Here is a 69,305-nt window from a genome sequence, read left to right as displayed (position 1 = left end):
CTGAGCTGCGGCACCAAGGTGACGCAGCACTGCTACCGCAGCCACATGGAGTACATGGTCAGCGACCACAAGCCTGTGGCCTCCATCTTCACTCTGCAGGTACAGGAGAGTGTCTTTAGACTGCCATCGCTCCCCGTCTCACTGGGGCTGCTTGGGATGAGTGTAGTCTGTTAATGAGTGAATCTAGCGTCTAACGCTCTTTGTATGCATTCTGACAAAATTAATCGATCACTTTTGTACCGTGGGATAATTCATTTTGAAAGAAAAACTTGATCATGATCGTGATTGTGCTCTACGAGGTAGTCCCCCTACAAGGGGGACCTGTTCCTGGTCCTGAAAGTCTGTGTTCTGGGGTCTAGCCCCAAAAGGGTGGATTTGGTCCCTGGTCCTGATGTCTGTGTTTTTTGCTCTGGGTCTAGTTCCCCTACAAGGTGGACTCGCCCCTGGTCCTGGTCCTGGTCCTGATGTCTGTGTTTGTGCTCTGGGTCTAGTTCCCCTACAAGGTGGACTCGCCCCTGGTCACCCTGCTGGTGGAGGACGAGTGGACCAGTCTGGCCGATGCCGTCGTTACGTTCAGATTGGCTCCCAGCTATGCCCGCAGCTCCTGGGACTGGATTGGTCTGTACAAGGTGGGTGTCCTGGTCGGGCCTCAGTGGTTCTGAGGTTGTTTCTGGCCGTTATTATTGTGTGTGTGTGTGTGTGTGTGTGTGTGTGTGTGTGTGTGTGTGTGAGTGTGTGTGTTACTGTGATCTTATGAACAGTTGGAGCTTCTTGTTCGTGCGGACACAGTGAGTCACAATCATTCTGTTTTTCTTAATCATCATTTCTTGGAAGGACTTGACGAGATGTTGTGTGTGTTGCCAGGTGGGGTTTAGGCACCACAAGGACTACGTAGGATACGTGTGGGCCAAGCAAGAGGAGGCAGACTACCAGCGGCAAGAACATCAGGTGATGGACCTTTTTCTTTTGTATTCATCTTTTAAAATAAAATATGGCTCGGGTGGGAGGAGTTTAAAGGTAACAATGGTATGATCCCCACAATTTAGGTTGAATGTGAATGTGGTTTTGCCAAATGAAGATGCAGTGGCCGTTCAAACGGACCTCAGGTCCGCTGCGTTCTGAGAGCTGCTCCGAAACCCGAGTTGTTGAGCGAATCGAACGACAGACAGACATACAGAGTCTCCTTTAATTATATTAAGCTAACAACTGTAGTAGGTTCAGTTTTATGTTGTTTTCATAAAAAAGTTTGCACAGTTTTTAATGATTTGTTTAAACTAATCTTTGCTAAACTGTTTATGTATGTAGACAGTAGGCAGATGTCAATGCCCTACAGGCTACTTTTGGGGACTTTATTCAATAATAATATAAATAAATAGTTGTCGGGGTGGTAGGTCATGGCGTTATCTGATCCTGTCACCACATGCTGGCTTCTGGTGACTCGAATCCCACCCCCGACCCCGTGAATGGATTTGAATGCAGAGTAAAAGATGATTGAGTTCCCATGGTTTGTCTCTTCCAGGTAACCTTCACTGAGGAGGAGCTCCCCAAGACCTGTGGGGACTTCCTCCTCGGTTTCTATAGCAACAACATGAACACCATCGTGGGGGTGACCGAGCCCTTCCAGGTGATGATCGCGGAGAGAGAAAAACATGTTCATCTTTTGGATTCTGGATCTCCTGGTTGTATGTAGCAGGGCACAGGTAGCAGACTAACAGTGAGTGACGTTTGCTCCTGTGTCCTGGTGCAATAAAGCAGTAGACCCAGAATCAGTGTCATGAGCTGTGTGTGTCCTAGGATGATGCCCCTTTGAAAGGGTCTGTCCCTGTTAGTGTAATATGCCGTGGCTATGAGGCCGTTATCATGCCAGACATGTGACTCTCCTTCACACCGTGTTCCCCATAACAACCTTGACGACATTCCCCCCGCCGGCTGTAGATCCTGCTGCCCTCGGAGCAGCGAGACGCCAGCGCCTCAGATGACAGCTCTGAGGTCAGCTCGGAGGACGACTCCCCCGACGGCCCCCACGGCCCGACCAGGTCCCGTTCCCGTAGCCCCAGCCCCGGGCCCAGCGGGGCTCCGCGCCGCAACCACAGCCCCGGTCCTGACGCCCCAGAAGTAAGGGGGCTGAAGCTTGCCGACGCTGAGACCCACGCCCCCGACGGTCCACCAGAGGGGGAGAGTCTCCCGGCCTCTGGCCAAGCAGAGGGCACTTCAGCTGGGGAGGCGGAGTTGTGATGCAGACACCCCCCTCCATCTTTCTCTCTCTCTCTCTCTCTCTCTCCAGTTGGGCTGTGTTGTAACTTGTTATATGCACTGTATGTAGACACTGTGTGGTTCGTAGAGTGGAGTTCATTATATGGAAACCATTATTTCAGGACTAAGGTTAGCCGTCAGGTCTATTGAGGAAGGAGGCTTACTTTCGGAGTTGATTTTTATTACAAGGTTCACGTTACACTTGCTTTACTTTTTTTATACTTGTATTCCTCTGCCTCTCTTCTACGTTGTGTGTCTTCTGTTTCTCAGGCTGAGCCATCAGAGGGCTCGCTAATGAGTTATCACACTTTACCCAGCCCTCATACATACAAAAACCAAGACAGACCAAACGCTTCAAAATAAGCCCACCGGCGTATTTGACCACACGCGTTTCATGAACATGAGGAAACTGCCCGTTATCTCTAGCAGGCAAATAAGCATGAGCAGGAACATCCTCACACACCCTCCTCGGGAGCCATCAAATCCGGATTTCATTTTAAAAAGGGGAATGCATCGTAAAGGTGACGTTTATTAGAGACAGAGTTTACAGCGAGTACACTCGACCAATAAGGCCATAGTGACACATGAACCCCCCCGCCGCCCTCCTGGGTCTAATCAGGTCTGCCATTAGAGACCTTAAGAACCTCAAGGTCAGTCTGTGGTTACGCCTTTGCTGTGATGATAACAACTCACAATTCACACCCTTCGTTTCTACTCTTAACATCACCATCACCTCAATGGGAGCGTAGTGCCCTCCCAGTCCATGCTGGTTTCCATGGGTTCCATTTAAAACAAGAGCTCCGCCTTCGGGTAACCTACGTTATCTTTCTCCTTCCTGCACTTTGACAGTTTCGTCCCTCTTTTATTTGTCGATCCTCCCCCACTGTTGGTTAAGAAGCAGGCGGTGCTCTCTGCACTACTTTGTGTCAGTTATTAGCTTGTGAGATTTTAGACAGAGTGTAAAACAATGGTCAATGATTAGGCAATGTGCAGCCTAGTACCGTAGCCTCGTCGTAAATGTGTACACTCCTCTATCAGTGTGTGTGTGTGTGTGTCAGTGTGTGTGAGAGAGAGAGATGGTATGAACGTTGTGATGTTACTAGCTAGCTGTAAAAGAACTGTGGATGGCATGGTTTGCTGCTCCGTGCTGTACACGCGGTACCGTGACTTTGTGCCGTAAAGTGCTGTTTTGACTCCTCTTTGTGACGTCAGTGGCTGTGAGAAGTGTTAGAAGAATTATCGTGAGAACATCAAAAAATATATAAAATGCCGTAGACTCTAGGTGAGAACATTTCAGTTTCAGAGTTTGCTTGCATACTTTTTATTTTAATTCAGTCTCATTCTGCATCCAAAAGACAATATAATTAATATGATCTTTGTATACAATATGAAGTTTTGAATAGATAAGATCTGAAGTTATCTTAGGTAATCCACAATGATCCGAGCTGTATTCATAACGTTGGTTTTTACCAAACAATTCTTACAATGCAGGTAAGTGAAACTCTTGATATGTGAAACTAGATTTTTGAAATGTCTAAAGAATGTTGTTCTATAATTAATGTGTGTTTTAGATATATACGTTTGTATTTAAGGGAAATATAACAGATTGGGGTATGAATAAGATGACAATCTATGCCAAAAACATATGAATTATGATGTATTTATTTTCTTATTTAATTCTGTGAAATCAGCCTGAATTCTGCTGGCCAGTGAAGGAGAATTATTTCAAAGCAAATATGAGTGATATATTAATATTGGTTTTATTTTTGTGGAAACAAAAAAGGGTACCTCCACGGTTTTAATTGGAATTAAAACCATGCGTTACTGAAGTTGTCTCAGAGGTAGTTGGTTTGTTTGAGATGGAGTGGCTGAACACGTCTGGCATCCACAAAAGAAAAAGTATCTGTAAATGCCCAATGGAAGAGAAATAAAACAAAATATATATATACGACTTCCCTTCAACCTTGACTGTGTGGATGTTTTCTGAGAACTGTCTTCAGCAAGCAAACCATGACGCCCGCGGTCATAACTGACCTGCGGAGCGGTGGTACCTCTGCCCTTCACAACCAGGGGTCGTACCGGCGGCGTCAATTCAACAAACACAAACAGGGTCATGTAACCTTGGACATTACGGGACAAACCCAGACGTTACATGTGCCTACATATAGTGCACTGACAATGCAAATGAAATTGTATATTACTTTTTACTAAACAAATGTTTAGCTTATGCCCGTGGCATTTCAATCACACTCATACAACACAGCCTTTCTGCACAACATCAAGGAACAGTTCTGCTGTTGGGACTGGGCTTAATGCTAACGTGTTTTCATACACTTTGGCAAACCTTTGTGTCTTGGAATGGGGGAGAAAATTTTGAAATACTTGAACTGGATCCATCCAGTGGCATCACTAGGCTGTTTCATTCGGGGCTAAAGCCCCAGATATTATTTAATAAGCCCCGAATCTTATGTAAAAAAAAAAAAATAATAATCAACTTGCTTTTTTTTTTTGCTTGCTTTACACTAGAAACAAACATGGGGATTCCAGGGGCATCGAAAAATAAAGTAGCTTAGTCCTTCTACATAGTCCTTCTGGCAAGAGAATAAACGGTTTTAAAACATAACCTGTTTACCACCTCAAGTGAATTAACCTATCCTATCCCCAGTAATATATATATATATATATATATATATATATATATATATATATATATATATATATATATATATATATATATATATATATATAATAACTGACATATATATATAAAGGTAAGGTCTGTCTCACTTGTATTCATTTTACTCTGAAATAACTTGAATGGAACTTGAGATGTCTGGGGATAAGCAGCACAGCAGTCAGGTAGCTATTTAAAGCTATAATAAACTGTGCATTTTGTGTATTTAGGTAAAGCATTATGAAAAATTTGCCCATTTTCCCTTTCCCTCTGGGCTAAGCCCCGGATATTTCAGAAACCTAGAGACGCCCTTGGATCCATCAGTTCCTAATCTTCTGATACGCGGTTTAACTGAACAATGGAGCCGTTTCAAAGTAACCTGCACCCTTTATTTACCTAGTTGTTCTGATGGCCTTCTATTTGTCCCTGGCCATCCGCTCCACTTGGTCTCCTGACTGTATTTCAGTTCAAGCCAGGGGAAAAGAGCAGCTACAGGGTGGCTGATAATCCATCCAATAATAACAAAGCTAAATATAATATTTTCCAATACAGGCAACAGTCATCTTAAACCATTATTTAATATAAAGGAACTAAGTGTATGATTTGTACGTGCATCGCAGTGAAACTGGGAGTATATGAACAGCTCGTAATTTAACTTAAAGAATGAGATCGTCCTCAACTCTCTATTGAGTAGACCACCTGTCGGCTGGTTTCTATTAGACTCTATAGACCTCTGAAGAATAAGTCCCGCCTCCAAGGCTCCTGGTTCTATCGGACAAATGTCTATGGGAAATAACATGGGGTTTTTGAATGATCGTACATAACAAACTCTGTAGGTGGGACTTATTCTCCAGAGGTCTACTGAGTAGACCACCTGGGGCTGGTTTCTATTATATACTCTATTGAGTAGACCACCTGGGGTCTGGTTTCTATTATAGGCTATTGAGTAGACCACCTGAGGTATGGTTTCTGTTATAGACTATTGAGGAGCCCACCTGGGGCTGATTTATATTATATACTCTATTGAGTAGACCACCTGGGGTCTGGTTTCTATTATAGGCTATTGAGTAGACCACCTGGGGTCTGGTTTCATTATACACTCTATTGAGTAGACCACCTGGGGTCTGGTATCATTATACACTCTATTGAGTAGACCACCTGGGGTCTGGTTTCATTATACACTCTATTGAGTAGAGCACCTGGGGTCTGGTTTCTATTATAGGCTATTGAGTAGACCACCTGGGGTCTGGTTTCATTATACACTCTATTGAGTAGACCACCTGAGGTCTGGTTTCTATTATACACTCTATTGAGTAGACCACCTGGGGTCTGGTTTCTATTATACTTTCTATTGAGTAGACCACCTGGGGTCTGGTTTCATTATACACTCTATTGAGGAGACCACCTGGGGTCTGGTTTCATTATACACTCTATTGAGCAGACCACCTGGGTACCTTTAACCTATGTGTCTTATCTTATGTAATATTGTAATATATCTATGGGGCATCAGCGATAGTTTGGAATGTACCAAGTTGGATCATGCAGGCAGGGGCAGGGGCAACCGCTTGGGGACCTTGCATCATACTGCTCCTCACTCATTGTGCTCACATTGCAGATTAATGGGCCCCTATGATGCAATCCTCCATAGTTTTTTGTCACACAAAATGCTTCCTCCTGATATATTTAACAGGATGCTGGAGGGAAAAGTTAGAATTCAATAACATAACATTTAATACGCCCAGCCCAGTGTGGTTTGGTAATATTTTTTGTTGACAATGAAGTGTGTTTGATGATGCAATCCAGTGCCTGATTGAGACAGGAGCACTTCCCCTCTACCAATATGCTCATCACACTCCTCATCCAATAGGGATCCCCGCTTAGGCAAACATGATGCATGCAAACTATTGACTCAATTCAAAAAATACGATAAGATGTAATTAGATCATATTCTAACTTTGCTCCTGTTGAGTAAACAAACCCAGCCAGAAGCTCTTCATTCTGTTTTTAAAAGCATATCATTTTAGCCTGAGGGGTGAAAACGAGATAGCAGTTCTCTGAGTGCAGTGAAATCAGGTTTTGTGGGACATCGTGACACTGTGTTTCTACTCAGGTTAGTCCTCTCTCCAGGTGTACCCATGGGTTTCTGGGAAAGTACTGTACACACACAAAAACACACACACACACATACACACACACACAGTCAGTCAGGGGCTTGGTGGACAGTCAACCAGGGGCTGGGGGGACAGTCAAGGCCTGATGGACAGTCAGTCAGGGGCTGGGTGGACAGACAGTCAGTCAGAGGCCGGGTGGACAGTCAGTCAGAGGCTGGGGGGACAGTCAGTCAGGGGCTGGGAGGACAGTCAAGGCCTGATGGACAGTCAGTCAGGGGCTTGGGGGAGAGTCAAGGCCTGATGGACAGTCAGTCAGGGGCTTGGGGGACAGACAGTCAGTCAGAGGCCGGGTGGACGGTCAGTCAGAGGCCGGGTGGACAGTCAGTCAGAGGCTGGGGGGACAGTCAGTCAGAGGCTGGGTGGACAGACAGTCAGTCAGAGGCCGGGTGGACAGTCAGTCAGAGGCTGGGGGGACAGTCAGTCAGGGGCTGGGTGGACAGTCAGTCAGTGGGTGAGTCCGGCTGGTTGGTCTAGCATCAGATCTAAAAGGCGCATCATGAGGGAGCTCGATAATAGTGTGGAATCCTCTTTTTTTGTTTGAGGACAAACTAGCATTTCATTGTGTTGTTTCTGACACTTGTTTTGAATAATCGACTATTCGGAACAAAGTAGACATCTTTGCAGAATTATTCAAACTGTGTCATCCCCCACACGAACAGAGATAGAGTAAAATATATATCTCCGTATTCCTTTGAATGCTACTCAGTATATCGCAGAACAAAGACACAACTACCACTCAACTCATATCACACTGAACGGGCAGAAAACCCCGATCATAGCACGAATAGGACGACATTCGGCTCTTTAATGCTGAGCTGATCCCAGTGGTGGTGATTCACTGGGCAACATTGTCAAATGCCCAGAACACAGAAGGTCCCTGAGTTAGAGTATTGGGTGTTACACACAGATAGGACGATGAACAGGTTCACGAAGCACACGCAGCACCAGTCACTGTTTTTGAGGGCACATGGGCAGATCAGCCTGGCTGTACGCATATGCCACCCCCCTTCGTGTGTCTAATGGTATCGCCTCGGGTGACGTCAGACTGGGTGGATAAATAGCCATCGCGCTGCGCCATGAGGCTGCTGTGTATGCGTCTCTCCACGGTCTGAGGTCGGTTCCAGAAGGACAGGACATCCCCATAGCGCACTTTTTTCAATATTCACACGTTATATACCATTAGTACGGTTCGGGACATCAGTAAGCGATGATGAACGGTCAGATGAACGGTTTCCACAACTCCCTGATTGAGGAGGACTGCTTCTTGTTCACCTCGGAGTCGGTCGGAGAAGGACATCCCGGTAAGTCCTGTCAGACCGACCTCTCTGTTGGTCCAACTCCTCCAGATAGCGGATGATTCATTCAAGGAGATCTTAATCAAAGTTTATTAAGGTGATTCCTGAACACCGACGCTTTTTTTTCGAGTTTAAATTAATAAATCATTCAATCAATCTTAACGTGTTGGATCAGGCGCTCTGAGCTACCGTTAGCGCGTGGAGCTAAAGCACACGCCGCGCGCTCCCATCCCGGGGGATGGGGGTCCTAACGGCGAGGCTACCGGAAATGTTCTTCTAACGCATGTCTTTTGTGTCGTTATGAACTGAAGTGTTTAATACTTGATGCGGGGGCACTGTAAGCCATGTGTGCGCTGGTCCAGAAAAGCCCCGCGGACCACATGGCTTCTATAAGACCGGGTGACTCGAATAATCAAACCGCGTTATCATAATCCTTAACATGCACGCGGTGTCCCTGCGGAAACGCATGCTTGGTTTGACTCGGACCGCTATTTGTGCGTCAATTGAATAACCATGGGGTCCGTTGTTACATAGCTTCGGCACACGTGAGTCTGATGAAATGGCGACTGCAGGATCTCGGGGCCCTTCCACCCGGCGTGCTCAGGGGCCCCTCCCACCACTGCTAATCGGGGCTAAACCTCTTACGCAATGATTGACGTTCGTTCCTGCGCTCTGAAATTAATTATCCTGGATAACTTGGTACTAGAAAATTGGCTGTTTAGAGATGTCCATGTTCAAGGTAGGGTTATGCAGTGAGTCTGAGGAGTTATCTGGTAATAAATGTAGTTCTACATCAAATGGCCGTAGTTGCACTTTTTGTATCGGGACGCAGAGGCAGCCACTCCTTACCCAAGACTCCAGAATTGCTGTCAGAGTAGCTAAAGTCCATAAGATCTGACTCCTTGGTCCTCTGATATGTCCTCCGGTTCTTTCTGCTGACAGTGAAAACAACAGAGCGGACAAAATGGGGATGAGCTTGGATGTTGAGATTTGTCAGGAAGAATATGACCATGGCAACCAGTTACCTCCACATTGTTTATTTCGTTACCAGTAACACTAACCCTGTCTCTATATTTTCCAGACAAAATCTGTGATCAGATCAGCGATGCAGTCCTAGATGCTCATCTCAAGCAAGACCCAGATGCCAAAGTCGCTTGTGGTAAGTAGGGATTCACTGATGCTGATATGTTTTCCAAAGGATGTGCAACATAACATTATCAAACCGTTAAGGAAGTTTGCGCAGATTTTATGCTGTTATGAAGAAATGCTCCTATAAGCACCCAATATGTCAACGGAGGTGTCAATGTTCCCCACACTCTGCAGAGAACAGTTTGGCAATAGGCCTTAAATGTTCAGCACAAATGCAAGGGGAGGGGGAGGGAGATGGGAGTCACTGTCAGTCATTCTAGACCCTTCTCTTCAAACACCCACACCTGTCACCCCGTATGAGCGGATCACCAGGCCTTGGAGTGGCATACCAGTATTTCTAGTTCATTATGACCTTTCAACATGCAGAAATCTCAGTGCTACAGTCCTAATAAACGCATGAATGTGATGATCAGAGTTTTAGTTGAGCAAAGTGAATCTTTTCGAAAAATCATAATAAAAACAATGCACTATGCTCTACTTTACATGCATGCCTGAATATAACGCAAGTAGAAGGAAGTCAGGGTTTCAGAGCCACCCTTGGTCCGAATCCAGCTGTGTTACGGCAGAGCTTCAGTCTTGAAAGCGCCTCTCACCAGATGAGCTACGAGCGATGCTGGGTTCTGTTACGTGTTCAGTGTAACGGATGGTGTGTGACGTCATGCACGCACCGTTGGAACGATGAAATGCATTCGTCTGCATTTCTCCCCCCCTCCCCGCCTGATATCTAAAAGGTACACGCTGTCCGACCAATGAGAACAAGTGAATATCGCCTGACCTAAACTAGACAGCCCTACTGATGATTTAGCGCTTGTGTTGCAAAAAAGTTTTTAACTAGTTCTAACAGTATTATCAGTAATCTTTTAAATTTGACCTCGGATGTGTGGTGACTGTGACGCTGCGACTGTGTTTGTGTGCTCGGACCGTGACCTCGACCGGTGTACATGTTGTATCAACTATTTGCAAGTTGCTTTCCTTGAGGCGTCTGTCAATCAAACATTGGTCATTCTGGATGTAAACTTTGATCCTCATCACCCTTAGAAACGGTTGCCAAGACGGGGATGATCCTGCTGGCAGGGGAGGTGACCTCGCGGGCCACCGTAGACTACCAAAAGGTGGTGCGGGACACCATCCGCCACATCGGATACGACGACTCCTCCAAGGGTGCAGCAATTAACTTGCATAACTTTTATGTTTATTTTTTTCTCAGTCATTTTCTGTATAGGTTTCCCTTTATTTTAAATGTCTCTGTGCCCACTCAAAGGCTTCGACTACAAGACCTGCAATGTCCTGGTGGCGTTGGAGCAGCAGTCTCCGGACATTGCCCAGGGGGTTCACATCGACCGCAACGAGGAGGACATCGGCGCAGGGGACCAGGTGGGTCCCGGGCTCAGCGGCAGCGGGGTTATGGGCGGCTGGTGGCTATGGGGCTCCGCAGCAGCGAGGTCATGGGCGGCCGCTGGTTATGGGGCTCAACAGCATAGGGGTTATCGGCTGGTTATCCGGAACCAACGCTCTCGTTCTCTGTGCAGGGGCTGATGTTTGGCTACGCCACGGACGAGACGGAGGAGTGCATGCCCCTCACCATCGTCCTGGCCCACAAGCTCAACGCCAAGCTGGCCGAGCTGAGGCGCAACGGGACCCTGCCCTGGCTCCGGCCCGACTCCAAGACCCAGGTGAGGACGGAGGAGCTCTCTGTCGGCCTATTTAGGACCGCCCCTGCAAGGGATGGCGTGGATAGGGCTAAATAAAGCGGGTAACAACTACAGCCTGGAAACACAATGTGACCCGGGTTCAGCGATGAGCAGAATGCAGCGTGTCTTAACGCGTCTCATCTGCAGGTGACGGTCCAGTACCGGCAGGACCGGGGCGCCATGCTTCCCGTGCGCGTGCACACAGTGGTGGTCTCCGTGCAGCACGACGAGGACATCTACCTGGACGAGATGAGGGACGCCCTTAAGGAGAAGGTGGTCAAGGCAGTGGTTCCCTGCAAATACCTGGACGACGACACCATTTACCACCTGCAGCCCAGCGGCCGCTTCGTCATCGGGGGCCCGCAGGTATGCTCGCTGACTGGTGTAAGTGGGAATGAATCCATGGTGAAGGGTGAGGTTGAATGGCTTGGTCACCGGTTCCTTTTATCTAGGGTGACGCCGGCCTGACGGGCCGTAAGATCATCGTGGACACCTACGGCGGCTGGGGGGCCCACGGCGGGGGGGCCTTCTCGGGGAAGGACTACACCAAGGTGGACCGCTCGGCGGCCTACGCGGCCCGCTGGGTGGCCAAGTCCCTGGTGAAGGCGGAGCTCTGTCGCAGAGTGCTAGTGCAGGTAGTCATCCGCCTCCTGACTTTGTCTTGATCCTCATGTTGTGATTCCGAGAGCGTCCCCCCCCTAAAGCTTGTGACACGGTCTGTCCCGCTGGCTTGATCAGGTTGCCTATGCCATCGGGGTGGCCCATCCCCTCTCCATCTCCATCTTCCACTACGGGACGTCCAAAAAGAGCGAGCGAGAGCTGCTCGACGTGGTGAAGAAGAACTTTGACCTGCGGCCTGGGGTCATCGTCAGGTAATTCACTCCTCCTGGAGACACGGGGTACCTTGCTTCTAGTCTACCTCCTGAGATCTCCCTCGCACATGCATTGATGAATATGATCTGGTTAAAGAATTGATCAAAGGTTAGGTTTTATGAGTGAAAGTTAAATGCCTGGGGTGTCTGAGGGTTTCATTATTAGTTGGCATTTTATTTTTTTTAAGTAAAAGATTGAATGCAAGGTTTTGGCTTCCATCTGCAAGTGGAAATCAGCACGTTGGTAAGTTTCCCATTGTGTGAGTGGATTGAGTGTGTGCACGCACGCTGGTGCTGACTGCTGCTAAATGTGTTGGTTATGTATTCCAGGGAGCTGGATCTGAAGAAGCCCATGTATCAGAGGACCGCAGCCTATGGCCACTTTGGCCGAGACTCCTTCCCATGGGAGGTTCCCAAAAAACTAAAATACTAAACCGTGTCAAGCTTTTCCCCCCAGGCTTGTTGGTGTATACTACAGAGAAGCCTCCAAGACCCAGGGGGACAGGCCCTCACTTCACTCCCTCCCTCACGCTTTCCGCTCTTGTTTAGTTCTTCTCGGTCTTCTTCTCTTTAGCTGTGAGTACTGTCACTCTTGACCCTGGGAGATGTGCGTCAGTAATGTCAGAACAGTTGCAGATGAAACATGCAGTGCATCGCTGTCCCCCTCCCACGGCACACTCCCCAGTCCCCACTCCAAGCCTCCCAGTTAAACACTCCTTCAAAGAAGAGGGGCCACAGTGTTGGCATCCTTTAGTTGAGGTGGTCTTCCCCTGCATAGCGTCTCTGTCCCTTGATTCTATGTGCGTACCTCCTTTCGGTATTTATATTGGTTTTAAACTGGTGCTACTCGTGTAAGGGGTATGGGCATCTCAACTTGGCTTACCTTAAAGTTGAGATGCCGTGGATAGTCTTTGAGCATTCCTCCTGGCAGTTATTAGCTTGGCTGTTCAGCCCCCCCCCCCCCCCCCCAACCTCTCACATCGTGGGGGACGCCTGAAGAGCACCATGGAAGTAAGGGTGGCTCCGGTTTTTGTTAATTTAATGACAACGGGAACTATGCTATGCATTGTTGAGCACAGGAGGCCTCGGTTGCTGAGCTCCTAGCGAGCGTCGCCGCAGACGTCCCATCCAGACCACTGCGGTTTTCTGATGTAATACAGAAAAGTCAGAAGCTGCTATGCCACTGCTGTGGTCTGATGGAGGCATCTGCTCTACTTGATTTGGTGAAGAAACTAGTGAATCGGATGCATTATCCTTGACATTACTTTTTATAAAAAAGTTGTTACAACTCCCAAGTTTGCAAGGGCATTGATTTATATATTTTCTTCCTTGCACATATCGGTGGTTGGCGTTCCTCTGCAGAAGCCCGTCTCCATCCACAACCTATTGTTCAGTATTTATTTAGGGTCTGGAGCTCGGCGTGGATACAGAGAAGCCAAGCTCTCAGACGGTAGCTTTTAAACAATCCAGGATCAATTATCTATCTTGTCACGACAACTTTTAAACTCAAACGTAGTGGTTCCAAAGTGTCCTACAGAAAGCTTTGGTATGCCACCGTCTACATGTACGGGGGGGGGGGGAGAAGAACCGGATCATTTTGATATTTGTGCAGGTTTTTTATTTTTGAAGGAGTCACACAAATGGCCTGTAGGTTATTACTGGCCCCGCTCGGATCTGCTCTGTGATTGGCTAACATTTGGCTGGTGTTGTACAGAGAAACCAGCCTTGTTTACACGGCCTTCACTCATGCAGGAAGGTGGTTTTAGTGTTTTGGCTTGAACCATTCAGAGATCGTCCCATTGGCAGAAGCAAGTGCACGAGTGCCTTTTCTATTTCCTCTATCCCCTCCATTTGCTGAACCTCTTATCAACATGCGTCCGACTCAGTGGAGCAGGTAGCTTAACCTTACAATGTGCTTCATGTCTAGAGATTTGCGTACAGTCCATTATGTCCTGTATGTAATAAACTGCTACTTTCATTTCAATCGTTTTGACCTCTTTATTTCATAAAGCATTGCTACATCCTAACAATTTGGGGTGTTTGGATAATGTCCTTTCAGTTCCTTAACAAGTGGGAAATGTAGGCGGTTGAAATATTAGGTATTTAGGCAAGTTCCATAGATGTACATAGCTCTGAACATGTATTTTAAATCATTTATAGCTATGACGGCACATACGGCTATAAATAATTGTACCAGATATTGTGAATCTCATCTCCATTAGGTCTATAATGACTGGGCGGGGTCATGGACGGACCCCACGCCCCCCTCCACCACCACCTGTTATAATGACCGTCAGGGTTAGGGTTGACCTTTTTTCTTTTTGGGCCGGAGCATTTCAGCCCATGAGCTCATGGGGCCAGTGACCCTGACACCCCCCACCACCTGCCTGGTATCATGCCTCATGCGCCTCATGGCCATTTTCACTGAAGGAATTCAACCATTCATTGGAAATACTTGTGAGATTTCCTGCTTGGTTATTGGAGACAAAACTAATTGGGAAACTTGACTCCCATCTGTGGAGGAAGTCAGTGAAACAGGCTAATATTAATCTTTCGCCTTAGAATGTGGTTAGTATGGTAAATCACTTATTAAGAAGGACCTATAGCATGTTCCACCTGCTGATATGATTGACAAACACAAGGTCTGAACTAAATCAGGACGATTGAGTCTTGAAAGCCGTCGCCCTGAGGAAGTATGCAGTGCAATATTTAAATAATAAAGTAACATGAAAGCCAATACAGCTGCACCCAGAATAAACATTAACACCTGAGCAAGCTAATGTGAACCATGGATCTATGGTCCTGGTTTGTTTTTTCCTGCTCGTAACTTCCGTCACGTGCGTTCTGTAAAAGAACAGTACAAGATTTCTGGAGATCCTGCTATTCCTTATTTCCATGTCCTACCTGTTCCAGGAGTTCCCCTCCAGGGTGCATCAGAGGAGATCCATACTCCCTCAAAAGGCTAATCTTAACAGTTCACAGAACTGAAAACCAAACTTTCAGAATGATTGCAACGAGCAGCTGTTAAGCATATGGTATTCATTCTTACACCTTCATCCAAGGGTGTATCTGGCAATGCGATCATGAGGTCATCCTAATTGTCTATTTTATAGTCTCTAAATAGTGGCTTTACTTGCGTAAAATCACAAAGTTGAAGCCTAACACGACTTTCACTAGACCAGCTGTCCATATTCTCCCAACCAGTTGTCTCTGGAAAACTATATTTAGGCCTTGTGATGGTGGCGGGTTATCTTGGGTTACAACTCCCATCTCCAAAGCCCTGAACGGGCACTCTCATTCACAAGTTTCTCCGTAGTGGTCAGGGTTCATCTCTTTAAATGGCACTGGTGGTCTACTTTTGTCTGAAGAATCGCCCGACAACATACAGCATGGGCTGTAGGAACCCTGACGATAGGAGGATGGCTGCTGTTGTGCTCTGTCAGTGATGATGGAATATATTTTGTTCTATAAGAAGTTATCTTTTCCACCATGCCTGTGTAGGCTAATGTAATAGGTGTCAGGCTATATTCTCGGGACAAACTAAGAGTTGTACATCAGACTAAACAAAGTGGCGTAGAAGATAAGGTGATGAGGATTGTCCCTGGGGAACTGAAAAGTCTACAAGGTCACTCCAGTTGAATAAGGATGATGAGGCACGTACAACTTATGCTTTTGATATATAAATAACGGAAGCAAATGTTTTTCGATTTCGCCCCACCAAAGCCTGAGAATGTTTTGACCTACTTCACTAAAAGAACCGGAAAAATGACTTTTTGTAATGTAGTCAATAACCTCTAGGATATCAGAAATGTGTACAATAAAAAACTGCTTAGTCAAAACAAACCATTTTCTGTAAATTGTTGATTGACATGTTAAAAATACAGTAGAATGGTGGTCTGGTTGCCCCTTCAAGACTCCTATATACCATGAATTACATAACAAAACATGTGAATACTGGAAGAAGAAAGGAGTGATTATCTGGAGAGCCGCCGAATAGGGACCAGGATGCTGATGGGAATGTGCAGGCACGCTTCCTGTATTCTCGCTCATAAAATAAGTAATGCTTTATCTTATGAGTGCAGACAATGCAGGAGGAGGAGGAGACCAGGCCATTAACCGCTCACACGTTAATTTAGGCCAAAGTCGGTTTAGTTTGTTGTCTACTGTGAATACTGATGTATCCCTATGCTATCCGAATAGTAATCATTAGGCTAACTGTGCGTTCACATCAAAAGCTGTTAAGCGTTTTGAGCGATAAACGCCCATCCACTTTCTATTAGACATGAGCGGTAAAGCGAGAGGAGCGATAAAACGCTTGAGCGATAGGTTTGAAGCTGCTGTAAATGAGAGTTGAAAACAGCTCAACTCTATGCAAATGAGCTAGTAGCGTTTCGGCTGTAAATGACCGCCAGCCAATCGGAATGTAGATGTCTCTCGCCGGCGTGGGTCCCAGTAAACATACGCGAGAACTTTAGTTCCTAGTTCCTAACACACATTTGTTCCTTCATTATGGTGTGTGAGATTTCGATTTGCGTGTCCCGAGCTCAAATGTCCTGGTTTCCACCAACCACTATCCCCTTTTGTCCGCGATTGCATAGCCAACGTTGTCTTATTATAGCCCGAACATTAACTAAATAACACATAGAATGAATGAAGCGTCCATCATATGATTTCAACAATGTAGGGCGTACGCAATCCGCATTACGCAACAGGGATGGTCGCACAGTGGAATGCTGATGGAAGCCAGCGGACGAGCGGTGGGTGGAGATTTGCGCGCATCACAGAAGCAGGGAGATATACTGCACAAAAATCTATTTCAAATTTGTCAGTTGGCCGTGTGTCTGCCTGGCACAAATGCTCCCGTTGAGCGGATCTTTTCCATAATAAACAATACTATACACACACACACACACACGCACACACACACACACACACACACACACACACACACACACACACACACACACACACACACACACACACACACACACACACACACACGATAGCGATCAACTAAGATATAATCTAGCATATAAGCAATCGCTCCATTAATTAGTTATTCGGTGTTTCACGTATTTATGCTTATTATTATTTTTCTATTCACCAAACTTATGACTATCTTGTCTTTTTGTGGCTCGGCATCAGCAGCAGCACTTGCCTCAACTACGAGCGTGTAGTAGGCAAAAAGCGCGGATCCTTTAAATGGAAAAGCAAAATCGCAAGTTCGATATGAGCAGTAAATATTTTGGACAGCGTTGCGTTTTGAGCTATTGGGCGATTTTGCATCTTTTACAGCTTTTGGTGTGAACGTACAGTAAGAACTTGCGCAGGACGTTTGTCTGGATGGTTGCACACAATCAAACACCCCCGGGATATGTCCGAAAGCCTTTTAACACCTATACATGGTGGGGGTGGGGTCTGGGGTCTGTGTCGCTGGGACTACATGGTGGGGGGGGGGGGGGGGGGGGTCTGGGCCACTGGGACTACATGGTGAGGAGGTCTGGGCCGCATGGTTCTTTATGTGGATGCGGATGTGTCCACACAGAATGTGTTCTGGGTAACACATGGGGTTAGGGTTAGGTATCACATGGGGTAAGGGTTAGGTAACACATGGGGTTAGGGTTAGGTAAAACGTAGGGTGAGGTAACACATGGGGTAAGGGTTAGGTAACACATGGGGTTAGGGTTAGGTAAAACGTAGGGTTAGGTAACACATGGGGGTAAACTTAGGTAACACATGGGGTTAGGGTTAGGTAAATCATAGGGTTAGGTAACACATGGGGTAAGGGTTAGGTAACACATGGGGTTAGGGTTAGGTAAATCATAGTGTTAGGTAACACATGGGGTAAGGGTTAGTTAACACATGGGGTTAGGTAGCACATGGGGGTAAACTTAGGTAACACATGGGGTAAGGGTTAGGTAAAACATGGGGTTAGGTAACACATGGGGGTAAGCTTAGGTAACACATGGGGTAAGGGTTAGGTAACACATAGGGTTAGGGCTAGGTAAACAATGGGGTTAGGGTTAGGTAACACATGGGGTTAGGGTTAAGTTCCACCGGAGCATGTCAGATGGGCAGGGCGCCTTCCGATGATTAGGATAACCTTATGTGTTACCCTATACATGAAGGTAGTGCAGCTGCATTGGCTCACAACACTTCAGCAAAGAACGAACATTTCAGGCTGGGTGACGACAGTCGTAGATTGCAAAAGAAGCGCAACGAGGACACCTGGTGGTGGCAAGGGCGGGAACGCAAAAGGGAAGCCCGCGGAAAGTAGCATCGATCCCTATGCCATTTGGACCATCTTGCAGTGGGACCCGCTTTGACCCTCATGCAGTGGGGCCCAATGTTATGAGCTATCTATGTGACATGCTCGTTCGCGCTTTCCCAGATCATTCAGTTGTAGCGTCGAGTTCACGTCAGCAGATTCGTCTCAATTCCACGAACGTAACCGTATTTTGTACGTTTCATCTAAAATGTCCTGTTGTAAATAGGCATGGCGTGCAGAGTACCACATTAAAGTAACGTACGACCCTAGTGATGATCTAAATGGACTGGATACCATACCATAGTTAGGTTGACATGAACCATTCATTATAGAGCGACATTCTTGTGTTTTATAAGAACGTTATCGACAGTTGTTTTTTAAATGCATCGGTTATAAGACTATATGGGTTTTGCAATGCACAAAGATAACCATTTGTCTTAAACCAGACCAAGCCAAAATTACTTTAGCGTTTCGTCGACGCGAATTGAAATGATGTAGGCCTACTAGTTTATTTGCATAATCGGGGAAATTATCCGATCACAAGTGGTCACGTCAGATGCATGTTTGAAACCACGTGTGCACCGACACACGGTGTCCACGTGTGTCGATCGCCCAAGACGCGCTGCAAGATGTGAACCGGGCCGAGGTCTCATACCGGTCCCATCATACCAGCTGAAGGATCACGGCGGGCGGTCCCGTCTCTCCTACCGTCCACGGCTCTGGCGTCATATAGGACCAGCTTGCCATGCATATGTCCCAGGAAAAGGTGATAATTGCCATGCGTGTGTACATAAACACGTCTTATCTCCCCGTGATGCTGTGGATCAGCATCACATGCAGGGGCGGTTCAGGGAGTTGAGGATGCTCGAGCCGCTCGGAGGCTGGACCGCCTGGGAACCACTTCCATCAAAACCCATCAAAAAGTCGGCTTTCAGCCCCGAGCTTAGGGAGCTTCTGCAAGTGCAAAACGGAAAACGACCACAATGGTCAAATTTCAATAGCGTCGCCATTATTGACTCTAGAGGCCCACAACTTGTTCCATATAGGCATGGCCTTTTAATGGTCTCACTACAACCTTTAATTTTGAAAAATATATCTCTTCTTATTTTTTGTTGGATTGTTACTGAATATCAGTAATTCAAAGAGTATTCCACCCTCCGCGCCATTTTTTAATAATAATATATTTTTTAATCTAGTCTAGTGCCCAGTCATTAAATTGAGGAATTTAGCCTGAGACGCCAGGGACAGGCCTAAGCACCCCATGTCTGCTAAAATGCAAAACACAAAGGGCCTCACTAGTATTTTACAGGCACTAAGGACAGGTGGAAACCTTCAACAGTCTGATGATTAATCTACTGAGTTTATGCAGTTCCAAGTCAGTCTTTGGTCAAAATGAACTCCTGGACTAGGCATGGGTGAACAGTTGAAGCCCTGTACTGGGCTTGGTGCCTGGATCTGATGTACTGCTTCACACAGCAAACTAATGGATAAAGCAGCGCTAGAAACAAGTAAAAGATTCAATATCAAGATACTTGGTTTCGTGATATAGTGATATGTTGTGGGCATGCATCTTCTCCCATTAATTTGCTCAATTAATTGAATACAGAAAGTTTACAATATGGAGTACATGGTTTGTTTCCTGTAGGATGAATGAGCCTTGAATTTGATGGCCGGATGTATTCATTACTTTCAAGTGTTTTATCCATATTTTATGCTGTCACGCATAGTTGTAACTTATTCCTAAATACTGTCTTCTCTTTAAAAGGCAATACTTGTTAACTGATTTCCTTATTTATTTTTCTATTTCATAGTACATTTATTCAATGATGTCTACCCGTTACAGAGCAATATAAATAAACTGACAGAGAAATATAAATAAACGGACAGATATTCACTCAATACTAACACCAACAGGCAAGTAAAGAAAAAAATATCAACAATATTTAATAAATAAGAACGAAGTAGACAATGAAACGCATAGCATCAAATAATACAGCTACAACCAGGTAACATTCACTTCCTCCATAAGGTCTTAAAAAAGAAGAGGAAATTATAACTACATGCACACATGAATAAAGACATTGAGGTTCTTACAGGTGAATGGGTTGCATTTCTATAATCATGGACATTTTCTGTTCCGGAAAGGAGAACCCATCAAGATAAAGTAACCTACATCTTAGAAAACAAAGTACACAACGAAATCCAAAGCAAATATCGACATATAATGTTCTTACAGGGCTACGCTTCCAAAACTCGCCTGGTCTTTCCCAAAGGTCAACCCCATGACTTCCAGCTCATGGAGATGAACATCATGTCTCTCGAAAGGCGGCTCATATTCTCAGGTAACAGTAAACCGATCCACCTCCATCTGTGCTATATCTCATAAGTGCTCTTAACTTATTAACTAGGAGCCGTCCATACTAAAATCTCTCCCTCACGGTGAAATCTCCTTCTAGTGCTCAGCCTGCAGCACACTGAACTTCAGTCCACCACGGCCGTCCTTATGTCATTGATGTGACCTACTACAGCCACCAGGAACTTAGAATGTGTGAGTGATTCTCCACTGCTCATTTTCCCTTTGTTAAAAGAAGTTCTCTCCTGACTCTTCAATTCAGCGCTTGTCTCGCCTTTTGTCCATTTCTTTTCGAACCCGGAGCCTGAGCGCGGCCCTCATAGCGGGGTCCAGGTCGTTCTTATCCACCACACGCTTCACCACGTCATCTGGTTTATCCTCCTACACACAGAGAGAGTCATCAAAGTAAGGCCAACACCTACACAACCCCCACATTAGTAGGCTGCACTGCTAGATGCGTGCTGGGCCCACCTTGTGGACGATGAAGGACGTGATGGTGCCACAGTCGTCCTGGTAATCCAGCCAGAACAGTTCGGTTCCTGGGGTCTCCGTCTCTGTGCTGGACCCGCTGTCGTTCCACTCCTCGATCTCCACACCCCCGCCAGACTCGGATTCATCTAGAGATCCACATATGCCTTATTAGTAGGATAACATTGATACTAATAAACTAAAATGAACCAACGAACAGAGTAGTGTGGGTACCTCTCCTGCGGGGGTTGTAGACCGCAATGTCCGGCCGACGGGGGCGTCTGGGGGGGGCAGCGACCTTTCGCTGGAGTTCCTTGGCGTTTTTCACCTCCTTATCATAACTGTCTCTACAAATCAAATTCAGAAAAGTTATCTAGATGAGATTATTCCTCTGTTAACATCAGCTGTATTGGACAGCTTTATAATGTATTGATACAAATAACGTGGAAAAAAACGTCAACAAATCTATAGGGTTCGCGATCAAGGGTTGACATTGTCACAGATAGCTAGTGTCAGAATAATCCGAATGATTATTATTTAAATTCTCCAAACACCCTGATACCATCTCCTTAATCGATCAGAAGACTAGAGACGCATCTCATTAACCAATCAGAAGACGATAGACTCACTAATCGATCAAAAGACTAGAGACTCATCAATCGATCAGAAGACTAGAGACTCATTAATCTATTAGAAGACTAGATACTCTCATTAATCGATCAGAAGTCTAGAGAGCGTCTAATGAATCGATCAGAAGACTAGAGGGTCTCTTGATCTGAAGACTAGACTCATCTCATGAATCGATCTGAAGACTAGAGACTCGTCTCATGAGTCGATCAGAAAACTAGAGACTCGTCTCATGAATCGATAAGAAGACTAGGGATTCTCATTAATCGATCAGGAGACAAGTGACTCATTAATCGATCAGAAGACTAGAGACTCATTAATCGATCAGGAGACTAGAGACTCTCAATAATCGATTAGAAGCCTTGAGACCAGCAACGAACAGAATTACCTCGCAATCTGATTCCGCCGAATATGGTGGAGGAAACCATGGCTCATATCTAGACGACCCCCACGCTTACTCAAATCATGCGGATCTTCGTCCCTGATAATGTCCATTCTGAACAAATTATACAATATTCCAAACTAGCTGTAATAATGCAATCTATTTACCTAAACAATAACTACCAAGACCGTACCCTCATACAAAGATTTAAAATAGTATAATGCTGTCCAATTATGTTGCTTCCAGAGTTGATAAATAACTTAATTTAAAATAAAGAAACCCATAATGTTTTTATGGGCTGAATGTCAAGCATGAACGTCTATCATAATTCATGATTGCACGGTTACCATACATACAATCTAGATAATCATTGAGTAGATACGAATTAAAGGATATATTGGGCCTATCTTTAAACTCCGGTATAGCTTCCAGTCGGCCAGATCTTCTCCGGCCAACACCGCGAGTTTCGTTTGGATGTTCGCGTTTGTCTGCTAGCATCACCAGCCATCGCATGTTTAGGATTTAGGAGTGAACTTGTTCCGTATATAAACAACTATTTGAGTGATCCACTCTTCTAACTGCAGGTGCACAATGGTCTCATTAAAGCGAGAAAACATTGAGCTTGAGGACGACGACGAGGAAGAAGGGGGCAAGTTTATGTTAGCAGTCGCTGTTATGTTAGCTAACCGGTAGTTAGCATCTAGCCAAAGTACGCTAGGTTAAGGTTATTATCAAATATCGACAAGCGTTAACACAATAACTAAAACGGACTTCCATGTACTGCACCACATCACTAGACTACCAAATTAACGAATCAATCGTCCCCTCTTAAAACGGCCATAAGCAGTAGAGCTAAGCTAACCGTACTCATGTTGTGGTTGTGATGACAGTGGTTGCCAAGGTGGGACGAGGACGGGCCGCGGAGGACCGGAGGAGCCGCCACTGCCCTTACCTGGACACAATCAACAGGTGAGCTTTACCTTGACACCATTAACAGCTAACGGAAGTGTTTTACAGATTAGCCCTAACGTAAACTGTTAACACCATTGTGCATCTTTCTGTGTCTGCAGGAGCGTTCTGGACTTCGATTTCGAGAAGTTATGTTCGATATCGCTCTCCCACATTAACGTGTATGCCTGTCTCATATGTGGAAAGTACTTTCAAGGTGGGTCGATATTTAGATTTTATCAAGGTACTGAATCCCTGCTGTATTGGACCTAGTATTATGGCCAACTTCTCACTGTCTCTTCCAGGCAGAGGTCTCAAGTCGCATGCTTACACCCACAGTGTCCAGTTCACCCACCATGTGTTCCTCAACCTGCATACCCTGAAGTTCTACTGCCTACCAGACAACTACGAGATCATCGACTCTTCCCTGGAGGATGTTACAGTGGGTGAAAGGACCATTGTCCGAGACGGTCCTATAAGACTGTAAACACTTCAACTGCTATGCGTTGTGACCCTATTTGACCTATTCATATGTGAATACTGGCATCTCTTTGTCCGTAGTATGTGTTGAAGCCCACCTTCACCAGGCCTCACATCTCGGGGCTGGATAAGCAGGGCAAGCTGTATCGGGCGTATGACGGAACAACCTACCTCCCCGGCATCGTGGGGCTTAACAACATCAAAGCCAATGACTACGCCAACGTGGTGTTGCAGGTGAGCCATGCTAGTCTCCTCAATTAAGGGTATATTTAAAGTGAGTAAATACACACTATATATCAGTACGATAATGCAGGTCAAGTTCGAGGAGTTGCAAATAGCTCTGGAGCTTGTCCAAAGGAAGCTAATGAACGACGAGGGGACAGGAAAATATAATAAATAATATAAAATACAAGAAGGGGTAAATAAAGAAAAGGAAGACCTATCCCTGTTAGACTGGACGTTGGTTGAGAAACAAAATCACATGAATTGTAGATCCTCCAAGATGTGATGTGGGTTGAGAGTGAGAGGGAAGAGCGAGTTATTCTACATTTTGGTCATGTTGCCTATTATCTGCTAGGCGCTGTCCAACGTGCCCCCTCTGCGGAACTACTTCCTGGAGGAGGAGAACTACCGGGGCATCCGACGGCCCCCCGGGGACATCATGTTCCTCCTGGTGCAGCGCTTCGGCGAGCTGATGAGGAAGCTGTGGAACCCCCGGAACTTCAAGGCCCACGTGTCGCCTCACGAGATGCTGCAGGCCGTGGTACTGTGCAGCAAGAAGACCTTCCAGATCACCAAGCAAGGTCAGACTCTCCTGTGTGTGTGTGTGTGTGTGTGTGTGTGTGTGTGTGTGTGTGTGTGTGTGTGTGTGTGTGTGTGTGTGTGTGTGTGTGTGTGTGTGTGTGTGTGTGTGTGTGTGTGTGTGTGTGTGTGTGTTCAGAGCTTACAAAATGTGTTTTCTATTGCTTGCCGTGCTAGGTCCAGGCTGTAAATTTGAATTGAAAGGAGGTGGGTCTTTAGTGTATAAACTCTGTTGCTCCTTATTGTGTAGGCGATTCGGTGGACTTCCTGTCCTGGTTCCTGAACGCCCTCCATAACGCTCTCGGAGGCACAAAGAAGAAACCATGTGAGTCAGACCGCTCAGTCCAGGGACATTTGGTTTCATATTCAGAACATTCATCTAATGGTTCTCAACTTTGCATACTTTACCGGTATGATGATGTCCAACAATTGTATCTCCTTCATGAAATAAATGAAAGTTAATGGGATAATTTGGGATTTGAACACTGTTGCTAATGAGATTTATCGTGTAACTCATTTGTGGATTTTTTTCTTGTTCTTTTTTATAGCAAGCATCACAAATGTGTTTCAAGGCTCCATGCGGATCTTCTCCAAAAAGCTTCCACATCCAGATTTAGTGAGTTGCTGCACGTCTATTTACATACCCTTCTTTACTATTTTCCAATGGACAATCTGCATCTGATGGACACAATAGGAACTTCTTATAATCAGAACAAGGAGTGTGTGTGTGGAGAAAGAGATGATTTCCTGCTGTTGCCTAGAACCTTGTTCCCCTCTTAATGCAGCAGATTAATGGCATATTTCAAGAAAATCGTTCAAATTGGTATACAAGGATGAAATTTGGCACAGATACTCTCTAAGGGTCACTTTTTTTCAAGATGCTCACTTTTTCTGTCAAATTCTCATTATGTCAATCGTTCAAACAGTGATGTAGGCATAACATTTTGTGAAAATACTCTCTTAAGAGTGTTTTTTTTGGAAAACAGTGCATGTCCCTCAAAAATTCAAGATGGCAACCATTCCTCTCTGTGGACTGCACCTTGCCGTGGTGGAGAGGCTTGTGTACTCCAATGAACCTGAGAGTAAAACTTCAAGGAAAACTCCTAAAGAGTTTTCCTTGAGTATTTCTGCCTAATTTTATGCTTGTATCACCATTTGAACAATTGAAATTATTAATATTTGACAGGAACGGTGGCCATCTTTAAAAATGGCGGCCATCTTGAATCTTTGAGGGACAGGTGTCTTTTTCCATTAAAATGTCCTTTGGAGTATTTGTATCAAATTTTGTGCTTGGATCACTGTTTGAATAATTTATATAATAAGCATTGTATAGCAATGGTGGCCATCTTGAAAAATGGCCACCATATAGAATTTTTGAGTGGCCAACGCCTATTTCCAAAATAGAGAGTATCCGTGCCAAATTTCATGCTTGTATACCAAAGTGAACAATTGTTTTTTACTAATCTGCTGCACTATCTGTAGACACCAGAGGAAAAGGAGGAATTGCTGCTGACGGAAGAGTACCAGGAGAAGATATCGGAGTCCACCTTCCTGTACTTGACCCTTGACCTCCCAACGGCACCGCTGTACAAGGATGAGAAGGAGCAGCTGATCATTCCTCAGGTGCCCCTCTTCAACATCCTGGGCAAGTTCAACGGCAGCACAGAGAAGGTACGGACAGCGCCATCTGGTGTTCAACGGCTAGAATCAAACTGACTGAATCAATAGAGTTAGGCTAAGGAGAACCAAACCCTGAACCTGTTCATTCTGGGGCAGAGCGGTCCGCTCACCTGTCACTCAGAGCGGTCCGCTCACCTGTCACGCAGAGCGGTCCGCTCACCTGTCAAGCAGAGCGGTCCGCTCACCTGTCACTCAGAGCGGTCCGCTCACCTGTCACGCAGAGCGGTCCGCTCACCTGTCACGCAGAGCGGTCCGCTCACCTGTCAAGCAGAGCGGTCCGCTCACCTGTCAAGCAGAGCCGTCCACTCACCTGTCACTCAGTGCGGTCCGTTCACCTGTCACCATGAATCAGCAGGTCCTGGCTGCCCAACACAGCCAATCAGAAGTTATGATCCCGCAGCAGGTGTTAACCCAGAGAGGGATTCTCCTTTCAATTAGATTCAGGATTATTTAAAAGTCTGCTCAATGTCAGGCAAAGTCATTCATCCCATGGTTAACATCATCATATTCCAAGCTATAATTGAACTAAAATACACTCTTCCTACTGCGTGTGAAAGATCCTACTGCGTGTTGTTATCAGGTCATTCTGTGCCCTCCGTGAACCGAGTGCTGAAAAGACAAATGAGCAACACTGCTTCTCAGGTTTTATGGAGCAGATGATCTTCCCAAGTTCCTGTGTAGAACTGTGCTCCATTGGTTCAAACATCTCTGGCCTCATCTGATTAAACGCATGGTCTGTGTGTGTCCCTTTCCTGCAGGAGTACAAAACATACAAAGAGAATTTCCTCAAGAAATTCCAGCTGACCAAACTGCCTCCCTACCTGATATTCTGCATCAAGCGCTTCACCAAGAACAACTTCTTTGTGGAGAAGAACCCCACCATTGTCAACTTCCCCATCACGTAAGTTTCCCATTTGACGGCCACAAGCCCTGTGCTGTGAGCCCCATACGGGGCCCTGGTAGGGCTGGGCGATTAATCGAATTTCGATTTCGATTTTATCATCAAACGATCACAAAAATAATATAATTTGATTTTTCGATATTATTATTATTTATTTTTTCATTATGTTTTATAGAAAGTGAACAGCTGGATACATATCTGTACATAATTTTTTTTAGATTTGAACATTTTCATTTTGACCATTTTGTGTATTTATTTTTAAGGCGAAAAAGTTCTCAGTTACAAAGTGTTTTTGGGAGAGTTATGCTGAATACATACATCATGTTTTCAAACTCAAATATAATCGTTTGAATAATCATGATTTCAATATTGACCAAAATAATCGTGATTATGATTTTTTTCATAATCGAGCAGCCCTAGGCCCTGGTATTCATGAGGTTAAAGTTTTAACCATGACTTGTATAAGGAAGCCACATGGTGCTGAGTAACATCTTGGTGCATTACTTCTAGTTCCTCCAGGGGGAGCTCTACCTGTGTATAACAACGCCCTCGCCTTACCACATCAAAGTAGTGGTGTTACGGCTATGGGGAGCTAAAGACGGGAAAAGTGCCGTCATTTGCTGAAGACCAGGGTGCAAATAGAGAGACATAGGTGTCAAACCAATGCTGAACGCTGGTTGTGATGGAGTGTTTTCCACCTGGTCAGACGGATGAGCTGTAGAACGTGTGGGGCAGGGGTGTAAGGTCTATCTAACTGTATTCTGACTACTGCCCTGGCAGAATGCAGTCCTACACAATGTCCCTTTGACCTAATGACTCCTCTAATGCTTGTTGTTCCTTCACCAGTAATGTGGACCTCCGAGAGTACCTGACGGAGGAAAGCCAGGTCACAGAAAAGCACACGACCTACGACCTCGTAGCCAACGTGGTGCATGATGGGAAGCCCACCGAGGGAGCCTACAGAACACACGTACTGCACCATGTAAGTTCCCCTTAAATTTATTCTATTATCAATAAGGCTTGTGCTTGAAATAGTTAATGTCACTTGATGCACTGATGTGTGTGTGTGTGTGTGTGTGTGTGTGTGTGTGTGTGTGTTCTATGATGAAAACAATTGTGTGTTTTTTGTTTGTCATTGTTGCATGTATTTTTTACTTGTTATCAAGTAGATTGGTCAGATAATGTCCAACAGGAAGTGCCTGCAGTGCTCATAGGGCACGATGAACGAAACGAGGCTGAGCTAATGATATATCTCTGTTGTCTCAGGGCACGGGGAAGTGGTACGAGATGCAGGACCTGCAAGTGACGGACATCCTGCCCCAGATGATCACTCTGTCTGAGGCCTACATCCAGGCAAGTCCAAATCAACAGCCTACTGCTGTATCTGTGTGTCTGCTTGAGGGACCTACCCTGTGCATAGGCCTTTCATGTACAGAGGTCTCGCTTTGTGTTTCCATGTCAACAACTGGAGTCAAATAATGATTCTAGGGTTTGCTTAGCAGCAGCTAAGGCATTTGTGTAATCTGTTGTATAACTAACTGTATCCCCAAGGCTGGAGCGAGACTCGTACCCCTGCCAGGGGCCCATGGGCATTGAACTGATGGTTCCCCCACACACAAGCGCACACACAACATATAATTAGCTTGACAACCGTCCCCGACAACTTTAAGTGCTTTACAATGCATCATGAAATGCATCAGCCTGGAAACCAGTGGAATCTGCAAGCTCATCTTCTATTGGCTCTGCATATGTATCTGGCACCACTCCCTTCACACTGATACTGCAGACCTGGCCCGGGTTGGGCCAATCACAACCGCTGTGTTGGAAATAAGAAATGTTCACATTGGGAGATTCATGGCTCCGAAACAAGAAGACGTGAGGTCAGGGAAGTTGTAAAGAATGATAATGCTGAAATTATATGGGAAGTGGTACGGTAACAGGACAACCTGCTAATCTTGGTTACCACCAGCAGGGGGAGCCATTGTCCTTGTTTAGCTCCCGCCATACAGAACCAATTCAGGCAACCAACGTTATTTAACTATCCAACCACCTCCGGGTCGTTTAGGTCCAGGTGTACTGAGAGGTTCTAGAATTATAGGCCTTTGCAAATTTTCTTGGGATGTCCAGCTAGCAATACGCATGTTATTTAAACAACATAAAAAATATTATAGTCACATGGTCCTTGTCATCTTTGATTGGTCACATGGTCCCTGTCATATGGCTTCTACTCAACTCATGTTTGTTTTCAGATCTGGAAACGCAGAGAGGATGATGACACACCGATCCACACTGGAGCGTAGCGTCCTGGTGGCCCCAGTGACTGAGCCCAGTAAGACCCTCTCGTCCCTCTGAACCCTGGAAAGCTCTGCAGAGTAGAACAACTCTGAGGTCTGACTCTCGTTCCAGACATTAAGGACTGAGGAAAAATATTTTCTTTTATTAAAACTTTTTAAAGTGTTTATCTGTGAACTCTCTTTTGAAATAAACATGTATTTCAAATTTTCCTGATCGGTATTTTTATCTCACAGTAGTACAGCTGCTTAAGAGCTCAACAAAGCAGATTCAGCTAATCAACCAGAGGAGGAAGCGATGAAGACAAAACGGAAGCCACAGTGTTTTATTACTTTATACAGTATCAATAAAACATTGGCAAGACAAACATATATCTTTCATAAAACAGCATTCCACTGTATCCTTTATACAGTAATATTAATTGAAGCCGAATATAAGGCATGTGCAACGCAAAGAAGGAGCATTTAACATAATCGTGATCTTTTATAGGACATTATGGTGATTAGGGTCATAGTTCTACAGCGAGTACATCGCTGTAGAAATGCACTCGTGTGTTCCTTGTGGAAATGTATGCGAAGAGGAACTGTTGAGGTAAAAAAAAAGAAGTATTTTTTTATATGTTGCCTTAAAAGGTATTTTGAAGAGGGGGAACATGCAGTTGAACCAAAGTCCTCTAACCCTGAATCTGGCAGCAGATGCTCCAAGCTTGTACTGCAGGCTAGTGTATGTTACAGGGATCCAGTATTGTACTACAAAATAATGAAGCTAAATGCTTGTGGAGGCATTCGATGACATCCAGATTTAGTCTGTATTTCTTATTGCTTTCCAAGAGCGGGGCTCTCACCATTACACATGCAAGGTTTATAAGTAAATTGCAAGCGAGAACAATCAATGGAGCAAATATAGAAAGGGATTGTCAGCAGAAAACGCTCCGAGATGCAGGGCTGTTTCATCTCCACAGGTGTTTCTTGCAGTAGGCCAGATTCTACGGAAAGATTGAGAGGGAAAATAATTTTGTGAAACATTTCTCAAATGGTCTGTTATCCTGCAAGATAAATCTAATAATGACTGGTTTTGATCTATAAAGTAAAACAAATAATCCAATGTCATTTTTCAGCATTCCCCCATACAGTTGGTTTTAAATGCCCAATCAGAAGGGATTTGTGTTGATTTAAAGATCCATGTCCTGCTACAGCTCAGGGTGTTGGGGTTCCCTGGGTTGGGGTACGGCTGGAGGCTGCCTCTACCCTACGATGGAGATGGGTATTCTAATGTTCATGTTTAACTTTTGCATTTAAATCATCTTAAAGGTCCTGGTAGTGTAGCAGTATTTCGGGGCTTCATGAAGGCATTGAGTCCTAAATTAATCAAGAACTAGAACCCTAAAAAAAAAGGACGTCCACAGAACACGAGAGTAGCTGGCCAAGAAACGCGTTTATATTAATGCCACATCTTTAAGATTGAGCCCAGGAAGAGACGTTCAGAATTAAAATAACTGAATTAAGTGTGTCCACTCTAACTGGCAGTGCAGCTGCGTGACGCTAATGAGCGTAGCTTGGCTGGAGTGGTGACGACTTGGCCCACCAGACACGGGGCCTCGAGTGTGGCCCTCGCCTCCCAGTCACCTTGTATTGGAAACGTGCTCGCGTGGGGCAAGGGATTCTGGGAAGGCTGGCGCGCGGGTGAAAATCCCGCGCGGGGGGAAGAGATTTAATCAACTTTATGGAAATTAGGGTGTCTTGCAGCGTATTTTCGGCAATGTGATTGGAAAATCGACATTCAGAGAGTACTGGCAGACCGTACGAACTCGTGGTCGATTTCATTTCCTGATTTGAAGAACTTCCATTGCCAGCAGCCACTACAGGGATACAGAGCGTTGCCACGCTCAGGCCCTGCTGGGAACTGGCCGTTGGACGGGTTGTGGGAGCTTCTTTGTAAGATTCTTGTCTACTGAACTCAGTTTGGTGGCAGCCTATCAGATTTGGTCAATTTCCTTTTTTGTTTGTTGCAGTATTGGCGTATCCTTTGTCCCATACCGTCCATCTGTGTACATTAATTTGAAAAGATTATCTCACCTAAATTGAAAGAAATGTATTACATAAAAGACTACCTGGTCTTTTCCGTTTTACCAGCTGTGGCTCGACATCTATTTCCTACCTCACTCTCTTCCTCCTAAATTAACTAGTCTAACTCCAAATAGTAACAGGCTGGTAATGAGGTTATAAAGTCAAGTAAGTCATCCAGAATATTGCGTGTGTTTTGTTGCTCTTATCTTAGATCTGAGAACAGACATAGTGCTGCGGTTCATAGCAGACAAACCACCTTTCATCCGTGTTTCTCCTTAGTGAGTCGTGTTTCCAATAAGAGCCTCGTCCTGCCGCAATATCAATTACAGCACTGCTCCAAACCAAGCCCCAACCACAGCGAGTTCTACCAGCATCCAATGCGGAAGTGACAAACATTGCAGTAGCACCGGGTGGCCACTACGAGGTGGTACCAAAAGTGAGCAATTCTTCGTTGACTCACTTGTTAAACAGGCCGTTTTCACAATCTTATTAAACCTATTTACAGCCTGGTCCAAAAAAACATTCTAGTCAGTATGTTTAGTTCATATCTCCTTTTTTTTTTTTTTTTTATCTCTTTTTAGCAGGCTAGTTTTTATTTTATTGGAGGTTAAAATCTATGAATAATTAGGGGCGCGGCCTATTGAGTGACAGCTAGCCGCTGACCCTCGACTCGCCTCAGAGGCTAGTTTTCAGGATTAGCATGCTATCCCCGTCATCTTGACCTCGACTGCGTTGATTGCTATTGTTCATTCCGGTGCCAAGATGCCTTGCTCTGCGGTCAACTGTACCAACCGATCTTTTAAAAACTAATGAGCTACGAGCTAATTTGGTGTGCGTCACCTAGATGGGCGTATCTCCCTCCCCCCGACGTCACATCAATGCCATTTTTTGGTTAGAGGAAATGAGGCGGTGTCAAACTATGACAAGATGGCAACGCTCATGAGCCAAGAGAATAAGATTCAGTTGGACTTACTGAGGTCTGCCCGGATGCTGCATCCATTTTATATACTATCTATGCTCCAAACCTTCCATACCCCTCATTACACCCAGAACAACACCTGCAATACACTCATTACACCCAGACCTACAATGCACTCACTACGTCCAGAACAACACCTACAACACATTACACCCAGAACAAAACCTACAATACACTTATTACAGCGAGAACAACACCTACAATACACTCATTACACCCAGAACAACAACTACAATACACTCATTAGACCCAGACCTACAATACACTCATTACAACCAGAACCTTACCAGACCTACAGTCTTTGAAGGGACAGCCTTGTTTTGAAATGTTCCATGGTGACGCTGGAGAGGGACGCCACCCCAACATACCAGCGCTCACCGTCACGGTCTGAATACGGTACTGTTGCAACACTATGGCGTCTGTCATCGTATGCATTAAATGGACATAACAGGTTGACCCGTCTGTCCATCACGTAGATCATGTCCTCATAGGACACTGACTGACTCAACCCACAGGGGTTCAGACCACAGCACATGCACAGACGTGGCAAGATGGATTCTCGCACAGTGCAGATCTGGCAAATCGAGCGGGCTCGTAGGTAAGTTGGGTCACTGCTCCAATCAAACGCTCCTTGGTCGAAGAAGTCTATTAATGATACCATTAACATATACCAAGCCCGGTTTAACCCCACTCCCTGGAGGGAGACCGCCTCACCCTAGGTAATGAATGACATGTATTGATCCATATCAGGCTGTGAAGAAGAGACCTCCCCCTTGAGAAGGCCGAGGCCGTCCACGTTTCCTCCTTTAAGTGAACCCAAGAGGAGAGGAGGACAACTAGTGATCGGGTTCCGACCACTAGTTGGACTTAATCAGTCAGTTAACCACATAGTGCAGACGTCTTCGAAAGAAACCAGAGCGAAATGTATCACTGTGTGACTTGGTATTTGGATGAACACAGATTACCCCGATCCTAACAGAGAAAACGTTGAAAACGTCCCTGTGCCCTAAGCCCCTCCACGATGTCTGAAGACCCCAAACAGGAGAAAGGCAACAGGAACTTGACTTTGCCGAAGATATTAATGAGCAGTCGCTACTAGACCGGCCCTCATTGGTTGTTCTTTTGCCGGCTGGTTGATATTTTTGACCGACCATAGTACACAGAGGGCACACAATTTAGCTGAAAATATAAAAATAGCTGCTGGAATGATAAGATAATTTAGAATTAAGGGTTTAAAAGAAACAGAAGGAACCTAACAGAAGAAACTCACGCCACACATTAGCGCCGACTTCACGTCCTGGCACCAGAAGGTAGGCCCCAGGTTGCAGTGCTGTGTCTGGGAGCTGGAGGAGACTTTCACCGCAGCACATAACTCTGCTCTCTAGAGGAAAGAACAGTAGAAGTCAGACGTTCAAAAAAACCTGAAAAGAGGAACCAGACACAGATAATTTTACGTTGTTGGGAACCAGAAGCAATAGGACAAGGACATAGTTCTCATTTTGCTTCTCGTTTGTCGAACATATGAAAGATGGTTCACTGAGACAAACACTTTAATGATAACACATCTCACCTCGCAGGGATCTGAAGAGTGCAACTGGTTTCCCAGAACCCTTTGCAGCCGAGACCCAAAGTTTTTCAGAAACACCTCGCACTAGAAGAGAGAAACGCAGACACACAGGGGACGGGAGTGTTTCCACTCATTTCCACACCGGTACTTTAGTATTTGTTCAGTTCCATTCATGATATTTTGACTCCATCCAGATGTAAACGGAGGGTGTACCTTAGGGATAGCGTTAGGGTGCTGGAGACAGACAGACCCGAGGAAATCAGAGGTCTGGGTGGGCCGGGTGGAGTTGAGGTCGAGGTGAAGCCTGCTGAGAACCAACAGGTGACGACACGCCTGGCAGTCCGAGGAAGGAGGCAGCATCTCTGGGGAGGTCAACATTGAAATACACGTCCCATTTCTACCAAGAACATGGAGCTGAGCCTCACGTTGCGTTTCCTCACCCACAGTTGACGCCTCCTCCAGCAGGCAGAGGTGCAGCAGAGCACAGATCGAATGCGGAGCCGCTGAGGACATCAGAAACTCAACGATCTGCTTTCCATATTTATCAATGAAGTCGTTGCATTTCCTCTTGTAGCTGCTGGGGAGCAGAGCGCACACCTCTCCCATGAGCTTCACCACCGCGTCCTGCCGGGGGAGAAGAGAGTCGTGTATATCTCATCACTGCTCGTCACACTGAGAAACAAAGGGAAAAGGGAAGGACGGCCCAAACACCCAGGATCCATGCAGGGTGCAGCCTGAGACGTTGCATGGTTTTGCTGTCTAATGGTACAGATAACCTGTAGGCGTCAGGTGACCTGTAGGCGTCAGGTGACCTGTAGGCATCAGGTGACCTGTAGGCGTCGGTTGACCTAGAGGAGTCGGGGGACCTGGAGGAGTCGGGGGACCTGGAGGAGTCAGGCGACCTGTAGGGGTCAGGTGACCTGTAGGCGTCAGGTGACCTGTAGGCATCAGGTGACCTGTAGGAGTCGGGGGACCTGGAGGAGTCGGGGGACCTGGAGGAGTCGGGGGACCTGGAGGAGTCGGGGGACCTGTAGGAGTCGGGGGACCTGGAGGAGTCAGGCGACCTGTAGTGGTCAGGTGACCTGTAGGCGTCAGGTGACCTGTAGGCATCAGGTGACCTGTAGGAGTCGGGGGACCTGGAGGAGTCGGGGGACCTGTAGGAGTCGGGGGACCTGGAGGAGTCAGGCGACCTGTAGGGGTCAGGTGACCTGTAGCAGTAAGGCGACCTGTAGAGTCAGGTGACCTGTAGCAGTCAGTTGACCTGTAGGGTCAGGTGACATGTAGGAGTCAGGTGACCTGTCGTGGTTAGGTGACTTTGTCTAGTGTTTGTGGCTGGAGCTCAAATGAGATCATTGGAAGTGGAGGATAACTTTAAGCTGTGGGGGGGCAGGGAGACAAAGCGAAGGGGTTTTGCTGTTCTTTTTGGTGTGTTACACCAACACAATCCCATTGCCTGATTGTTAAAAATTTGCTTCATATGCATTATGATTGTATTCACACAAGTCCTCCCTTGAACAATGTGTCTAACCCTTTAAAGGAAACCCAACGTGTAGATTGGTTTGCATTATGTGACTCCCTCTCTTGAACCTATATCAATTAGACAGTATGAATATGACTTCCGATCAGACACACACTGTGAGGTGAGAGGGACTGCATTCCCATTGAGAGCCTCTCTCTGTAGCCCTTCTGCCCATGTCTATAGCTGGTCTGTCACTTCACTGAGTTGATGATGAAAAGCTGGAGAGCTGGAGGCAAATCCCCCCTGCTGTTGCTGTGTGGCCTTGTACTTATGAATGAAATGCAACCCCAGCAGAAGGTTTGAAGAAGGCTCACCTCAGTCCTGTTTTTAGGCAGCATGTCCTCCATCTTTCTGATCAGGAACAAACACAGCGTGCACTGAGGGCTGAACTGGAGAGAGTTGTGTTCAGTGTTAGTTAGCTATGGTTTTATACAGACAAAAAGTGAATTCATAGAAGCATACTTTTGTATGATAGGTAATATCCAGGTCAAATTGGATATTGGCTATTAACGGGATGAAAAGCTGGACCAATCTGGTTTTGATTCTTCAAAAGCAGATTGAAGGATCCAATACTATCTGATCCTTTTCAGGTGAGATGCATTGTTAAAACTGTGTTGTAAACATATGACATGTACCTTGTTGAGTAGGACTGTTTGGACTGACCTGAGTACTGAGGTCAGGGCTGAACGGAGGAGGAGTGGCCTCCGTCCGGGGGACGACCCGAGCAGTTCCGACCACCGCCAGAACACAGTGGCCCAGGACCTGGCACACCTCACGGGGCTTCTACGGGCGGGGGTTGGGTTGTCGTCACGTTTAGTGGTTACTGTTATACTTGTATACTGTTATAAAATGTGCTGTAACCAGCCCTTTAAACAGGCTGTAACCAGCCCTTTAAGCAGGCCGTAACCAGCCCTTTAAGCAGGCCGTAACCAGCCCTTTAAGCAGGCCGTAACCAGCCCTTTAAACAGGCCGCACCCAGCCCTTTAAACAGGCCGTAACCAGCCCTTTAAACAGGCCGTAATCAGCCCTTGAAGCAAGCCGTAACTAGCCCTTAAAACAGGCTGTAACCAGCCCTTTAAAAAGGCTGTAACCAGCCCTTTAAACAGGCCGTAACCAGCCCTTGATACAGGCCGGAACCAGCCCTTTAAACAGGCCGTAACCAGCCCTTTAAACAGACCTTAACCAGCCCTTTAAACACACCATAACCAGCCTTGGAGTTAACATTTCAGTTCTCACCATTCGAGCGATCTCAGGTAGATAGGTGTCCACTCGAGATTTGCAGTCGTCGTGTTCATCACTGCTAAGGCGCCTGCACAGGTGTTTTAGCTTCTCATGAAGCACTTCCTGCAGAAGTACCCCACATTGGTGTCTCAATTACAAACAGTATTTCTGTCTTTGCCTTTGTTAGGCAACAGTGAAAGTGGAAGTTGGCAGATGGAGAGGAAATGGTTGATTTATGCCCACAGCTACTCAATCTATTTATTAATCAGAAATGTTAACCTGCATTTACTCTTTGGTTTAAGTTAAATTGTTATTGTTTCTGACAACACGTTGCTGTATATCAAATAGCAATATTCTCACCTGTGTGTCGTTGTTGGAGCCTTTTTCCGAGGTTATATTCATAATCTGGCTGCATTCTGAACATATATCAGGACTCTAGGAACAAGAAAGATATTCGGTTCTGAAGCCAGAATTTCACTTCCGCTTTATTTATGCAGCGCAAGGACAAGGACACTAATGTCACATGTTTGTCATTTTATAAAAAGAAAGCACGTTATACGAACACAGTTAGGTGAGCTTTATTGGTTCCCGTAATGAAACAGCTTACCAGGGTCCCGTGACTGATGTCGCTCTTGGAGTATTCGTCTATGAATCGGAACTCTCCTGTCCAAAAGACGGACAACAGTCACATGCAGAACAGTCCGAATACAACATTTTTAAAAAAATAATAATGTTCGGATTGGAAAGCCATTTAAACGAACATGGCGATTCAATTTAGGCACGTGACAACAATTTAAAATCGTTCAGCTTTAAAATTTTAGTTACGGTCTTCTTACCCGGGGCCAGCGATGCAGAGAAAACCACCAAGAAAAAGCCAAAGACCTCCATTTGAAGAAGGGTAATGTGCTTGTAATAGACTGATAACGGTTGTCTTCGTTATGCAGTGGTACCTTCTCTCCTCCCTCTGGTACCCCGGAAGCGCAGTTTAACGGTCAGCCAATCACCGCGGTGGAAACATGCCTGAACACACCATGGTCCTATGGTATGTTTGAAAGCTCAGAAGCTGTTACTAGGACTACTGATGTTCCTATAATACATCCACGACGTCTATGTAGCCTCCTACTTAATTTATTTTTCCAAATGGAAAGCGGTATTTATTCATGTAATGGTATTATTTTGTGAATACCGGCCATGTAGTCGTGTTTTGCAGGTCATTTTCATTTGAATGTTTGACATCCTGTTAAATCGAAGCTAAGCTGTATGCAAATGTCCTTAACTCAAATGTTTTTGAGTTAGGGAATTGCATCATCTACGTTTCAAATTACCTTAAATAACACACATGTTTGCACCAAAGAGCTGTTCAGATTATTACTCAGTCAGGCCCACACAGACAATATGAATAGTAAATAGAGTGCATACACCAAACAATGAAACAGGAGCTGACAATCCACAGTTGAATACAAATACACCAAGCACTGTATGCAAGTGAATAAGAATATGTTTTTGTCTTTTTTTAAATCCCACCAATATACTTCCTAAGGGGGGGCTACGGAGAAAGCCCGCCTCCAGCCGTGAACCACACTGAGGATCTGTCTGTCAGAGGAACCAGAGGCTGACTGCTGTAGTTAGTAGCTACAGCCATGTCACCCCAATCATCTTAGTGAAGCGTAAGCTTCTCCGCCCTCCTCTCCCCCCTGGTGGGCCTGTGGGGGTCCAGTCCTCTTCCTCCCCCTCCTCTTTCTCCTCTTCCTCCCTGGTGGGCCTATGGGGGTCAAGTGATCTGCCTCCCCCCGCCCTCCTCTCCCCCCTAGTGGGCCTGTGGGGGTCCAGTCCTCTTCCTCCCCCTCCTCTTCCTCCCTGGTGGGCCTGTGGGGTTCCAGTCCTCTTTCCCCCCCTCCTCTTCCTCCCTGGTGGGCCTGTTGGGGTCCAGTCCTCTTCCTCCCCCTCCTCTTTCTCCTCTTCCTCCCCGATGGGCCTGTGGGGGTCCAGTCCTCTCCCTCCCCCTCCTCCCCCTCCTCTTCCTCCCTGGTGGGCCTGTGGGGGTCCAGTCCTCTTCCTCGACCTCCTCTTCCTCCCTGGTAGGCCTGTTGGGGTCCAGTCCTCTTCATACCCCCCTCCTCTTCCCTGGTCGACCTGGCTGTGGGGGTCCAGTCCTCTTCATACCCCTCCTCTTCCTCCCCTCCCCTATTAAGAGCAGTGCAGCCACAATGCAGCCACAGGACCGACTCCAGGGCGACTGCCTAGTGCCTAGAACAAGGGCCGCAGCAGGAGTCTTTTTTGTGGGAAGCAACCCTCGTGAACGTTGGGAGGACACTCAAACCCCAAGCAAAAAGGTCCCCCCCACTGGGGTTTGAACCCGGACCCGGTGCCAACCACCACTGGTATCATTTCTATAACAGGGTCCAGATGAAGGAGGTTAGGGACGCTACGCTCTGAGCCCACGCAGAGCATTAGTGGTAATAAATATAAATCTCTTCAGAGTTCTAGCTACATGTGGAATGAGGAAGTGACTCGGTGGCCTCCAGACTTGTTTGACTTCATTTCTCTTGTCTTTGAGGTGTTGGAATGCTTTTTGTTTACTTACTGGCACGAGGATCCCCTCTGTCCCTTCTGGGCTTCGTTAACGGCCTTATCCACACCATGTACAACAACACAACAACAGATAAGGCTGCTTAGTACATGGGCAGCCAAGTAAATAATGAATATGTGCAATGGAAGGCAACTGCTCTCTAAGCCCGACCACTTTGACCAGTAGCCAGTGCATACAGTGCATTAGGCTCACCCACCTTGACCAGTAGCCAGTGCATACAGTGCATTAGGCTCACCCACCTTGACCAGTAGCCAGTGTTTACAGTGCATTGCCACTTGCTCACCGTATGGTAGATCCTGTTATTACCTAGTTAAATTACTCCCATGTATTTAGGGCTTATTCATTGAGCAGGGATTTTTCTGCCGTTTGTAAATGTCCGAAAGGTTGCTAGTTCGATCCCCAGCTTCTCCTAGCTGAGTGTTTATGTGTACCTGAGCAAGACACTTAACCCTAACTGATCCTGACGAGCTTGCTGTCGCCTTGCATGGTTGACTCTGCCGTCGGTGTGTCAAAGTGTGTATTAACCGATGTAAGTCGTTTTGGATAAAAGCATCTGCTAAATGCCCTAATTGTAATTGTAATTGTATGGTAGATCCTGTTATTACCTAGTTAATTTTCTCCCATGTATTTAGGGCTTATTCATTGAGCAGGGATTTTCTGCCGTTTATAAATGTCATTAAGTCTCATAGTAGTAGCCATAAACTAATAACAATATTGATCAAAATGAAGAAAATATGGATGATTATTATCAATAAGATCTACTTTTATCAAGTGAAGTTTAATTGTATTTAATCCCTTCTCTAGTTAGGGTCGGGGTTGCAATGGGGGCGTGTAGAGCAGTCCAGAGATTAATATGATTTTTCATGTCTTCTGAACATCTTCCCTATTGGTCCCCTCGTGAGACCATCGAAATGTGTCTTAAGGTGAATTCTGAGAAAAGCCTTCAGTCCAAATTGCTGTCGAACTTTCAACTTTGTTATTCAATCTTTGTTATTCATATTTCCTATGCAATGCTTTCGCAATTCGAAATGCTTTTTTAATTGTTCTAAATTCCTCTGTGTTGAGTGGAAACTCTCTCCGTTCCGCTCTGGTCACTGCCATCATTCCTGTGATTTTTGGCAGTGGCGTTCGGCTGGCTGGAGGCCAGATTGATCTGCAGAGGGAACCAACAGGCTGACAATTGAAATCCAAAGCACCTCCGGGTGAAGGAAGACGTGGTGTATGCTCAAACCCGCGCCTGACAAGGGTTTAAGCACTGCCCTGAATAGCATTTCAATGACTTTTAATAATAATAATTTTATTATTAAAATTGTTTTATTGATCATCATACAGATCATACATTTATTGACAGCAGACACCTTGAATGAAGCAAACCACCTGATGCATGTTGAATGTCTTCTCTTATGAGCAAACTGCCTGTTCACATCCAAGAGGTCTGATTCAAAGTTCTCCTCCAGATTACTATTTAAGGTTAACAGTCGGGGAGGCAATGATTGGAATAACACAGTTGAATTTACTCAACACCTTTTGCTTTTGGTCCCAATATCAACATTCATTTGTGCAGCGATTTGAAGGTGTTTCTAACGTGACCTTGGGGAGGTCTTAGTTAGTAGTTTGTTATGCTGGGCTGCGTTTGTATGCTGATGAACTACAGATAAATGTTAACTGTGGTTAAGTCATGGGTTTAAAGACTTGGATACCGTGTTGATTGGTCATCCCAACCAACCCACCCTTCTACTGGAAACCATAATCCCAAGATAGGATGCACTATTATCTCCAAATCAAATCAATGTTATAACTTTTTATACACACTCAAATTAAAAAGTTGATCAAGTCATTAGTTGGTTAAGGCTCAACAATACCAAGAATTGAATACACTTTACACAAAATAAAAATAAATAATATTTTTGTTGTATTATCCTGAGAGTTATTTTTGTCAGACCTTTGTTCTGATGGCTTGTAATTCCAGTAAGGTTGATGTTTTCCAGGCAGTCCTAGTGACTGGCAGTAGCACGTCCGTCATCACTGGAATGCAGGTAAACCCATTGAACAACTGGTTCCAGGTCAGTTGACGCCAACTTCCCTCTTGGATTCCCTGACTGATGGTTTTACTTGTTATCTGGTGTGTGTGTGTGTGTGTGTGTGTGTGTGTGTGTGTGTGTGTGTGTGTGTGTGTGTGTGTGTGTGTGATGATAAATTACAGGACCAGAATAAAAAAACAATACATCTATGCTTTCAGGAAACTGCAGTTTGAATGTAGATACTACTGGGAAAATACATTCAGAGCAACTATATATAGTGTATATATATATTTGCTACTTGAAGGTCATGACTGTCAGTATTTGTTAGCAGTCAAAGAAATTTGGAGAACTTGATCATACAAACTATATTAAGAACAAATAAAGAACCGGGAACAACGAGAGGAACAACTAGAGGAAAGTGAAAGTACAGCTTCACCATAATCGGGACGTTAAAGACGACAGTGGCGGAGGGCGGCCTGAGACCCTCTACAGCTGGAGGAGGACGGTATGAAGCCTGGTTCAGGGAGGTGGTTGATTTTGCAAACATCCTTCTGCCCTGTTTGCTGCTTGTTTGTCAGAATCTCCAGCCCTTCCGGGATGAGTTGATCCTCTCTTCAAACCACGACCAAGGGTCCTAACAGGTTCCTTCCACCCACACAACTTGTCCCCTCGGCAGCCCCGTCCTGCTTTTGCTTCCTCTCTGAAGCCAGATGATTGACTGGGGGAAATCCAGTGATTCTCACATAAATACAAACCCTTTGGTCTCAATGTTCCAATGGAATGTTTTAAAAGGTTAGGCTGACAGAGGAAACTAACTTCCTAGAACACATGTATGATGCTTTTTTGCCAGCAGTGATTTATCGCTGAACAACAATGCCTATATAAAGTTACAAAAGATAGCTGTAGAACTTTTTTTATATCAGGAACATGATCTTACATGACCTGATGGTTCGCAACTTTTTAACCATAATAATTTTTCCAATAATCTTTGTTCAAACATTAGTATGTTTTCAGTTCGTCCCAGTAACTTCTATTTGAGTTCAGAGCGTGAGAGTGTGAGAATTCCACCTGTTCCAGCCCAAGGTGATTTTCACCAAAGCTAGCCATTTCGGACTTTGCGGAACCTAACTTAAATGGTTACAGTATTCCTAGTTTCACTGGCACTAAAATTATGAATGGATTGGAAATTTGATGTTATATATCGGCCTTTGTGTGTGTGTGGGGACCCCATTTATATGGCTAGAAGCTAGGCGCTTCCTACACATTGCGTATACTTCCCGTAGAAGCGAAATGCCAATGCCAACTGTACAAGCCTCATTTTGTGAGCTTATCTCGATTAACTAGAAGTGAAAGAATAACGTCATTAACACGTTTCCTGGTTACTAGAAGTGATGACACACACACACACACACACACACACACACACACACACACACACACACACACACACACACATTGACTAACACTAGACGTTTTTACACTGCCAAATATGCCCGTCTTATGCACGCCTTTTTTGCGACACGGTCCACGTGTTTACACTGCCCGAGGTAAATTGCCTGCTTGAGCTAGCACCCCAAATTACCCTCCCGGAACCTGCACACATTGACGGTTTTGGTTTTATTCTGATGTAAATGCTGGCTCCGCGGTTCCAGGGGGCGCTTGGCTATAGGTGTTGCTGCGTTGGCTAGACAGTATGGCAAACCAATTTGACATAAATTCACTAGACTGGATATGTGTTGCAGATATCTGTAATTCAGTTTTGCATAGTCAAAAAGAACATTTTGGATATCTGCAACTACATTCTTCCTATCCACAATTGTCATTTCAGATATCCACAAAGACAATCCTCCTAGGAGAAATGACGTCACTTTTGCCATTCATGTCTATGGGGTTTTCATTACAGATATCTACAATTAAATAGCAGGTATCCACAATGTGGATAACGGATATCTGCAACTGAATTGTAGATATCTGTAATTCCAGTTTGAGATATCTACAATTTGATTCTGACTAGTCACAATTCCAATTCAAGATATCTTTAATTCACCTCAATTCAAGATATCTACATGTCCTTTTTCAGAATTATGACTAGTCAAAATGACTAGTTATAATTCATTCCGCCTAGTCAAAATGTAATTACAGATATCTTGAATTAGTTTAGACTAGGCGAAATTAAGGCAGCCAGAATTGTCATATGGGAAGCCAATTTGACATAAATTCACTAGATTGGATATGTGTTGCAGATATCTGTAATTCAGTTTTGCCTAGTCAAAAAGAACATTTCGGATACCCCAAACTACATTCTTCGGACATGTACACCTCAGGGCTCTGCGGCCATGTTGTTGCCTCTGCTTCTTACGGACATGTACACCTCAGGGCTCTGCGGCCATGTTGGTGCTTCTGGTTCTTACGGACGTGTACACCTCAGGGCTCTGCGGCCATGTTGGTGCCTCTGCTTCTTACGGACATGTACACCTCAGGGCTCTGCGGCCATGTTGTTGCCTCTGGTTCTTATGGACATGTACACCTCAGGGCTCTGCGGCCATGTTGTTGCCTCTGGTTCTTATGGACATGTACACCTCAGGGTTCTGCGGCCATGTTGTTGCCTCTGGCCATGTGGCTCGGCCGCCTGGAGGATGTTCATGTGGTGCCGTCTACTGAGCAGGTAGGCCCTTAACCGCATGCTCTTCATGTTTTCTCTGCATGTGGTAGTGATGCAGTCCTTCTCGTGGGTATTTTAGCCCATGGCAACATGAGGCCTATTAATCCTGTGGCTCTCAAACATATTTTTTTTGGAAACAAATATAGGATATTTTATGCATTAAACTGAATGCATAAAATATCACACCTAGGCCGGACATGTTGCTGCTCTCCGAAGCCTAAAAGCAGATTTTCCTCTTGGAGCTCACCGTCCCTTGGGAAGAGCGCATCGAGGAAGCCAACGAGAGGGAGAGATATATGGAGCCAGTATCCCGCCATAATTCAAACCTGAAAAAAAAAGTTTCAATGGCTTGTAAGTCTGGGTTTGCAAACTCAACACCTTGTAAAAAAGGTTTTGCAACACCGAAAAAAAGAGATTATAGCTCTTCCTCCCTGAAAAAAAAATTAAAACATCTGAAAACATGATTTTGTGGTCTATTTTATCTTCTTCATCATTTTCAAAGTTCAATTTTTTTTCACAAACACATTTTTAAAGTTTAAAAAATGTCACCAGTGCATTTGCAGAGTTTCAAATCTGGCACTGTTCTAACAGTGTATTTCATTGTTTCCCGGTTTTGAAACCTTGTAAATGGGATTCTGCAAACAGGTGTTCATACATTGAGAAATAAGTTTTGAAAGGTTGAATATTTATTTTTAAAATCTTGTAAAGGTGTAAATTTACACCATTGCAATGTATTTTTTCAGAACTGACTTTTCAGAGATTTGACCACACAGGCGCAAGCTTTGAGTCACGTGATTATTGGCAGTGTTCTGTCGCGGATTCGTTTTGAAACTCATGACAGTCAAAGGTCTGAAACGTTTAATTTTTATTTATTTTCCCCGGTGTCCCTTTACGGGTTCCGTAGGTTCCGTACTTTTTTCAGTGTTGCAAAACCTTTTTTACAAGGTGTTGAGTTTTCAAACCCAGACTTACAAGCCTTTGCAACTTTTTTTTTCAGGTTTGAATTATGGCAGGATACTGGCTCCATAGAGAGCGAAGTATGCCGAGCTGGTGGAGCAGTGCCGCTCAAAGGGGTGGCAAGCGAGGTGTGAGCCCATCGAAGTAGGGAGCAGAGGGTTCGAGGCCAGTCCCTCTGTATGGTCTACAACAGTGGTCATCAACCATTTTAAGCCCAAGATCTCTGACCTCAACCTGTGTGAAAGGCAAGATCTACCTATTGAAGACTTGAGAAAAAACAGACAGCGCAGAATGTATTTCCAATTTAAGGCCTTTTATTGAGTCTAATTGTATGAATTACATGTAATTCTTTGCTCAGCAAAACTAACTGAAAACAAAAAATAAAGCCATGTGCCCTATTTCCCATTTATAATATTGTACAACTGTATTTGCACAACACACACACAACACAGCAAACACAACACAACAAAGAGGAAAAAATCTACACACTTGCAGTGGACAGATACTAATACCCACATGGAAGTTAACAAATGTATGATTCACATTTTAGAAAGTGGAACTGTAATGTGTGCTAATAAAATTCTCAGTCAGTGCAATTAAGTTAGCGCCATGTCCCATCTAAAGCAGCATTACCTCACAACGCCATCTAAAGGCAAAACTCTTGCAGTCATGTTGCTCAAATTAGTGTGATGGCTGTGACTGAATACTGTCAGTGAGTGCCTTGAAGTTTGGCTCATAGCTACAGACAGCCAGCCTGAGACAGTCAGTGAGGTGTTGGTCTGTAAGGCAGCTCCTGTACTTTGATTTGATTATTTTCATTTGTGAAAACGCCATTCCACAAAGATAAGTAGATCCAAAGTAGGCCCTCACTCATAGTGCACATGCAGTGAGGAGAGGATACTTCTCTTTGCTGACCAGTCCCCAAAAGTCACTTCTCACTTTGTCCAGCTGGGCAGAGTACTGCTCAGGGTTAAAAACATCCTTGTTTTTGATGGCGTGTGACATTTTCTCCAGGTTGGGGAAGTGGGTCAGCCTCTTGTTCTTTAGGTGTGTGGTCCAAACACCCAGCTTGGCCTTGAACCCATTCACTGCGCTAATCATGTGGGGCAGGTCTCTGTCCTTTCCCTGCAGCTCGTTGTTGAGTGTGTTAAGTTTTGCCGTTAGGTCTGTCAAAAACCCGATATCCAGTAGCCACGCATCATCGGACAGTTCCTCGTGCTCCTCGTTCCTTTTTGACAAAAAAGTCTCAGGCAGCAAGTCAACAGATCACTGCAACACTTTGCAGTCCGGTGACTCAACCACCGGACTTCAGTGTGGAGAAGCAGGTCTCCGTATGCGGCATCGAGCTCATCCAATAACGCCTTGAATAAGCGGTGCTGAAGCACTTTTGCTCTAATCGAGTTTATCAGTTTGACCACCAGTGTCATGACATGGGGAAAAAGTCCAAGACTTTCCCAACCAAGGCCTGTTGATGGATAACACAGTGATAATCCATGAATGCGGGAAATTTGGGGTCATTACGGCATAGCGCTGAGAAACCTGCCCGCACATCTCGCATTGCCGGGGCCCCATCAGTAGTAATGGCAACTAGTTTATTAATGGGGATGCCGTTTTCATCTATATACTTTTTGAACTCCTGGTAAATATCCTCACCTCTCGTTCTCTCCTTTAAGTGCAAAAGAGTAAGGAAGTCCTCATTGGTTGTAGAATCCTGGAAAGCCATTCTGACGAATACAACAAGCTGGGATGTGTTCATTACATCCAGGGATTCATCGAACTGTAGAGAAAGCTATTCACAGCGGGACAAGTCTTTTAATACTTGTCGATCCACGTCCTCTGACAGTGATTCAGCCCTCCTTGTCACTGTCGCAGGGCCAAGCGGTACACCACGAAGTGCAGTTCTAATGTCGTCTTTGTTTTTGAAGTCGTTGAAAACTGTCTCTGCGGTGATGGCCGTTGCTTCTTTGATTAAATCTCCATCTGTGAAAGGTTTCTTGTGTTTAGCTAGCAGGTGGCTAATGCAAAGGGATGCTTCAGTAGCAGCCTTATTTTGCGTAACGGGTTTTGTGAAAAGCGATTGCTGGGCCTTCAACCCCGATTTCAGCCCCTCAATTTTTCTTGCACGGATTGCGCTCTTTGGGGGGGTAGCTGTCTTTGAATTTCGAGTGGTTGGTTTTGTGGTGCTGAACAGTGCTTGTGTTTGGTGGCATAACATGCACACACACTTGTCTTTCACCAAAGTATAAATAAACTCCTCTTCCCATTCTGAATGGAAGTTGTACGTTTTCGTCTTCTTTCGTGGAGCCTCTGCTATGCTAGCTATCACCAGAGAGGCGTACCGTAGCAACAGGCCAATATTGACGTTCGCGCCCCACGCCCTACTGTTAAATGCAGCGCTGCTACACTGAAAAAAATAGTAGGCCTCCAGAGAGGGAGAGATGTGCTTGCTATACTTATTATGAAAATGTATCATGCATAATATAGGATATTGTGTATTTATTTTTCTATTATTTTCGGGATCTACATGGAAAGCCTCAAAGATCGACCAGTCGATCGCGATCGACGGGTTGGCGACCAATGGTCTACAACATGCTGGGCATCACAGGAGCAAGCAAACGAAGGGCAACAACAATGGTCGCAGAGGCAGCCGAAATTGCCTCAAGGTGGCTGTGGGTCAGGAGAGGAGAGTCGTGGGTGAGGTACTTAACTTGATCAATTCCGGCTGGGTTGCCTGGGAGACAGTGTCTGTTGCAAGACCCGAAACACCCGATGAGGTCACACACCCAGTTACATTGAAAAGGAAGAATGCTGCTCTCCTGCATTACTTCAGATGGAAGGAAAGACAAAATGCTTATCGTAAATAATTCCGTAGATGTTTTTTGTGTGTCTTTGCTTTCTTTCTGAATCAACTTGTTTTTCTATATAAATGTATAACAGACGCTTTTCAACCCTTCAACCATCCTCATCAACAAGGTCATTTTCAAAGTGGGTATATTAGACTATTAGTAAAACTACTATGAGTATTATTTTATTTTAATTGTCGTCCTTTTTGTTGTCCAAATGATCCTTGAAGGGTGTGGATTACCGCCATCCGTGTCATTGTATATTCCCCATACCAGTAATTATGGACTAAATGAGTTTCAATGCCAAGTTGCTGGGTGATTTGCCCTTAATATCCAAAGTAAAGAAAGGAACAAATATAGACACCTATAGAAAAGTACAATAAAGGGTTTCTCAAATGAAGTCACACTATATGGATATCTGTTCTACAAGCCATTTGTATTGGAAACAATGTACTAAATTCTTCAAACGTCCTCGTTGTTACTTAGTGAGTGGAAAACAGAGGTCACTATATAGACCAATGAAATGTAGCAGATTGTACGTAGAGACAAAACGCTTTTCAACAAGCTTTTAAGTGTAAGTTATTTGTGGTTATTTCTACTAAATTTTTCCTTATTTCTCTTTATTTTCTCCTTATTTCTCCTTAACTTCTTACAAAATCTTTTAGGAGGTTTCACATTTACACGAGCCAATCAAGTTTTATGTTGATTAGTACTTATTTTTAAGTTATTTTCAAAGAGAATTAATTGGTGTGACACAGGCATCAGCTAACCCCAGGTCAAGTAGGCCTGCCCCAGAAGGGGTGTGTCTCTCTCTAAGGTATAAAACATAACCTACCTATGTTATGGGTATTTTCTTGGGGAGGGACGGACACTGCAGGTTGGTATTTCCTAACACATATCCTACATTTTAAACTACATTATATTTGGTCATACTGTGTATTTGGTAGGCCTCTACATGTTGATTAAACATAACCAATGTAAACCTTTTCCAGATATGTATGAGTTTCTTTGTCTGCTGACTGTGGCTCTTGTTGGGTTGCAGTGCAATGCTAGTACTGGTAAGTGCTCCATCTTATAATATTTTTGTGATAATCGATGCAGCGGCAGTTCGTACCTTATGACATGGGAGCCTGGGGCCAGATGCTCTGTTAAAGGGGTCCAGTTAATGGAAAATAATACATTATTTTACAAAAATAAAATAGTACATTATTTTACAAAAATTAAATAAAACATTTTTTGCCATGAATAAAATAATAAAACGTTTCCATTACCGGGACACCTTGGAGTGGTTTATCCCACTTACAGCACAGTTACCAACAACACTTTCACATTATTCTCTTTTACACCAAAAGTAGCACATATTGGATTTTGGATTTCAACCTCAAAAGGCATTCAAAGCTATAAAAAAAAAGCATGGACAAGGTAGAAAAATAGAAGGGTACTTTGGTGTTCCATTTTGGTAATGCATTGCTAAAATCGAAAAAACCAACTGTAATAAGTCTCACTCATACCAAGGTGTTGTTACGGGGGCACTGCCACCTCCTGGTTGCTTCTCAGAACTGCAAGTGACTGGTGGCTAAATTATATAATTAAAAGACAAAAATAAATATAATCTGGAAAAAAAGATCCAATCAGTCATGGAGCTCATAAACCATTAATAATTAAATCTAACTTATTGACACGGCTTGATGTGAAAGTTCTATTGCTAAATAGCAAGATGGGCATCCATTTCTATTCAGGTGACCACAGGGTCTTCGTTGAGAACATCGTCAAGGAGGCCATGGCGAAGGTGGATCAGGACTACGAGTACTCAAGACGAGAGTAAGTGTCCCAAATCGATTACCGAAACATGGATTCATCACACAAGATAAACATGAAGTGGTCATAGGATTGATTAACAGAAAAGGCCTCTCCTTCTGTTCGTAGGAGCCTTTCACGTGTTCGGAGGAACAGAGTGAGCCCTTCAGACATCCTGAGGCTCCTCAAACAGCCGTCTGGTCTCTCCCGCTCCGCCGTCCGCGCCTCAGACTACATGGACCACGCCATCCAGCTGCTGCAGAAGAGGTCTCTGCAGGAGCACCGCGTGCACAAGCGCTCCATTAACGCCACAGGTAGACCCATGATTTCATAACCAGTACCTCCACCATACGTCCCGGGCGCTGCTGGTTGGCTGACCTCTTCCTTTCTGTTTCCATCACCCAGATCTGATTATGGAAGAAGACCTGAAAACCATCGCTGATATAACAGGTTGCTCTGCGAGGCTTCGCTCCCCGTCTTGCAAAACCACGCCCAATCTAGAGAGGTTTCGCACCACCAACAGCGAATGCAACAACAAGTAATTGTTTATTTTCTAACCCCTTTGAGTCGGTCCTGAGATCTTTAGTGGCCCCACAGGGCTTCAAGTGTGGCCCTGTGAGTGTTGGTAGGATGCTAGAGAACACCACACTCTGTCTCTTGACCTCTGCTCTACTGACGTGAGCCGGTCTGTATCAGTCTATCCAGTGTGTGGGTAAGCGAGGGGCCAACCAGGTATATGTGACTATCTCCTTCAGGAAGAACACCCGCCTGGGCGCCGCCAACACCCCCTTTACCCGCTGGCTGCCCGCCAAGTACCAAGACGGCTTCTCCCTGCCCATTGGCTGGGACCCCAAAGTCAAGAAGAACAACCACCTCCTCCCTATTGTAATTAATAAACCATTTACTTATTCTGACATATTTGGAGCAGAGATAAGAGTTTTTCCATTTTCTACTTGGTTTGTTGTTTGACCAAGATCACCAATTATCCCCTTCTTCTGACCAGGTGCGGAAAGTGTCAAACCAAATCTTCAGTGCACGGAACGATGACCTTATCAGTGACCCACTGTACACCCACCTGGTGACCATCTTCGGCCAGTGGACCGACCACGACCTCACCTTCACCCCGCACATCCCCGTCATCCGCTCATTCAACGACGGGATCGACTGCGCCGAGACGTGCGACATGAAGGAGCCCTGCTTTCCTATGTTGGTCGGTAACTCCAGCAACACACACGGCACTAGAGGGGGGTCCCATCCTAGATCCACATCATTCATGTAGCCCGTCTTGTCTCTTCTCACCTTCACTAAAGTTCCCAGACAATGACCGTCGCCTGAAGAACTCGGATAGCCCGAAGTGCATGCCCTTCTTCCGCTCGGCGGCGGCGTGCGGCTCGGGGAACACAGGCTTTCTGTTTGGAGGCCGGGCCGTGCGTCAGCAGATGAACACCCTGACCGCCTACATCGACTCGGGGCAGGTCTACGGATCAGACGTCAGCCTAGCCACCAAACTGCGAGACCTCAGCAGCGACCTTGGGCTCCTGAGGGTCAACGCCATGTACAACGACAGCGGTCGGGAACTCCTCCCCTTCACCAGCATGACCAACAACATGTGCACCAACCGCGCCGCCATCACCGGCGAACCGGACGCACAAGAGGTCCCCTGCTTCGTGGCTGGTAAGAGGAAAACATCGGAGCAAATTAGGACGGAGATGTTGGACCTTCTCCAAATCAGATCAATGACGTCAAAGATCCAACATGTTGGACCTTTGACGTCATTGGTCCAAAGGTCAATTATCTAACTTTTACGCAATATTTGCAATATTGAGAGTCAATGTTGCATTTAACAATTTTTACCAACATACTTATGAAGCAGTAATCTTGGTATAGTTAAATGAGAGCTTGACCGTTCCCCTTAAAGAACATGTTGGTACTTGAGCTTTAGATACCTGAAGCTCCCCTAGCGCTGAGCTGAAATAAAGCATCAGCATTCAGTCTTGCTGGTCCTAAAGGGCTCTCTGTATCTGCCCGGAGGTTGCTGTTTTTGTTCTATAAGAGGATATTTTGTGACATCCAAATTGTAATATGACAATGCAGTTAACCAGTTTCACTAGGAAAAAATCCTTCTATATTTCCAAGTGTGGAAGCGTTGAAGAAGGATGTGATCATACGATTAGCAGCCGTGAACTTTTAGTTTTGTGTCATGTCTCCAAGGTGACGAACGAACCAATGAGAATATTGCGCTGACATCCTTGCACACGCTGTTGATGCGGGAACATAACCGGTTGGCCCGCGCTCTCGCTAAGCTCAACCCCCACTGGAGCGGCGAGAGGTTGTACCAAGAGGCCCGCAAAATCATGGGGGGGTACTTCCAGGTAGGACTGACATCAACAAAGATCTCTTTTTAATCTGTCCCACTGAGCATACTCACAGTTGGCGCCTTTCCACTCCAATGTTAGGTCATTACCTTCCGGGATTACCTGCGGCACATTGTCGGACCAACCGTCATCGCCAAACGGCTGTCCACCTACCCCGGGTACAGTGAGGCCGTGGACCCCAGCATCTCCAACGTGTTCGCCACGGCGGCCTACCGCTTCGCTCACCTCGCTGTCCAGCCCGTCATCTTCCGTCTGGACGAGAACTTCAAGGAACACTCCGAGTTCGGCAACGTGATGCTGCACAAGGCCTTCTTCGCTCCATGGAGAATTGTTTTTGAAGGTACACCTTATCTTTTATTCTACCCATTTCGAAACTGACTCCAGACCAGGGGTTCACCTGTGCCTGGGCCTTCTGACCTTGTTGACCTCTGTGTCCCCTGTTTAATTTTTTATTGGATGTCGACTGTGTGGATTATACTGATGGCCTCATGTAAAGTGTGCTTGAGCCAGGGAAAAAGGCATGAATTGCATTTATTATTCTTATTACTACTATTCTTCTTATTATTATTGTGACCCTGTTCTGCCTCTCAGGGGGTGTGGACCCGATCCTCCGAGGGCTGGTGGGTCAGAGGGCAAAGCTGAACACTCAGGACATGATGATGAACACCGACCTGAGAGACCGTCTGTTCAAGTTCGTTGAAGACCTGGCTCTAGACCTGGCATCCCTGAACCTGCAGAGGGGACGTGACCATGGCATCCCAGGTAACCTTCCCCCTGCCGATCCCCCCCCCCCCCCTCACGCCATCCCACTCTGGACCCCCCCCACTCCCACTCTGGACCCCCCCATGATTATAAGCGATAAATCAACATCGGTTGTTTAAGGTTTGGGCTAGGTCATGAGGTCATGAGGTCATATCAGTTGGAACCATTTGGTGTGATTCAGGCTAGATTTAGACAGATACAAAAAAAAAGAAAAAAATGTTTGATATGTTTTTTTATTCTTGTGTAAAAGGATACAACGACTGGCGCAAGTTCTGCAACCTCTCACAGCCCAGAGACGTGGATGAGCTGGCAGCGGTTCTAAACAACACTGAGCTGGCCGAGAACCTGATTGACCTCTACGGCACTCCTTACAACATCGACGTGTTCCTGGGTGGCGTGGCCGAGCCCTTCGTCCCGGGAGGGCGGGTGGGCGAACTGTTCGCCTGTCTCATCAGCGTCCAGTTCCAAAACATCCGCCAGGGAGACAGGTAATTACAATACTGCCCCCTCTCCCTCTACACTCATGCCACACCCTCTGCGTCACGATTTGAGGGTTTAGATTGTATAGATACGAACAAAGTAGTTGTGTTCCTGAGAGGCTGAAAGAATGAATGAACGTCCATTTCAGACTTTGGTGGGAGAACGACGGGGTCTTCACAGGAGCCCAACGGAAATCCATGATGAGCGCATCGCTTGCCCGCATAATGTGTGACAACACGGGCATTGTTGAAGTCCCAGAGAGACCCTTTGAATACAAGCCCCGGTCTGGCTACACCAAGTGTGAGAAGATCCCAAGCTTTGACCTCAGCCCATGGAAAGAGAACGGTGAGTGGATGCTCCCTAAGGATGGAATGGCACAAGCACTCACTGCTGCTTTCTTTTAACTCTAACTCTTATTTATGGTTCCTTTCTACAGAGGATGAGGCTGATTCAACCACAGGACAACCACGCGACCCAGGTATGGCCAGTGTGCTCCTTATTTCAGAAAGTAAAATAACCCCAGTTTAACGTTTCAACCACCATGAGCTCCAGCCCCTTAGCCGCAGCACAGGTTGGGAAGGCCAACTTCCCTTTCAAATGTATTTTACCAATTTAACTTCTAGTAGATCTGAGTAGCCAATTGTATCCCAGTATGAGCTAGTTTGGAGCAGTATGAGCTAGTTTGGAGCAGTATGAGCTAGTTTGGAGCAGTAGGAGCTTGTTTGGAGCAGTATGAGCTAGTTTGGAGCAGTATAAGCTAGTTATGAGCAGATGCATTAGCTATGCCTCTATCATGCTGGGCTGTCAGTCAATAAGAACCATATGGTTTATCTTTTTAACCATCAGAATATCGCGGCCCGCCCGGACCCCAGGGCCCCCGAGGTCCGCCCGGCCCTCCCGGGTCCACGCCTGCCGTCGGTTTCTCGGTACGACTGGCCGAGAGTTACCCCAAAGCCAACGTGCCCATCGTCTTCAGCAGTGTGATCTACAACGGGCAGGACGCGTACGACGTCAAGAAGGGCTTCTTCACCTGCGACCAGCCCGGCGTCTACGAGTTCCAGTTCCACTGCACCATCCACGGCAAGTCCGGGAGTGTGGATCTGAAGCGCAACAAGGAGCTGATCCTCCACTCGTACACCACCAAGCAGAGCGGCTACCTCACTGCCTCAGGGAGCACCCTCCTCTCGCTGAAGAAGGGCGACCTCGTCTACCTGGTTGCCAACTCTGGAGGAAACGGCCTGAACAAAGACAGCTACTTCTCCGGCCATCTGCTCTTCGCGGTGTAGTAGGGGAGCTGTGCTCTGCTGAGCTGCGATCAACAGAACACTGGAATTGAAGTTTTGAAAAATGTGAAAATTTGGGATAAATTAAGGAATTTTATATAAAATCGTGCTCTGTTCCCTTTTTTGTGCTTCATACAATCAATGTTTTCTTGGCCAGAGGAAAAACTGAATGGTTTACGCCATGGTTGCATTTATTGAATTCATTAGATGATTTCAAATCATGTAAGAAGTTGATTAAATGGTGTGATTAAATTACACATTATACAAAGACAAATAGTGAAGCAAATCCATTATGCAAGTGATCTATTTTCCATTTTATTTTTCATTTTATATGTCCCTTTTTTTAAAAAGGGACATATAATACCACCAGGTTTGAGTTGTGATTAGCCTTACAAGCCGTTTTGAAAATCTGCCCCATATGACATCACTAGTGGGTGTGTCCACCTAGATCTGTGTTGGATAGATGAGCAACGTTTACTTCCGTCCACTGGGTAGGCTGGTAGACTGATCTATCCAGCACAGATCAAGGTGGACAAGCCCACTAGTGATGTCATATGGGGCAGATTTTCGGAATGGCTTGTAAGGCTAATCACACTCACACCTGGTGGTATAATATGTCCCCTTTAAACGTGTATCGTTCATTTGGGGACACTATGGGAAAGTTGCAATGATGTTAAGGACATGCTATTAAATGGCACAAATTGATTAAATGTGTGATCTATTTGTTGCTTTAATTTTTGTGTTGCTGTGATGATGATACAGATGGTTAAGATAAATGTTTTTATTTCAAATAAGTATTGTAGAAGAATTTGAAGGTTAAGTAATTTCTAGTAAGGGAATGCCAATGGTTAAATGGTTCAGTCAAAGATCTGTGTGGGAGCAGCAACCTATTTAGATTCATTCATGAAACAATGTTGAAGAGAGAAGTTGTAGGTCCAAATGAAAGTCCAAAGATCAGAATGGTTTGAATTCCCAACACATCATTTTCAAAATGCTGAAATAGGGCAAAGGTATAATTCATTTTTTATTAAATTAAAATAACCAATCTCTCTATGTATGCTAATGTGTTTACTGAAAGCATCTTTATGCTAAAAAAAAGTATGTTTTAGGTTTATAGATTACATTATTAAGAGTGCAATGGGTTTGTGTCTTGTGAGCAAATCAATCTCAACATTAGTCACATCGTCGTGACTTTGAAGTGCATCAGAAAACACTTAAGTAATAGTGATAACAGTGGCCAGCTCAGAGATGCCACCGGAAGCTAATGTCATTTTTTATGTTCATTCTGTGTAATGCCATAATTCATTACACAGAATGAGTGTGGATAGCTTCCCAAAGATCTGAAATAAGGAGCACCAGAAGCTCAGAGTGCTAGGTGATGCTCTGAAGATGTCCTGCGTGGGATTGTGTGTGACTGGGATCCGGTGATCCCATAACAACATCAATGCAGCTTATTTGACTTTGTGGAGTCCAGCAGAAACATCTGCTGGTCAGTCCTGTGGCCCGTGTGTTCCACCGTTGGCCTGCCATGTTTGAAGCGTTGCACAATGGCAATTTTCCAGAACGTAGCTCCATGTTTGAATAGTGAACATCACTAGTGGTGCCTGAAAGGTCATCCAAGTGTTTTAGCGGGACCTCAGTGTTAAAGGGGGCTTTAGACAAGCTGGAGACATAAACAGCATTGTGGAGAAACTCACAGGCTCCCGGTACAAAGAAGACCACAACGTCTATTTCCCTCCATTCTCTTTCTTTTTAGGTTCAGCAGTCAAAGCTAAAAAACTTAATTTAACTTTATTTAACTCCATAAGACGTAAGACTGTCAGGCTACCGTCAAGCCTGAAGAGGAAGCCAGAAAGGTGTTCTACAGCGAAATGGCTTCAGTTTCAATTGTTGTGCATCAAAAACAATTTAATATATTCAACAATTTAATATATATCAATATTCAAATAATAATTTGAAATGCACCCAGTGTGGCAGTGATGAACCCAAGACAATTCTGCACTATGAATGTGTGGTCCATTGAGGTGATAATGTTGGCTTTGATATCATATGGTCTAATGAGGTAATAGAGGCAATCCTCACAGAAGTAGTCTAGTACGATTTGCTCTCACTTATATTGCGCTGGTCAGATTAAGTTCTGCAATATGGTTGAGAGTAATATCAATCTGTTAATATACCATGACAACCACTGGACGAACCATCTGGACTCGGATGCCAGATGGTTAGTGGTTAGTGTGCTCTGCTTTAACTTTAATGTTTGCAGTGCATTGCCACTTGCTCACCGTATGGTAGATCCTGTTATTACCTAGTTCATTTACTCCCATGTATTTAGGGCTTATTCATTGAGCAGGGATTTTCTGCCGTTTATAAATGTCACTTAGTCCCATGGTAGTCGCCATAAACGAATAACAATATTGATCAATAGAAAGAAATTATGGATAATTATTATCAATAAGGTCTACTTTTATCAAGTGAAGTTTAATTGTATTCAATCCCTTCTCTAGTTACGGTCGTGGTTGCAGTGGGGGCGTGTAGAGCAGTCCAGAGATTAATATGAATTGTCATGTGTTCTGAACATCTCCCCTATTGGTCCCCTTGTGAGACCATCGAGATGTTGAATTTTGTGTCTTACAGTAAATTCTGAGAAAAGCCTTCAGTCGAAATTGCTGCCAAACTTTCAACTTAGTTATTCAGTCTGTTTCAGAATTCTTGTTTGTGTTGAGTGGAATCTCTCTCCGTTCCGCAATGATCGTTGCCATTATTCCTGTGATTTTTTGGCAGCGACGTTCGGCTGGCTGGAGGCCAGAGCGATAATTCAAAGGGAACCAATAGGCTGCCTTATTGGACAATTGAAATCCAAAGCGCCACTGGCGAAGGAAGGTGTGGTGCATGCTCAAACCTGCACTTTACACGGGTTTAAGCACTGCCCTGAATAGCATTTCAATGACTTTTGCGGTCCACTAGCAGGCGTTGCTCATTATTAAAATCGTTTAATTGATCATCATACAGATCATACATTTGTTGACAGCAGACGCTTGAATGAGGCAAACCACCTGATGCATGTTGAATGTCTTCTCTTATGAGCAAACTGCCTGTTCACATCCAAGAGGTCTGATTAAAAGTTCTCCTCCAGATTACTATTGAAGGTTAACAGTCGGGGAGGCAATGATTTGAAAAACACAGTTGAATTCACTCAACACCTTTTGCTTTTGGTCCCAATCTCAACATTCATTTGTGCAGCGATTAGAAGGTGCTTCTAACGTGCCAGTGGGGATTTCTTATTTAGTAGTTTGGTATGCTGGGCTGCGTCTGTATGCTGATGAATTACAGATAAATTTTAACCGTGGTTAAGTCATGGGTTTAAAGACTTGGATACCGTGTTGATTGGTCATCCCAACCAACCCACCCTTCTACTGGAAACCATAATCCCAAGAGAGGATGCACTATTGTTTCCAAATCAAATCAATGTTATAACTTTCTATTCAAACTAAAATGTTAAAGTAGATCAAGTCATTAGTGGGTTAAGGCTCAACAATACCAAGAATTTAATACACTTCACACAAAATTAAATTAACCAAACTGTGCTTAAAGGTGTTCCATGTCCATTTCTAATGTATTTTATAATCTAATGTATTCTCATCAGAGAGATGAAATTTATCTTTCTGTGTTAAGATTGCTTTGTAGAACTAGACTGGTAGGATTATGTTGTCATCTGGATCTTGTTTTACATGGATTCTATTTCTGTACAGATGATGTCACATGTAAAGGTCATACAAAGGTCTTTGTGTCACTTGTCCAGAACAATCTACACATAACTTTGTTGATTGTGGTACGTGTTTGAAATTAGTAAAATAAATTATGTTTATAGCATTAATACTATTTTTATATTGAAATTCACTAAATAAATAATCTTTTAGTTGCATTATCTTGAGAGTTGTGTTTGACAGATCTTTTTTCTGATGGCTTATAATTCCAGTAAGGGTTGATGTTTTCCTGGCAGTCCTAGTGACTGGCAGTCACACGTACGTCATCACTGGAATGCAGCCCTATTGAACAACTGGTTCCAGGTCAGTTGATGCCAACTTCCCTCTTGAAGTCTCTGACTAATGGCTTTACTTGGAATCTGGTGTGCATGTGTGTGTGTGTGTGTGTGTGTGTGTGTGTGTGTGTGTGTGTGTGTGTGTGTGTGTGTGTGCGTGTGTGTGTGTGTGTGTGTGTGTGGAATAATAAATGACAGGACCAGAATAAGGCTTAACGCCTGAAGGAGACAGAAAGGTTTTGAGAGCAAAATGGCTTCAGTTTCAATTGTTGCGCATCAAAAACAATTTGAATAATTTGAAATGCAAGTGTGGCAGTGATGAACCCAAGACAATTCTGCACTATGAATGTGTGGTCCATTGAGGTGATAATGTTGGCTTTGATATCATGTGGTCTAATGAGGTAATAGAGGCAATTAACTAAGATCAAGATCTTTCACATGTCACCATCCTCACAGAAGTAGTCTAGTACGATTTAGTCTCACCTATATTGCGCTGGTCAAGTTCTGCAATATTGTTGAGAGAAATATCAATCTGTCAATATACCAAACACTGGACCAACCATCTGGACTCTGCCAGATTGTTTAGTGTGCTCTGCTTTAACTTTCCTTTTCTATTATTTTCTATTCTTTCGGTTGGATTCTGCCTGCCTGATCCCTTGCTTGATTTGTTATGTTCATTGTTGTTCATTTATGTTAAATTGTTCATTTATTATTGTATTTTGGTCTGCCTGGTCTGCCTGCCTGCCTGTGGCCTCTGCCTTTTTATTTGAATAAGTTGGTTTTGGTTCTATGATTAGTATTGCCAACAGAAAATCCCATGATGCCCTCTGATGTACAAGCCCTATTATTTCTCGCCACAGGGGGGTGCCGTTGCTACCACTGCGAGAAGGGTGCCCTGCAGTTCCCGTTTTGTTGACGGGATATTTTGGAATACTTTAAAGTGGCAATCTGGAAGATTTACATTTAAATTGCCGTATTATGAATGTTACAAACGGATCGTTGTTGGCAACACTGTTTGTATATCTGGGGGAAATTACCGCATATCGCAGAAGATTTCGCAAACGAAAGGAAAATCATTAAGATTTACAATTTACATGCAGAATTACATTTTGAACTCTGAACTTCTTTATTATGTCAATTGTATGTCCTTAAATTGAAGTATATATAAGTTAAGTATTACATATTTTCTGTAATTGTATTTTATTGAATACATTTTTACTAACCAAATATACAAGCAATTGTTAGGTGCTATTTTTTGATTTCTGGATTGAATTTATTTATTTAATTTATTTTATTGGTTATTCAAAATCAGTACTCTTTTTGTGGAAACTGGCATTTGCATTTATTACTGTAATCAAAGAACTCTTATTTGTACACGATATCGGCAAGTATTAAAAGGTGAGTACTAGGTACCCACCTTGGTATTATGCATTAATGAATCTAAGAAATATAAGTGTATCAAATGGCATTGCATAAAATCGTTGTAAACCGAATAAAGCCAAATCACATAGACATTTCAAACCGAATCCTCCGAATCGTTTCAAACTAAAAGTATCGTTGCCGTATCATATTGAAGACCGTGCATCGAGGCATAGCATTGTCCTTGCAGGACAGATGAACGTCCCTAGACCAGCGGTTCAGGAGCATTGGTGCTGAAGATGACGTGGTTCAGTGCTTGATGTCACAAAGGAGGTGGATTGGACCCTAGAGCCGTTTCCTCTGGGTTCTGCCAGTGAGATCAGGGAGAACCACGCTGTGGCTTCGGAGTATATTCTCAAGGTTATTTAAAAGCACAGTAAAGCTAACTGGGGACCTCACTAGAAAAACCAGGAGGAAGAAACAGGTGGCACTGGTGGGAATCCTAGACCCAACGCCGGCTTTATTGATGTTGTCCGCCTGTTTGCACAATCGTGCAGAAGCAATGCTCAATGAACCGGTCTTGTGGTCAGTCCCACACTTCTGGATTTAAAAAGACTAACGTATATCTAGTTCCAGCTGTGAACCTCTTTCAGAAAGATCTGATTTGTGGTTGGATCCCAAGACACACCTTGGCATTTGGACTTGAGTGTGGACCCCTCTGAGGTGCGGTTCCAGTGTTTATCTGCTCAGGCAGTGAATGTTGACAGGCAGGAGCTCACACCAGACCATGAAGCAAGAGATCCTGGACCGCTGACACGCTAGTGGAACACAGGAGGAAGATGCTGCCCGAGCTGCTCTGTCGGCGCGCGTCTCAGATGTGATCCAGGAGGAGAACCAGTCACAACGCTAGAGGACAGCATGGCCTGTCCTGGTGTGGATGCAGCAGACCCCTGGTCCAACTTCATCATCACAGGAAAGACGGGCTTTCTGCTGCAAGCAGGGGATTCGAATCCATGCATGGACAGAAAACACCCGTAGCCAATCAGATTAGTGTATAGCACTTAGAGCAAGCTGATAAGAACTATTTTAAAGCCGGTTGTAAGAAATAAAAAGTTGTGGACTCTACTGGTTTGTTATGATATAATATAGTTATTTCATAGATATTGGGGTAAGATGAGCCAGTGTACCCAGCCCCTGTGTTTAAGCAACTGTACACATTTGTTGTAATTTGACCATCAATTAGGGAAGCACCCATAATTTATGTCTGGCTGGGATGGAGCAGTTGTAAATGGTAAAGTTGCAAGGGTTTTCTTTTCCACAATTAACGTTTTTTGCTTGTCAAAGTACGTTTTAACATATCAGGTATAATGACTGGTATATGTCAAATCTAATTTATTCACACATACAAATACATGTCTCACATGTTCGTGATTTGCCAAGGTATAAACCATTGGAAGAATAGCATTTTTTTTCCAAAATCGTTGCTGTGGGGCGTGTGAGCCACATGCTGTGGGTTAAGGTTAATATTGACAGGTTTTATATTGTTTAAAGTTACCTAAGCAAATACATATGACTATTTGGAAAAGGAAAATACATTAAACTTGAAAAAGTTAATTGCTAAATTTAACCCCAGATGGCTTAACTAGCCCCAACGCTAGGGCAAGTTGAGCCAAAACGCCACTCTTCTTTGAGAAGTCAAATTTTCATAAATGGATTGTTAACCTTTTTGATTGAAAGTAGACATCCTGAAATAAAGATAGATGTTTTCATTTTATTTCTGTCATATTTTTCCTTGCCTAGAGGACATGATTAAAAATTGGTTCATCTTAGCCCACTCTCCCCTATATATGTGTATATTAAACAAATGATAAGAAACCATTTGGTATTTTTGATATTATTGCAAAGTATTGAAAATATGGCTTGAGAGCTAATATATTCAAAAATTGTATTCGGAAGGAAATCACATCAAGTACTGTATTCCATCAAATTCTTTGTTTTGCTCTTGTTAAAATGCTAGTAGCCAAAAGAGGGCGCTGTTGTAGCATTTCTAAACGCCACTTGAAGCTGTAGATCTACTTCATGCTCACTATATTCAGATATTCCACGGCATCACTGCTGCTTTCATGAGGGAATTTGCTGTCAACATCTGAACACAAAAGTGATTTATTAGCTTTGTAGGCATACATCCTACTACGATTATGAGACAGGGGAATGAGAGGGTTAGCCACATAACGGCCTAGACATAGGCCTACAGACATCTTTTATTTGTTGGTTCTGTTTTTGCCTAAATGCATAAATCATAGATGGAATTTCGTCCAAGTGGACCTTTTGTCGTGGAATAAAAAGTTTCCCCGAGGAATCGAACTGCGCTACGGATCCGTTGCGCAGCTTCCAAGCACGCAAACGGCCCGTGAATCCCTTCTGTTCCGATTAGGTCTGCTCGTTACAGGTCTGCTCATTCTAGGCATACATATAGCCCCCCCTCAAGGACAACTCATAGCCCCCCTCGCGGACTAGAACAAGGACCGGGGCGGGTCGTCCCCGTCTTACTGCGGAGTGCAGATGTTCACGAGGGTCTTCACGTTCTTATTGAAATAAGTCAACAGATCAATAGATGGATCGATGGGACGCGGTGGGCTGGTTCTGTTCCCCACACTGGGAAGAAGGGACGGGAACCAGCTGCTCCGTCTGCGGCCGACCCCTACACGCCCCCCCTGACCTCCGGGACTGACTGCCCTCCGCGGTGAGTGGCGGGGCCCCCAGGGACCCGGGGGGAGGGCGAGGGGAGGACGAGTGGCACACGATACCCCATTGTTCGCTTTAGCAGTCACTGATTCCTGGCCCACCCCCGGAACACGCGCTGACCGTCTCAGGGCGCCATTGATCAGAAGCATTGCGGTCTCTAATCCCCAGATCCTCCACCGGCACCAGCTCCACCGAATGACATGCAGGCCTATACGTCACGTCCGGGTCTTTAGCGACATGTAATTAAGGGGCAGTAACTATAACCTGGGACATGTCGGGAGGGCTGATTGCTATTTTCGATCGAATAAATCCGAAAGGTGACGGCATGTTGATGATGGATTATTGAAGCTCTCTCAACAATTTGGTTTTTGGCCTGTTTGCAGATAATAGTTTCTAAACAGCCCGTCATCACAGTTCTGTTAACGGGGGCCTGATGGGTCAGGGGCTGGTTTCGAAACAGGTCTTCATTCTAAATAGTCTTGTTCATTGTTAGGTGTTGGAGTAACACTGTCTTGGTGAGATTGATGAAGTGGACGATCCACTTCACACGTGTGGAAGATGTCAAGTCTACAAGTGTATTGGTGCTCAATAAATGGCATGTTGCATGTTACATTCATCAGCCTGATTGCGTGTAGGTCTGATATTCTCATCGGGCGCTAAAGGAATCCTAATCTTATGATAGTGTCTCACCGCGCCTCGTTTATCATCATATCGCCTATTCCGTAATGCTGCGGGTTAAGTACAGCTGTCAATCAATGCGTCTGAATAGGCCGAGGATTCCGCCGCAGCGCGCGGGCCGACATCTGACGGCCTCCTGCTGGCAGATGGCCGCTTGGCGGGAAGGGGGGGGGGGGGGGGTCTGGTTCATTGTTCCGGGCTCGCGCTCTTAGCAGAGACAATAGGAGAACCAGGGTTCAGGAAAACATCCAGTGATGGGGAACGAGCGTCTATGATGTAATAAAATAACGTTCTGATAATACCTCCTCCCTCTCCTCGAGTCTCCTCCTCCCTCAAAAATGCTTCCGCGGTCCGCTCTAACGTTGGATTTAAAATATCGTGATGTTGAGGAAAGTTTCTGTTTTAAATAATGAAGGTCTTTGATTCTAATATAAATCTGGGCCTTGACAAGAGAAGCCAATCAGAGCGGGCTAGGAGGCTCTACTGGTACCACTAAGGCCTATTGATCCTGGTACCAGTACCACTAAAGCCTACTGGTGAAGCCTGATGGAGCAAAGTGCTGGGTGGAGCCGGCCGCTGGGTGGTGCCGGCCGCTGGGTGGAGCAGACCACTGGGTGGAGCCTGACGGAGTAGGCCACTGGGTGGAGCAGACCACTGGTGGAGCCTGATGGAGCAGATCTCTGGGTGGAGCAGACCACTGGTGGAGCCTGATGGAGCAGAGAGTGGAGCGTGACGCTGATCTGATTCCTCTGAACCTCCGCGTCACGCGCATTGTCCCGCGAGCAGACGGCGGCTGAATGAACGAGACACGCTCTGCTCAATGAAGACCTGAATGAATGATTGAATGAAATTAAATGAATTCACCAGATTTGATTTGCACCACCTTTCCGTCGGCCCACGGCGGTACTAGCAGGGTAACCGTCTACGTCCCGGGACCTTTATCCGTTTGGCCATAAGATAATTCTAAATCTTAAATCCTTTAACACTTTTAACCATAAATAAAGACAAACCCTTTTCTTGTCCAGTATTGCAATACATATTTACTTCCTTGTATAAATATAACAACAATCTTTTCACTCAAGCATTACAACGAATTGTAGTTTTTCGGCTCAGGCTCGATGCGGCCCATTGTACTTTATATTACTTGTATTAAATTATTATACATGATATACTCGGCTCCATGCAGCCACATCGTACTTTATATTCAAACATAAGACAAAGAAGCCGACTACTCCTCTGGAGAAGTTGAAAGAGCAACGCAGGAGTCAAGAGCTGTGCTCCAGCTGGCGGAGGGCCAAACAAGGGACGCACTTTACACCAATAAGAGCATCCGCCTCCACCAGCGGTCCCCTGGCCCCTCCCCTCCTCCTCCTCCTCCTCCTCCATCAGCGGCTCATTCTGCTCCACCACTCCGTCACCTACACCACCACCGGCCGGCCGACACTACAGCGCGCATCTCATCCTCTTCATCTTTACTTTCAGAGCAGGACTTTGTAGGCGACTTTTCTCCCCAGAATGTTTTGGACGTCGATTCAGTGAAGGTTTGAGATTCAAAGAGCGCACAGTTGGTCTCTGCGCCTGAAGTGATGCCGGTGGAAACAGTTGGACAATGATCGCAATCAGCGGTGGGATTTATCTTGTATCTGTTCAGCCTGACAAGAGAAACTGAGGAATCCGGAAGAGAACTCCTCCCGAGGCAGCAGAGTTTAAGTGGGTTTATGTTTTGGGTTCAATCCTAGTATTAATTCAAGCTCTTAGGTTCAGATTTCGGAGTGCATCTTCGTTAAGAAGTCCAGCCCTCCTCGGACACTGTAGGTTAGGGTCAGGGTTAGTAAAGGTTGAGAAGGGCACCCAGCTGTGAGCACTAGTGTTTAAATGTTCGGGATTCAGGAGCACCTGATTCGAGAAATTGGCGGATTAAAAGACCGAAGCCTCGCGGAGGAGATGGACCCGATGCGCTCCTGGGTCAGGAACGTCGGGGTCGTGGACGCCAACGCAGCGGCGCAAAGGTATTGTTTCAAATCTAATCCTCTCAAGTGGCTCGTACTTTATGAACAAGATGAATCAGGAGCTATTGACGCCTGTAGACATGTGCCGTAGTGGAACACTCTCTAGGAATCAGGAGCGCAAAGGTTTTTCTGAAGAACTCGAGCGTTCATATTCCGGGTGAAATCATCTAATGCTCGATGCGTGGAGTTCAAGAAGCGCTTCAACTACTTGTTGCCAATAAGAGTTTTCCGTTAACTTCATAATTCTTACCTTTAATAAAACCTTTAATGTCGCCTCAGTAGGACAACATATCAGACTGTAATCAGAGATCATTCAGACCTGCAGACATCAAACATCCAGTGTCTGAGATGGAGGAGCGGTCATTAAACCAATAACACAACTTTAACGCTCGGTTTTTCTGAGGATCTGATATATTCTTGAATTGGTCTTTTTCTTAACAGCTTATATTCACCCCAAGAAAATTACGGTTAGCATCGGGCTTTATCTTCTGAGGAAAACAATAATTTCTAAATATCTTTTGAAAAAAGGGCTAAACCCCCCAAAACGATAATAATGTGTCATGAAGCCTGAAATAATTATAAAAGTGACATTTATTATTATTTATTGGAGATAACTAATATCAAAAACATGCAATAGACGAATAACGATGGTTCTGTATTTGTTCTAAATTTTTTGAAAGTTGTTCAACACTCAAAGTCTAATTCACAAGCCAAATAAGATGGCATTGGTAAAATAGTTATCATAATAACCTACACTGATGACACAATTTATTTTATTATTTATAACTGTTACAGGCGTTTGACACAGATGTGGAATATCCTTATTTTTTCAGTTGTTCTCTATTAATCCTGAGTTAATGTAAATCCAAAACTTGCACCTAAAATAGGCCTTCCTATTTACAGCAGATTTCATCTGCTTTTGCACCTACTGCGTTGGGCCAAATTGAACCGTCAGCCTTATTATTAATTCAATTGAATTAAAACATTAAATTTAAAAATGTTCCTTCAATTTAAAAGCGAGCCCGACTCCCATCTCTGTGAACTGATTTCAGCCGCTGGTTCTCTGCGTCAGGCGGGCCTCCAGTCCAACGCGATGATTTCATCTTTTAGCTTTTATAAATTAGGCCCTATTTCTCTTTCCTATTTTAGTTATTTTGTGGTCAACTCAAGACCACCAATACATTTAGACAAAAGCTACAGCAGACACATTATTAAATCAACACGTTTTAATAACTAATGTAAAATCCTTTCAGATTTCTTGTGACACTGTTTGTATTTTTTTATAAACAATGCGTGTTTTGTATGAAATCCCATAATATACAGATGTTTCTTAGCCGCTTTCAGAGGAAAATGCTAATTACTTTTAAGCGCAGCTTTTCATTTCTTTTGATCCATTCCCTGCAGGTCTGACTGGAGGCCTCTGCTTTGTTTTGTGCTGTTTTCGATCTATTTTATATAAAGTCATGTGTTTTGCCCTGAGGATATGCTTAATTAATTAATGAAGTTGTTTGGTTATTTGGGGAGTTGATAATATTAATAATAACAATAATAAAAAGCACTTGTTTATTATCCATATCGTATTTATTTTCATTAACTCCCTCATACAATTTTGCTTAAACAATGATATTATTCCAAGTTATATGTAGATCTACTTTCATGTAAATAATGAAATATGTTATTATTAATTATGTGTTGATATCTGTAATTAATAATAGTAATAAAAATCATTATTAGATTATGAATATTATTGAATATTTCTTCATTTGCTTTTGATAAGCACATGATTACACATCCTGTGTGCTTCAGATGCAGGCTCAGGTTTTATAGGATTGATTGATCAATTGAATGATTGATTGATTGAGCGATCAGCTTATGACCCGTCTGTCTCTGTCCCAAGCGGAGTTGCCTTGTCCAATTCCCACTCTGATCTGTCTGTCCCACTCTGACCCGTCTGTCTCTGTCCCCAGCGGCCCACTCTGACCCGTCTGTCTCTTTCCCCAGTAATGTGATCTTGTCCAATGCCCACTCCGACCCGTCTGTCTCTCTCCCCAGCGGTGTGGCCTTGTCCAATGCCCATTCCGGCCTGTCTGTCTCTCTCCCCAGCGGTTTGGCGTTGTCCAGAGCCCACTCCGACCCGTCTGTCTCTCTCCCCAGAGGTGTGGCATTGTCCAGAGCCCACTCCGACCCGTCTGTCTCTCTCCCCAGCGGTGTGGCATTGTCCAGAGCCCACTCTGACCCGTCTGTCTCTCTCCCCAGCGGTGTGGCATTGTCCAGAGCCCACTCTGACCCGTCTGTCTCTCTCCCCAGCGGTGTGGCGTTGTCCAGAGCCCACTCTGACCCGTCTGTCTCTCTCCCCAACAGTGTGGCGTTGTCCAGAGCCCTCTCCGACCCGTCTGTCTCTCTCCCCAGCGGTGTGGCGTTGTCCAGAGCCCACTCTGACCCGTCCGTCTCTCTCCCCAGCGGTGTGGCGTTGTCCAGAGCCCACTCTGACCCGTCTGTCTCTCTCCCCAGCGGTGTGGCGTTGTCCAGAGCCCACTCTGACCCGTCTGTCTCTCTCCCCAGCGGTGTGGCGTTGTCCAGAGCCCACTTCGAGAAGCAGCCTCCCTCCAACCTGCGCAAGTCCAACTTCTTCCACTTCGTGCTGGCGCTGTACGACCGCCACGGGCAGCCGGTGGAGGTGGAGCGCACCGCCTTCGTAGACTTCGTGGAGCATGAAAAGGTGGGCTGATGGTGGGGGCTGTGTTTGTGACCGATGGTGCAGAACCACATGGGAAGTAGATGAATTAGGTGATATTCAAATCCTAACCGCCATCCTGCCAGCTTGAATCTATAAGGATGGTGAATCTAGACTTATTTCTCCTTCCTATAGATCCAATATATTTTTAATTGATGTTTAATCTGAAGAGCGTTGATAACAACGGATGTCAGACAGGGAATGTCCTGTGTCCATGAGATCAATTTGACCGAACGGTATTACACCTTGCTCACGTCAACTGCTCTCGACGGCTCTGAAGCCAGAACAACACACTGAGGATGAGGAGGGTGATGGGAGATTGAAAAAGAATATCTAATGACTAATTAGCAGCCTGCCTCATTAGGGGCAGACATGACTACTTAAAAAAAATGCAAATTATGCTCACCCCTGTTAAGTTATACAGTAAACTAATCATCAAAGTATCTTCTGCTGCCAACCCTAACAAACACACACACACGCAAATAAACACACACACACACATACACACACACACACACACACACACACACAAATACACACACACACACACACACAAACACACATCTATACCAAACACACACATCTATACACACATGTCTGTGGACCCCATTGGTCAGACATTCCCCTAAAGTAAGGACGAGGTGCAGAGAAGGTGAGACAGAGAGCGACCGAGACAGTGTTCGGAATGATCCTTGTGTCTCGTGTTGACAGATGTTTGGGCTGGTGGCTGGGAGGGGTGGTAGTGGTGATGATGGTGGGGATGGTGGTGATGGTGAAGGGGTCTCTTTAAATGGCAACATCTCTGTCCTCAGAGAGACGAGAGGAGACCACCCTGTCAACTGGAGTTTAGCTATGTGTTTTTGGGAGATTTGATCGAGGGAGGGGATGGAGCTGAGAGCTGCTGTCATACTGTCACTGCTGAAAAGTCAGTGGACCCCTCACCTCCCCCCAGAGAATAGGACGCCCCCTCCCCCACCCCCCCAGAGTACAACTGTGTGTAGAACCCCCCCCCCCCCCCAAGAGCAGACCAGTGAGCAGGACCCCCCCCCCACAAGTGCAGACCATTGTGCAGGACCAGCCCCCCAGAGAAGAACCCCCTCGCCCGCTCCCCAGTGTGTAGGCCCAGCGGAGCAGCTCATTGTCTGCTGGTTATCCCTGTCCGTACGTAAAGATCCCCTTTGGCCGTTCGTTTGAGAACACGAGTCTCCGGATCCAAGACTCACTATTAGACAACTCTGTTGCAGCACAAGTTTGGTCCCGAGTTCTGGTACTTTCTCTCTTGGCTATGGTTCACCTCACTCACACAAGCCCACT

General features: G+C 45.0%; 7 protein-coding genes across 9 annotated transcripts in view; 5 read left to right on the top strand and 2 right to left on the bottom strand.

Moving 5' to 3' along the window:
* inpp5jb (inositol polyphosphate-5-phosphatase Jb) overlaps window positions 1-4,197 on the top strand; it is a 21,657-nt gene extending 17,460 nt beyond the window's left edge. The window contains exons 8-12 of the mRNA XM_079730463.1: window positions 1-99; window positions 492-629; window positions 865-948; window positions 1,520-1,624; window positions 1,936-4,197. The exon at window positions 1-99 is cut by the window's left edge and continues 106 nt beyond it. Coding sequence (XP_079586589.1) covers window positions 1-99; window positions 492-629; window positions 865-948; window positions 1,520-1,624; window positions 1,936-2,235 — 726 coding nt within the window. The 3' untranslated portion in view covers window positions 2,236-4,197. The remainder of the gene's footprint in view (window positions 100-491; window positions 630-864; window positions 949-1,519; window positions 1,625-1,935) is intronic.
* A 3,990-nt stretch (window positions 4,198-8,187) lies between these two features.
* On the top strand, window positions 8,188-14,089 carry mat2ab (methionine adenosyltransferase 2Ab). Of its 2 annotated transcripts, XM_079754943.1 has the most exons (9): window positions 8,188-8,399; window positions 9,475-9,552; window positions 10,581-10,703; window positions 10,804-10,916; window positions 11,072-11,215; window positions 11,381-11,599; window positions 11,686-11,868; window positions 11,972-12,105; window positions 12,436-14,089. In XM_079754943.1, exons 1-9 carry the CDS (start codon window positions 8,306-8,308, stop codon window positions 12,536-12,538), a joined length of 1,191 nt encoding a protein of 396 aa, XP_079611069.1. In that variant the 5' UTR covers window positions 8,188-8,305; the 3' UTR covers window positions 12,539-14,089. The 2 variants fall into 2 exon arrangements, with proteins under 2 accessions (XP_079611069.1, XP_079611070.1); XM_079754944.1 differs by having other exon boundaries at window positions 11,972-14,089.
* Window positions 14,090-20,292: 6,203 nt separating this feature from the next.
* cUnh2orf68 (chromosome Un C2orf68 homolog) lies at window positions 20,293-22,355 on the bottom strand. Its single transcript, XM_079734023.1, has 4 exons — window positions 22,210-22,355; window positions 21,429-21,541; window positions 21,198-21,343; window positions 20,293-21,107 (listed from the first exon to the last, which is right to left on the bottom strand). The coding sequence occupies exons 1-4, from the start codon at window positions 22,314-22,316 to the stop codon at window positions 20,985-20,987; spliced, it is 489 nt and encodes a 162-aa protein (XP_079590149.1). The 5' UTR covers window positions 22,317-22,355; the 3' UTR covers window positions 20,293-20,984.
* A 335-nt stretch (window positions 22,356-22,690) lies between these two features.
* usp39 (ubiquitin specific peptidase 39) lies at window positions 22,691-29,516 on the top strand. Of its 2 annotated transcripts, none has more exons than XM_079747598.1 (13): window positions 22,691-22,852; window positions 23,094-23,172; window positions 23,274-23,368; window positions 23,457-23,593; window positions 23,713-23,865; window positions 24,209-24,434; window positions 24,683-24,757; window positions 24,981-25,048; window positions 25,915-26,103; window positions 26,871-27,013; window positions 27,860-27,995; window positions 28,280-28,366; window positions 29,263-29,516. In XM_079747598.1, exons 1-13 carry the CDS (start codon window positions 22,795-22,797, stop codon window positions 29,311-29,313), a joined length of 1,497 nt encoding a protein of 498 aa, XP_079603724.1. In that variant the 5' UTR covers window positions 22,691-22,794; the 3' UTR covers window positions 29,314-29,516. The 2 variants fall into 2 exon arrangements, with proteins under 2 accessions (XP_079603724.1, XP_079603725.1); XM_079747599.1 differs by having other exon boundaries at window positions 22,709-22,787; window positions 23,491-23,593.
* Window positions 29,517-29,616: 100 nt separating this feature from the next.
* Window positions 29,617-37,651, bottom strand: sftpbb (surfactant protein Bb). Its single transcript, XM_079749646.1, has 11 exons — window positions 37,494-37,651; window positions 37,265-37,320; window positions 37,018-37,092; window positions 36,673-36,780; window positions 36,100-36,219; window positions 35,751-35,825; window positions 34,358-34,541; window positions 34,131-34,279; window positions 33,921-34,001; window positions 33,621-33,731; window positions 29,617-30,290 (listed from the first exon to the last, which is right to left on the bottom strand). Exons 1-11 carry the CDS (start codon window positions 37,543-37,545, stop codon window positions 30,255-30,257), a joined length of 1,047 nt encoding a protein of 348 aa, XP_079605772.1. The 5' UTR covers window positions 37,546-37,651; the 3' UTR covers window positions 29,617-30,254.
* Window positions 37,652-48,563: 10,912 nt separating this feature from the next.
* On the top strand, window positions 48,564-55,150 carry LOC307076783 (eosinophil peroxidase-like). The gene is made up of 15 exons (XM_079737914.1): window positions 48,564-48,607; window positions 48,723-48,788; window positions 49,470-49,551; window positions 49,657-49,841; window positions 49,933-50,065; window positions 50,283-50,412; window positions 50,531-50,737; window positions 50,838-51,201; window positions 51,739-51,899; window positions 51,984-52,242; window positions 52,494-52,664; window positions 52,915-53,152; window positions 53,293-53,489; window positions 53,581-53,622; window positions 53,991-55,150. The coding sequence occupies exons 1-15, from the start codon at window positions 48,568-48,570 to the stop codon at window positions 54,428-54,430; spliced, it is 2,715 nt and encodes a 904-aa protein (XP_079594040.1). The 5' UTR covers window positions 48,564-48,567; the 3' UTR covers window positions 54,431-55,150.
* Window positions 55,151-65,123: 9,973 nt separating this feature from the next.
* ebf2 (EBF transcription factor 2) overlaps window positions 65,124-69,305 on the top strand; it is a gene marked incomplete at both ends in the record, with an annotated part of 32,408 nt that continues 28,226 nt past the window's right edge. The window contains 2 exons of the mRNA XM_079740101.1: window positions 65,124-65,257; window positions 67,820-67,976. Coding sequence (XP_079596227.1) covers window positions 65,124-65,257; window positions 67,820-67,976 — 291 coding nt within the window. The remainder of the gene's footprint in view (window positions 65,258-67,819; window positions 67,977-69,305) is intronic.

Source organism: Pollachius pollachius (assembly GCF_949987615.1).
Source record: "Pollachius pollachius genome assembly, chromosome: 1".
Taxonomy (NCBI): Eukaryota; Metazoa; Chordata; class Actinopteri; order Gadiformes; family Gadidae; genus Pollachius; species Pollachius pollachius.
This window is presented reverse-complemented; position numbering and strand designations above follow the sequence as displayed.

Coding starts and splice junctions, on each gene's coding strand:
- mat2ab (XM_079754943.1), top strand. CDS start 8,306: ATGATGAACGGTCAGATGAACGGTTTCCACAACTCCCTGATTGAGGAG. Junction 9,553..10,580: donor AGATGCCAAAGTCGCTTGTG/GTAAGTAGGGAT, acceptor CATCACCCTTAG/AAACGGTTGCCAAGACGGGG. Junction 11,600..11,685: donor TCGTCATCGGGGGCCCGCAG/GTATGCTCGCTG, acceptor CCTTTTATCTAG/GGTGACGCCGGCCTGACGGG.
- cUnh2orf68 (XM_079734023.1), bottom strand. CDS start 22,316: ATGGACATTATCAGGGACGAAGATCCGCATGATTTGAGTAAGCGTGGG. Junction 21,344..21,428: donor CTACAACCCCCGCAGGAGAG/GTACCCACACTA, acceptor GTGGATCTCTAG/ATGAATCCGAGTCTGGCGGG. Junction 21,108..21,197: donor CGTCCTTCATCGTCCACAAG/GTGGGCCCAGCA, acceptor CTCTGTGTGTAG/GAGGATAAACCAGATGACGT.
- usp39 (XM_079747598.1), top strand. CDS start 22,795: ATGGTCTCATTAAAGCGAGAAAACATTGAGCTTGAGGACGACGACGAG. Junction 22,853..23,093: donor CGACGACGAGGAAGAAGGGG/GCAAGTTTATGT, acceptor TTGTGATGACAG/TGGTTGCCAAGGTGGGACGA. Junction 24,435..24,682: donor CTTCCAGATCACCAAGCAAG/GTCAGACTCTCC, acceptor CTTATTGTGTAG/GCGATTCGGTGGACTTCCTG.
- sftpbb (XM_079749646.1), bottom strand. CDS start 37,545: ATGGAGGTCTTTGGCTTTTTCTTGGTGGTTTTCTCTGCATCGCTGGCC. Junction 37,093..37,264: donor ACATCAGTCACGGGACCCTG/GTAAGCTGTTTC, acceptor TCTTGTTCCTAG/AGTCCTGATATATGTTCAGA. Junction 34,280..34,357: donor GGAGGAGGCGTCAACTGTGG/GTGAGGAAACGC, acceptor TGACCTCCCCAG/AGATGCTGCCTCCTTCCTCG.
- LOC307076783 (XM_079737914.1), top strand. CDS start 48,568: ATGTTATGGGTATTTTCTTGGGGAGGGACGGACACTGCAG. Junction 52,665..52,914: donor ACGTGACCATGGCATCCCAG/GTAACCTTCCCC, acceptor CTTGTGTAAAAG/GATACAACGACTGGCGCAAG. Junction 53,490..53,580: donor CAGCCCATGGAAAGAGAACG/GTGAGTGGATGC, acceptor TCCTTTCTACAG/AGGATGAGGCTGATTCAACC.